Genomic DNA, 72,089 nt, shown 5'->3' on the forward strand with positions numbered 1-72,089 from the left:
AACCCTTTTATCGATGTGTAAATTTTGTATGTGGAAACAGGGAACAGCAGGTTTCTTTCTCCCTGCTTATAGAAGCCAAGAAGTAAAATGTAATCAGTTTCAGTGTGATAGGTCAAAATAAGGTTAAATTTTCTGACAACACTCGTTTAAAATAACATTATTCCTATGAAACTGTTAAATTGCTTTTTAAGACAGTTTAGGATTTTTACCACATGATTTAACACATTTTAGTCTAGTCTGTGAAATGTTTCTTCTTTTTTCTCTTTAATAGTCTTTTAACAGATGCATATTGTCACAAAGTCTCTGTCTCTTTGTTATACAAGGGACTAATGAACACCCTGTGGTAAAACATTTCATACAAGTAAATAAAAGAACAATAAACTTTAAAATAAGAACTTAAAAAGCATACAGGATTATCTCATCACTGAAAGGTCAACCTAAACTTTTTTAAATTTTATTTTTCTTGGATATTTTTGTATTTATATTTAAAGTATTATCCCTTTCAGTACTCTCCCATACCACCTCCTCAATGCCCTGCTTCTATGAGGAAGCTACCACACCCAATCACCCACTCCCACCTGAGCACCCTAGAATTCTCCTACATTGGGGAAATGAGCCTTCACAGGTCCAGGGCTGTTCTTTCTATTGATGCTGAACTATGCCATCCTCTGCTACATATGCAGCTGGAGCCATGGGTCCCTCCATGTGTACTCATTGGTTAGTGCTTTAGTCCCTGAGAGCTCTGGTGGGGTCTGGTTGGTTGATATTGTTGCTCTCCTTATGGTGTTGCAAACCTCTTCATCTCTATCAGTCCTTTCTCTAACTCCTCTACTGGGTTCAGTCCAATGGTTATCCCCGAGCATCCCCATCTGTACCAGTAGGGCTCTGGCAAAGCCTCTCAAGGCTCACCCATATCTGGCTCCTGTCAACAAGCACTTCTTGGCATCAGCAATAGTGCCTGGGTTTGGTGGCTGCATATGGTATGGATCTTCATGTGGAGCATTCTCTGGATGACTTTTCCTTCAGCCCCTGCTCCACTCTTTGTCCCTGTATTTCCTCCCGTGAGTAATTTGTTCTCCCTTCTAAGAAGGAATGAAGAATCCACATTTTGGTCTTCCTTCTTCTTGAGCTTTGTATGATTTTTAAATTTTCTCTTAGGTATTTCAATCGGCATCCTCAACTTTTAAGCTGCACAATCTCATTCAGAAGTATGTATATTCATTGCTTCATTATACATTCACTGATCTTACATTGAGGAAATTCCTCCATGAGATCTAGCTTTAAGACATTTTCTCAACTAGTGATCAAATGTGGAGGGTCCAGCCCATTGTGAGTGGTGCTATCCCTGGGCTGGTAGCCCTGGGTTCTACAAGAAAGCAAGCTGAGCAAGCCAGTGGAAGCAATCCAGTGAATAGCGCTCCTCCATGGCCTCTGCACCAGCTCCTGCCTCCAGGTTTCTGCCCTGTGTGAGGTCCTGATTTCCTTTGGTGATGAACAGTGTGGAAGTGTTAGCTGACTAAACCCTTACCTTTCCCCTCCCCCAATAACATAGCAAATTTATAACAACATAATAACATACCCCATAAAATTAATATAATTATAAACGTCTGAGTTTTATTAAAACAAACAAAAAACTATTATCTTATGATCTAGTCAATGAAATTGGGAGTCAAAAGACTGTTTTTTAAGTTGATATCCATGGAACAGCTTTAATAAACAGGGTATACTGGGATGTATGCATGTTTCTTCAAACTGATCTGGGCTTAAACGTAATTCAATGAACTACATTGCTTAACATGTGCAAAGATTACGTCTAATACACAATAACACCTTATCATTAGAGTGCCTATTTTAATTCAGGATGTATACTAAAAACTTCAGTGAACTACATTCTTTAGGAATACAAAAGCTGCATGACAAATACAGAGGAGAATGTTAGCAACAAACCATTAAAATGAGAACAGGGTCCCCATTGGAGAAGTTAGAGAAAGGATTGAAGGAGCTAAAGGGGCTTGCGACCCCATAAGAACAACAGTACCAACCAATCAGAGCTCTCAGGGACTAAACCACTACCCAAAGAATACACATGGACTGACTCCTGGCTCCAGCTGCATATGTAGCAGAGGAAGGCCATGTTGGGCACCAATGGGAGGAGAAGCCCTTGATCCTGCCAAGGCTGGACCAAACAGTGTAGGGGAATGTCGGAGGGGGGATGGTAAAGGAGGGTGGTTGGGGAGGGGGAACACCCTTATGGTGGAGGGAGATGGGATTAGATAGGGGGTTTATGGACAGGAAACCGGGAAAGAGAATAACATTTGAAATGTAAATAAAAATATCCAATAATAAAAAAAAGCTAAGACTTTCTGTTACATCAATGAAAATTTAGATCTATATTTTCAGTAGGAATGCACAATAGAAGGATATGTAAGGTTTGCAAGAGGGCACAAGAAGATAAGAAAATGCAACTGATAGAAATATGAAAAATCAATGATGTTTACTATTGAAACAGAACTGAGTGTATATGCTAAAATAAATGTCTCAAATAAAATTCTTATGAGGGGCTGATTCTTGGTTTACGGGGGAACAACCAAGAGAAATAAGATCAGTGAATATGATTAGGAAAAGCATTAACATCTAATCTATACCATGTGTTCAGGAATCTACATTGAGGTTAATTATAAATGTTGATAGAAATAAACAATGTGAAACCATGACATTTATTAACAAGATGAAAAAATATATCATGCTAGAACACATAGTTTCAGGGACAGAGGAATGGCTCTGTGGTTAAGAGGATCAGTTGTTCTTGCAGAAGACATAGAATTAGTGCCCAGCACACACGTGGTGGTTCACAACCATTCTCAACTCCATTTCCAAGGACTGTGCTCTCCTGTGGGTTCTGCGGGCGTGAAACACACATAAAGGCAAAATATACATTGAAATAAAATAACTAACTCTGATACAAAAACACTTTGAAAACTGGATTTAATCTAAATACATGGAGAAAGCACTTAGTGAGTTAGATAAACAAAAGACACATATATTTAGTGCAAATTCCTTTTTTTGTTTTTTTCATGACGTTGTAGACCAAACCTGATCTTGTGATCAAGCTTGCTGGAAACGCAGTGATTTTAGTTTAGCAAAACTCTTTTTAATGACAGGTTCTCCTTCTGTGTTTCACTTCTGAACTGCACAATCATGTATTAATGTATGCAGTTATGAAACCATGGACATGCACTGAAAAATATTTGGTGTTGTGGGTGCAATGAAAGTTAAGAAGGAAAATTTAAACTCTTCGGAAATGTATAGTATTATTTACTTTTCACTAAAAAAAAGAGGTAAGAAAACTTGATGTGCTGGAAAAAAATTGAGGTTGATATAAAAATATATATGGCATACTGTAGTTACAGAAATCTTTGAAAGTGGGAAGGTATTTTCTTGATGTTTTATTTTCCCTCAATTATTCAAAATAGAAAGCAAGAATATCAGAATTATGATTTAAAAATCATCTTGAAATCAAAACAGAACTGTAAAATTGATAGATTTAAATTATGAAACACACTTTCATCCGAGTTTTGTGCCTTTTATTTTTAATTGTTCTTTGCCCACCCTGAGATGGGCACTTTTTCCTGCATGTCCATGACTGTTCACAGCAGCACTGTGAATATGGACCTAATGATTATAGCTGGATTTTAATGATTAGGAAAATTCGTATAAATGAAGATCTGCAAATAATTAAAAAATAATTCTTGACTCCAAGAAGCAAACCCAATTTTCATTAACCACAGAGATTGAAGAAACGAACAGAGCAAAGAATGGGCTTAACACAAAGGGCTCTGTGGTTGAGCCTCTTACTTTCCTGGCATTCCATTCAGAAGTGTAGGCAAGCCAGGGCAGCTATACTGGCAGGAAGGAACACCTGAGACCACTGCTTGCCTTGTCTCATACTGCAGTGGGAGGAGTCTCATGAAGTTTCCCTGTGTCTCCTGAGTTTCTCCCTTTGCATCAACGTAGCGTTGACAGGTCACATCTCCTGAGCTTGCTCTAATTGTCACTTAAGCTGCCCTCCTTTAATACTCCGATGCTCCTGTTCAACCTAGAGGAGAAAAAATAGGCACCTCTCTTCTGATTTTCTTCCTCTATTATATGGACAATGACAGAAATAATCATTGAATTTCATTTGCAAGGGGACAAAAGCAAACTTCTGTTGAAGGTCAATAAGTACAGTCAATTTTAATTATCGCTAGGAGGTGTGTGCTTTCAATTCCCTTCATTCAATCAAAAATATTGAATCTTTGCTTTTGAAATACCCGTCAAGGATCTTTCCCCCTTTTCCTCAAAATGCACATGGATCAACTAATAAATTTGTGTTCTTGTGTCTTACTCCTTAAGACATAGATAGATAGATAGATAGATAGATAGATAGATAGATAGGTAGATAGATAGATAACATCCATCATTGATTCACTAATGTTGAATGTATGGCTAAATAAAATTTACTTAGCACACATCTTTGCATTTTTTTAATAAAATCAAGTTCTCCCCCATTTTTTTTTTTAGTAACACAAACAGTAACTGTACTTGGAGGCATTTTAATTTAAAAAAAAAATCAATCATGAAGGAAAACACACACAGATGGGAAAAAAATAGTCCAACTGAGGAGGAAAGGGAAGAATTCATTTAGAGAATGTGCTGAAATAAGCATAAGCCCTTCCGCCCTGAACTGTGCGCATGCTCAGTGAACACTGAAATGCTCCACTCTTCCCTAAACATCCACGGTTATTTTCAAAGGCACTATGAATGTCAGCCTAAAGGTTTTACCTATATTCTAGTTAGTGAGAGAATTTATACAAATATCTATAATAATTATAATTGATTACAACACGTAAAATTTGTCTGCTCTTAAACCTGAAGTTAGGGGATATTCCTGAAAGGCAGCATAGAAACAAACTTGATTGAATATTAGATTCCCATCCTTATTTGCTGCTGTATTCACTGCAAAGTTCACATTAGGAAAATGATATAAGGTCAAATAGAAAATGTCAAACTCTTACTTTGGTGATTTTCATCGATCATATCTTGGACTTTTTCTTTTTTTTTTTTATTAACTTGAGTATTTCTTATATACAATTCGAGTGTTATTCCCTTTCCCAGTTTCCGGGCAAACATCCCCCTCCCCCCTCCCCTTTTTTATGGGTGTTCCCCTCCCCATCCTCCCCCCATTGCCGCCCAGTTCACTGGGGGTTCAGTCTTAGCAGGACCCAGGGCTTCCCCTACCACTTTTCTTAAGTTACACTTTATTAAATGTGCAATGAATCGGCATGAATGCAATTTATTAATCAGCATTTACTTTGATAAGAGAATTCATTAATTCACTAACGCAATGTTTAAAGAGATCTAAGTTCAAAAAAATAAAAAAAGAGATCTAAGTTCTAGACAAATGCAAAAATGAGAACAGTATAAGAGGGTTTTAAAAGCCTACCCAATGTCATGTATAATGATATATTCCTGAATGAGAAGACTAGGAGATGGAAGGATAATGTAATGATTCTATGACCAACTTTGGCAACTTATGGAATTAGAAAATGCTATGAACTACATAAGACCATGTCTTAAAAGAAACTGTCAACAATTCAAAGTCTACACCAATAAAATACAGCTTTTTTATATATCTTTATAAACTGTTTTGTTAGTCTCCTGTAGAGTAGTCAACGTTTTAATTCTCATTTGAGTCAGGGAAATCATAAGATCACATGGAAATCCTTCTTAGAGAGAATAATCTATCAATTATTTTATTTTAGAAAAGTTGGCTATTAGATTTTATCCACTTGTAAAATGTTCATTAGGATTACAAAAATATAACAATCCCAGGGAAATTGTTGCTAATTGTGGGACACTGCAGTTCTTTAAAAGATCTTTTAAAAAAAATCAATATTTAATTAACAGAAAGTGCAGCAGAGTTTTGAATAATCAAATAGAATATGCATTTTACATAATTAAACATTTTATGTTTAAGTATAGATTTTTAAGTGACCATAATTTCACAAAAACATATCTGGCCTTCTGAAATTGTAATGACAATAGAAATATTGCTTTTGTAACAAAAATGCATTAATGAGTGAAGAAAATTAAGCCCTTTTAATCCTTCCCCTTCATATGTAATTTATTATGGACTAATGTAAGATTGCAGTTAGAATTATTGTCTTTTCTGTTAAAAGTTATATTCTCATTATGTTGCATAGAAAACCAGTCCAGTGCTGTCTTCAAAACACTACTGTCCAATGACCTGTAAGAACTGTAGCTGATACTCTCTGTTTTCATAGCACCACAGGCTTGCAACTCAGATTTATTTTCTAACACTATGATCTTGCTTTTTTGAGATAGCCCATAAAACAAGAACGTGCTATGCCTGAACAGCAGTTAGCACAGAAAAATCATGCCTCAGTACCTAACTCAGAACCCAGGAAGCTCCCAGAGACTGTGTCACTAACCAGGAGCATACACTGACTGGTCCAAAAGCCTTGGCACATATGCAGCAGAGGTCTACCTGGTCAGGCCTTAGTGGGAGAAGATGCGCTTAATCCTAGAGAGACTTGAAGCCCAAGGGAAGGGGAAGGCCTGCTGGGGTCAGGAAATCACCCTCTCAGAGGAAAGGAGAGAAGGGACCATGTGGGCGATGACTGGAATGCAAATAAATAATATAATGTAAACTAAAGAAATAGGAACAAAAGTTAGGAAATATCCAGAAGTATTAAGGTTGTTAAAATACCAATATTTATTCTAAAATGCTTCAGCATTGTAAGCTAAAGTCCATATTGTTAGAACTGTATGGACTGTTACTCACACAGCTAGCTAGGTACTGAAATTGGAAACCAGTATGTCTTCCTAGTCAGGACCTTTCTACCCTGAAGGAGGAGCACCCTGTAGTCAATGGTACAAGCCATTTATTAATAAGTTGTTGAATTAAATATTTAAGGCTTCATTTATTGATACATGTAATTTATTGATACAATGTAATGAATGGCTGCACTGACAAAACACAAACTTATTAATTTTTACAATGAATAATAAATGCCTCATCAGCAAAACTAATGGTTGCAAAATAAACCAAGTGGATAAACAGGTACTTATTATCTTTGCACATCTCATTAAAAGTCTGAATTACCTGGCATTCTGTGGCTTAAGACAATACTCTAGAATTGTGACTCTAAATCAACACTAGGCTATTTTTTTATTGAAGGGTGTTAGAAATTCATAGCGTTCTGGCCTCAATCTTGAATATGCTGGAATAGCAGGCATGTACCGTCATTCTCTACTCAAAATTGGCTTCTAAAGCAGATTTCTTCAGAGCATTTATGGTAGTTGGGTGTGAGGAGATAAGTTCTTGCACGGATCACTGCTGAATATGCAAAACGTGGGCATCCTAACTACAGTGGTATCATACAAAGGACAGTACATAATTTTCAGAGGTTATTAGATATAATACATAAATATTTTTGTGCATTTTGGTGAAGAAAATTTGACAACAGCTTCTAGGCTTAGATTCTTTTGCAAGAATATTTTATTTAGGGTTCTTAAGCACTCCAACTATCCTTCTAGCTCACCAAATGAAGATAAGGGAGAAAGATGGTTAATAGGATAAGGGGCTTGTGGAGTTGTTTAGAGTTAGTTTTCTTGGGGGGAGATTCCAAACTAACTTCCTTGTCAGGATACCAGCAACTCAGTCCAAGCGCAAACAATTTCCAAACATGAATCAGTAGCAGTGGCTCCATCCTGCAGAAACCACAAAGCTCCCTCTAATTAGCATGAGTCTGCAGAAGAGGCAAGAACCAGACGGGATACCATGAGAAGTTCTTTGGTGTGATCCTCTCTACCAAGTGAAGACCAGTGAAAGCTGGAGAAGAACAGCCAAGGGTAGGAAGGCTAGTGAAGAAAAGTGAAGCATTGCGGCATGTGTAGGAGTGATTTCTCATTGTTTATGGAGTTCCATTTATACTCTTTCCAAACACCATGTATGCTCAACAGTGTCTGCCCCATTGAAACATCACATGTCCTCTCTTGTGTTTGCTTCAGAAAAACATCCTCTCATGTATCTGTTTCAGCAAAACTTTCACAAGACAGCTTCCAGGAAAACATCATGTGATACAACTCAGTCTTCAAAGACACCAGAAATTTTCACTTCAATAGCCTATGAATATATAAGATTTGTTACTAAAACTAAAACTTCATTTTATACAAACTTAATTGTCCAGGGAACTGGGGTAAAATTCAGTACCACTGAGGAAAAAAAAAAAAAGAAAAACGAAACAAACAAAAAAAAAATTACCTCTACTGACATTCTATTCTGCTCATACGTATCAGTGCCTTGCTCAGCCATTATCCAAGAACCATACTCCTGCAGCAGATCATAATAAACACAGAGGCCCACACCAGATATTACTCAGAGAGTGAGAGACCTTGAAACTTCAAGTGTTAAATGTGATGATTTCATCAAACCCTTTCCCGTAAAACTCAGGGAACCCCAGAGAAGAAAAGGCAGAAAGAGTTTAAGATGGAGAAAGGATTGAGTACAAAAACCCAAGATCCTAAACAAGCATGAACACATCTCATATGAACTCACAGAGTATCGAGTAGCATGCACAGGGTGTCCTCAGTTCTATAGCAAGTCCTCTATGTATGTATATATTGTAATTTTTACTTTAGTGTTTTCAGAGGATTCCAGCATGTGCTAATGCATGGGATTTTTCTTCTCTTTGTCTTGTTCACCTTTACTCTGATAGTTCTTGTTTTATCTCATTATATTTTATTTTGTTATACTGTATGATTATCACTTAGATTCTGATTTTATAAGAAGAGAGAAGAAAGGAGTTGATCTTCAAGGGAGGGGAAGTAGAAAGGAGCTGGCAGAAGTAGAGGGAACCAGGATATATTGTGTAAGAAGAGAGTCTCATTCCAATGAATTAAAACAGGAATGGGAAAATGGGTCCTCCTAGTTGACAGTGGGAGGGAGAAAAGAGAGGGTGTTAAGTGAGACTAATCACAATGAGTGCATACATATAGGAAATTGTCAGAGAACAAACTAGAAAACTAAATGAATAAATGTGGGAAGAAATGAATAACCAAAGGACTAAGAAGATACATCAGCGGGGAAGTATAGTTACTGTAGAATTATAAAGAACCACTCACGTAAAGCTGGACATTATGTCATGTGGTCCTGTTTTGTTTATGCTGTAGAGAACAGAAATAGTAGGGTTTTTGGGCTTTGGGGTTTATCGCCATTAAATGGTCTTGACACAGAGAATAATCTAGACAATATTAGGCCAGAGTGTTGAGAATCTTCCTCTAATCTCCACATATACACTAATACGCACTTGACAACACACATTCTCAAAACTCCTAACATGGAAAATATGACTAAATAAAACATAAACAAGCAAATAAAATCAATCACTATAGTATCATTTCTATGAAGATGGCCAGTAAGAAGAACCCTGGATAAGTAAATTTTTTAAAATATTATCAATGATCTACTTCTTTTTTTTCTTATGAACTTGAGTATTTCTTATATACATTTCGAGTGTTATTCCCTGTCCCGGTTTCCGGGCAAACATCCCCCTAATCCCTCCCCCTCCCCTTCTTTATGGGTGTTCCCCTTCCCACCCTCCCCCCATTGCCGCCCTCCCCCCAACAATCTAGTTCACTGGGGGTTCAGTCTTAGCAGGACCCAGAGCTTCCTCTTCCACTGGTGCTCTTACTAGGATATTCATTGCTACCTATGAGGTCAGAGTCCAGGGTCAGTCCATGTATAGTCTTTAGGTAGTGGCTTAGTCCCTGGAAGCTCTGCTCTCTTGGCATTGTTGTACATATGGGGTCTCGAGCCCCTTCAAGCTCTTCCAGTTCTTTCTCTGATTCCTTCAACGGGGGTCCTATTCTCAGTTCAGTGGTTTGCTGCTGGCATTCGCCTCTGTATTTGCTGTATTCTGGCTGTGTCTCTCAGGAGCGATCTACATCCGGCTCCTGTCGGTCTGCATTTCTTTGCTTCATCCATCTTGTCTAATTGGGTGGCTGTATATGTATGGGCCACATGTGGGGCAGGCTCTGAATGGGTGTTCCTTCTGTGTCTGTTTTAATCTTTGCCTCTCTCTTCCCTGCCAAGGGTATTCTTGTTCCCCTTTTAAAGAAGGAGTGAAGCATTCACATTTTGATCATCCATCTTGAGTTTCGTTTGTTCTAGGCATCTAGGGTAATTCAAGCATTTGGGCTAATAGCCCCTTATCAATGAGTGCATACCATGTATGTCTTTCTGTGATTGGGTTACCTCACTTAGGATGATATTTTCCAGTTCCAACCATTTGCCTACGAATTTCATAAAGCCGTTGTTTTTGATAGCTGAGTAATATTCCATTGTGTAGATGTACCACATTTTCTGTATCCATTCCTCTGTTGAAGGGCATCTGGGTTCCTTCCAGCTTCTGGCTATTATAAATAAGGCTGCTATGGACATAGTGGAGCACGTGACTTTTTTATATGTTGGGGCATCTTTTGGGTATATGCCCAAGAGAGGTATAGCTGGATCCTCAGGCAGTTCAATGTCCAATTTTCTGAGGAACCTCCAGACTGATTTCCAGAATGGTTGTACCAGTCTGCAATCCCACCAACAATGGAGGACTGTTCCTCTTTCTCCACATCCTCGCCAGCATTTGCTGTCCCCTGAGTTTTTGATCTTAGCCATTCTCACTGGTGTGAGGTGAAATCTCAGGGTTGTTTTGATTTGCATTTCCCTTATGACTAAAGATGTTGAACATTTCTTTAGGTGTTTCTCAGCCATTCAGCATTCCTCAGCTGTGAATTCTTTGTTTAGCTCTGAACCCCATTTTTAATAGGGTTATTTGTCTCCCTGCGGTCTAACTTCTTGAGTTCTTTGTATATTTTGGATATAAGGCCTCTATCTGTTGTAGGATTGGTAAAGATCTTTTCCCAATCTGTTGGTTGCCGTTTTGTCCTAACCACAATGATATACTTCTTGCTTATGTAGGTTGATTGGTGGTTCATTACTAATTATACTCTCGGCTTCATTACAGCCTTAATAGTTTCTAAATAGTGTGCAAAAGATTTGTGCCTGCTTACTGCTTTTATCCACTCCATTTCAAGATCCATAGTCCTTTTAGACTCCATATCATGTTTCAGAAACTAAATCCTATAGTGCATTCTAATGTTGCCAGTGGATGGCGTATTGAAAGAAAAATGGACAGTGGCTCGATTTCAAACAATCAACTTTAAAGTTTTCCAGTGGGAAATAATGAAAACACTGATTAAATAAAATCAACAGAAATATTTTAGGAAATGTCTATGCATTAAATATTAATATTATATACTAATGTAATAGAAATAATACGAAATCAAATCAAGTGCAAAGATACTGGAGGATTACAGTCTGAGATATCCTTTTATAGTACTCCAGAGATGAAAGAGCTTATTTCCTAAGTGAAGGTGATATCTGTTTTTAATAAAGGCATATACTCATTTTCTCCTTCATGTCTCCCTTCCTATAATATACCTAGTTTTAATCACATGCATAAGCGATATCATGATATAGGGAATTCCTCATAAACATTTACTTTGAGATTCAGTTTCCGTTATGTTGCATACATCCAATCTTTTTCAAGCCAGATTTTTTTTCTTGTTTTTTAAAGAAACAGGAGTGCAAGATTGAATCAAGTTTTTCTATTTTTGTTGATGTCCTAGGCAAGAAGAAATCCATTCTATTTTTCAGAGAAGTGTAGCTCTGCAGAAATGTGTGCGATTTTGCTAGATATGTTGTTCAGAAATGTGTGTGTGTGTGTGTGTGTGTTTGTGTGTGTGTGTGTGTGAGTGTGTTTATGCATAGCCTATGAATATGAAGGAAAAGGCTGCTGTCTTAGGGTTTTACTGCTTTGAACAGACACCATGACCAATGCAAGTTTTATAAAGGATAACACTTAATTGGGGCTGGCTTACAAGTTCAGAGGTTCAGTCTGTTATCATCAAGGCAGGAGCATGGCAGCATCCAGGCAGGCATGGTGCAGGAGGAGCTGAGAGGTCTACATCTTCACCAGAAGGAAGACAGCAAAAGACTGAGCACGTTAGGCAGCTAGAAGGAGGGTTTACAAGCCCACCCCCACCCCCACAGTGACACACTTCCTCCAACAAGGCCACACCTTCTAATAGTGTCACGCCCTGGGCCAAGCATATGCAAACCATCACATTGCACTCGCTGGCTTATTTAAACACACGCGTCTATGGAGGCCAAACCTAAACATATCATAATAAAAGAGTACATTTAGTTCAACGTCTAAAATCCATAGTCTATAGCAGTATTAACAATGTTAAAAGTCCAAAGTTCAAAGTCTCTTCTGAGATCCATCCAACCACTTAACTGTAATCCCCGAATTAAGACAGGCAACCAACTGGGCAACTTCACACTCCGCCATCTCCATGTCTGATGTCAAAGTGGTCTTCAGCTTTTCAACTCCTTTGTCATCTTTGTTGACTGCAGCAAACTTCTTTCTCCTGAGCTGGTTCCACTCTCTGTTAGCAGCTTTCCTCAGCGGATAGCCAGTGGCTCTGACATCTTAAACATTTTGGGGTCTACAAGGCAGCTTCAATGTTACAATTTCTTGTTTTAATGTCTGGGACTCACATATGATCTTCTGGGATCCTCCAAAGGGCTGGCTTCACTTCTCCAGCTCTGCTCTTTGTAGCACTCTAACCTTAGGTCGATGACTCTACTGCCACTGCTACTCTTGGTGATCAGCCCATGCTACTGGCATCTCCAATATGCTGGCATCTTCCAATGCTACTACGCTTTATCAATAGCCTCTCATAGGCTCTTTTCATGGTACCAAGCCTCAAATCCTTTGCATGCTCCTTCAGTGCTGGCTGTCTACTACAACTGAGGCTGCACTTTCACCAATGGCCTTCCATGGCCTCTCACAGTGCCCAGCCTCAGATGCTCTTCATGACTCCTTCAAAACCAGTACCACCTGGGTGACTCTTAAACATGAGCAAGTACAGCTGCAGCATGAGGTACAACCTTGACTATCTCTGGAGCACACCTTCTTTGTGCTCTCAGAAAACACTTCCCTGAAGATTAGTCCTCGGTGCAGCTGATTATGTGATATGAATTCATTTTCAGTAGTGAGGTAACATTCGGAAGGAGTCGCAGATTGCTACACAATTTCCTATACTTATCTCAGTGAAAAACCTCTATTGAAATCTCTGATTACAAGTAATATATGTTCTTCTTTACGGATGGTACGTAACATCAGGTTATAACCACAAGTATTTTTCTGGGAGGCATTGATTCAAGACTGATCATTTTCATATTCTTACTTTTTGTGCTATAGATAAAAATCATTGGACTAAAAATAATATTGTTAGCTTATAATGTAAACAAACTTTTTTTTTAACGAAGGGTATCTATATTGAAAAGACTCCATCTAACTATTACCCTAATTTGTGCTTTATAAGATAGTCTTTCTGGGACATTTGGTTCTGGGATTTATTATTATAATAAAAAGTATTGTCTTCAAAGGGGATAATACTAATATAGAAGATGTGTTCTCACTATTATATTTTTACTACACACTGAATTTATTTTCTGTCCTACCTCAACAATTCTAGACTGTGGTCTCATTTAATCATAACCAAAATTCAATATGCTGACTTTTTCCTTTGTTGAGTTTATTTGAGCTTCAAGGACTTGAAAATTTCTTCTTATTTTCAGCTCACAATCAATTTTTATGCAACATCAATTAACCTTTGGTCAATGTTTTTTAAGTCCTTTATTCATCATTTCTCAATGACGTCAACAAGCTACATTTTTTTTCTTACATGTAAGAAAAATGCAAAGTTATAAAGCAGATTTTTTTAGTTCAGCTCTGTTTTGAATTGGCTCATCTTATTTTTGTTACTGTTTTTATTTTAAAATAAATTAGTTACAGATGAAGCAATGCTACTATAACAGTGTCAAGCTAACCACTTCCTAAGCCATATATTTGCTTTTTCATGGAAAAAAAATGTACTGTAGTTTAACATTGGATTTTCTTGAGTTGTTTAAATGCATTTAAATTGTAACATGTGTTTCCTTTACCTGATAACTTTTGCCTCCAGCTGATGTAAACCATGTATCTACATATGCCAGCAATGTGAAAGGGTGGGTAGATTTAGAGATCCTGGAAGAAGAAAGTCATCATAAAGACAAACTAAGGCTATGTCTTCACTTCCTGGGGTATCAGATGATCACTGAGGCAAAACAAAAAATGCCTGACATACTCTAGCAGACCTCAGTTTTCCAGGCATTGTCCCTGCAGGAGTGAGTAAGTAACCTCAACAAATTTCCATTCATGCAGAGAGGCTGTTTCAGAATGAAACAGTCCAGGAAGCAGAAGAGACGCTGTCTTAAAGCAGTAAATGAAGGATACTAACCAGCGGCAGGCCAGAACCTTACAGAAAAAAAAAAAGAAGAAGAAGTAAACCTAAAGATATAAAATTGTATCAGGTTCTTACAGAATGGAAATGACACCAAGAAGTGGCTGGGAAATGGAATCAACATACATGAAGCAAACCCTGGAAAGAAAGCCAACAAGAGGAAATAGCAGAATTAAGAAGAAGAGGATAAGTATCTCCTGATAGTACATTATAGAAATGTACTTGCTCTCAATGTGGCATATACATGGTTTCTCCACCATGTGACCCAGTCTGTGGGACATGCGGAAAATCACAGGAACAAACATTTCTGGCTCATTTCAGCACAGCTCATGTGCCACTCATATCAGGAAGCCTCCCCTAGTCCTAAGATGGGTGCTAAACGTTTTCTTACAGAATATAGGGTTTCCCCCATTTTTATTTGAGTGCTTATTACTAGGAATTCATCCATCTATTTAAATACAAGTTTCTCACATGATGATATATAGTCCTGGAGGCTAAATTGTACGCGTCAGGAGCTTCATACATTTTAAATGAAGAGCACACGAGGTTTGAGAAGAGAAGGAGAAGAGAGGAGGAGTGTTGCCTTGAGTTCAAATTCTCCTTCATATAGACTATGGGGTCTTCCCTGAGACTATTAGTGAATGACATAATCTCTCCTAATTATTAAGATAAAAAGAAACCAAAAAAAGAAAGCAAAAAGGAAAGCAAACCTAACACCAAAACCAAAACAACAACCACTACGACAAAAACCCACTTTACAGAACTGCTCAGAAAGGGAAGAAAGTGAAATTGTGAAAACAATTTTAAATGACCAGCAGTACATAGCTGTAATTAAACATAACTTCATTCTAATATACATTCCAAGAACATTCTTCACTTAGTTATCTAAGTTATTTGAGGAGAATATTTCTAGCTTCTCTCTATAAATCTACAAGCCAGAATGATCTATAGTACAACTCAGCATTCCATTGGCTCGGAAAATGGAAGCGAACTTAACTCTTCTAAGGGGAAAGTTATTTCATCATAGTGAAAATGGAGTTATGATTCCCCAAGATTAAACTACAGTGTTTGGTAAGCACAAAATAGTTCCTCAAACCTCTGAAGTCAATTCTTACATTTTTAGAGATCATGTAAATGTATTTTGAGGTTAAAAAAAATAACTGACTTGGTTTAAAATGAAATGCTTGTGGGACAGACATCATTTCTCATTAGCAGACTGTAAGTTCTCTCCATCCTGGCTGTAAGTTATTTGTGTGCACAGCAGTTACAGAATGTTTAGTCCTCTCCTCCACTCGACACGCTCTTACCAGATATCTGAAATATGAAAATGGGCCAAGTGTTTTCCAAAGCTCTGAGCATGTACAGTGTAAATGAAAGCCTAATGATCAAAAGGAGTTTTAAAAAAATACCAATTATGACAGGACTACACAAAATGATACGTGCAAAGTTGAGACTGAGGGAGTGATATTGTGACAAAGATCTGAGTTTTACGTAAGAGAAATAAGAGGGTTTTCCAGAGGGCTCTTTCGGGTTTAGTCACCAGCAGGAAACTAGAAAGCCCGTAAAAAGCTAATGCTTACACAGTCCCTGTTCCAGGAAAACTGTGGCATGAAAGAAAAATAGCGAAATAAGGAAAAGAGAAAAAAGTGCTAAGGCATCTGGTTGAGCATATTTCAATATAATCTGCTTTAATTACCGAATTACAGCTAATTACCAAGTGACTCTTGCCTAATGTAATTCTCCCACGTAGCACTGCTCCTGCTCAGTTATTTATGAATAATTAGACTATGTAGAGGTGTGAGAATAAATATCAAAACAATTCTATGCCATTTCTTATTCAGGCACCATCTGGACTTCCAAACATTTAATATATAAAGGAAGTTAATAAATGAGATTAAAACAGCAACTTAGTGATTCACTAGTTGTAATAACTAGGGATAAATGTATGTATTAACATGATGTTTCTTAATTAGGTACATTAATCCATGCAGTTGTCATCAGGGATGAAAAACTCCAAGAAGCTTTCCTCGTATATCAGAGGAAACAACTGAAAAAATAGATTTTATATTTATTACTCGAAAATCTATAACCATAAGTATTTCATACCCAGAGCATTTTTTCCCCTGATTTCAAAATGTCTGCTTTCAGAGTACAAGAATGATTGGTTTACTGTCAAAAGAATGGCGATTGACTTAAAATAAAGTAATAGAGAAAGTGCAAAAAGCATTCATTGGTATGAAATGTAGGTTTGGCTTAGCTCTTACCTAGCATCTAGTGTGTGTTTGAATCTTATCTCTAGCCTCAGACACAGAAAACCAAAATGGGTAATCACTGGAAAATATCTGATCTCATGCCTTACCCTTAGTCCTGGTAGCCTTGACTAACCCAGAAAAGTACGTAACAGCATCTGATTTTACTACACTTTGCATCAGTCTCAACGCAACATATTTCCGTTCTACACCTCAGCTCAGGGTGTGCATTATAACACTTCCCAAACATTTTCCCTTAACAATGATTTAAGAACTAGGATGCTAATTTTCATTAAACATTATTTTGCAATGTTTGTAAAGAGCATTGTTTGATAAGAACAGTTTCATAAAATAACGTATTTTTACAATAGTCCCTTTTCGCTTCTGCTCCCTTTGTTTTCTCTGTTCCCATGTCTGGTTTGTATTTTTCATTTTTCTCAAATTAATTTTTCTATTTTTATCAAGTAAGTAACATGAATTATGATTCATGATGTTATGTTCTAAATCAGTCCAGAACCCTGGATTAAGAGAACCACAGTATAAGTGCATTTGTGAGTATCACAGTAACTTTTCTAGTGATCTGAAGAGACATCACAACCAAGGGAATGCATGGAAGACATAGGACTTAGTTTTTGAACATTAGCTCCCATGATTGTCATAGATTGGAGTGTAACAACAGAGGAACAATGCACATGGCAGAAGCTGGGAGTTCATGTTTAATCTACAAACTGGGAATGTCTGGTACAACTAGGCTTCACTAATACCCTATCATAGATTTTCTTCATAGTGCCAAAACTCAACCCCTTTATATGACCTCTTCAGTCCTGGGCTGTAAAGTAACTGGGGCTGTGTGCTCACCAATGTTCTCCCATGGTCTCTCAGTGCCAAGCTTCAGCTGCACTTCATGACATCTTCATGCCTTCAAAATCACAACCTGGGTGGGGGTGACTCATACATTACGAATACAGCCTCAGCACTAGGTAAAACCTTGGTTCTTTCTGTGACACAGTTTCTTTGTGCTCTCAGAAAAACACTTATCACAAGATTTCATCTCAGAGATACTGGTCTCTTCTTTTTTTTTTTTTTTTTTATTAACTTGAGTATTTCTTATTTACATTTCAAATGTTATTCCCTTTCCCGGTTTCCGGGCAAACATCCCCCTAATCCCTCCCCCTCCCCTTCTTTATGGGTTTTCCCCTCCCCACCCTCCCCCCATTGCCACCCTCCCCCCAACAATCACGTTCACTGGGGGTTCAGTCTTAGCAGGACCCAGGGCTTCCCCTTCCACTGGTGCTCTTACTAGGATATTCATTGCTACCTATGAGGTCAGAGTCTGGTCTCTTCTTAGTCACCACTAATTTCTTATTCTTAGCTCCAGCTAGCCAGCATTAATTATGCCAGTGGAACCCTTCTATTATGGAATCTTAAGTGAGAGCCACTAGGCCAAAGCTGCTGAAATCTGCTGCTTCCTGGGGCTTAAATATGTTCCCCTGTTTTTGCTTTTTTTTTTAATTGGATAATTTATGTATTTACATTTCTAATGTTATCCCCTTTCCCTGCTACCACCTCTCTCATACTCCCTGCCCCTACTTCTATGAGGATGCTTTCTTTCCCATCCACTCACTCCTTCCTCAACAGTCTGGCATTCTTTTAGAAGGGGAAACAAGCCTTCACCAGACAAGGGCTTCTCCTCCTATTGATGCCAGACAATACCATCCTCTGCTACTTATGCAGCTGGAGCCATGGGTCCTCCCATGTGTACTCTTTGGTTGGTGGTTTAGTCCCTGGGAGCTCTTGGGGTGTGGGGGTCTGGTTGATTGATATTGTTGTTCTTCCTATGGTGTTGCAAACATCTTCAGCTCCTAAATCCTTTCTCTAACTCCTCCATTGGGGTCCCATATTCAATCTGATGGTTAGGTGCAAGCATTTTAATCTGTGTCAGTATAGGATGGCAGAGCTTCTCAGGAGACATCCATATCAGGCTCCTGTCAGCAAGCATTTCTTGGCATCAGCAATAATGACTGAGCTTGGTGGCTGTATATGGAATGGATCCCCGTGTGGAACAGTCTCTGGATGGCCATTTCTTCAGTCTCTACTCTTTGTCTCTGTATTTACTGCCTTTAGTATTTTGTTCTCCTTTCTAAAAAGGATTGAAGCATCCACACTTTGGTCTTCCTTCTTCTTGAGTTTCATATGGTTTGTGAATTGTATCTTGTGTATCCCGAGCTTTTGGGCTAATATCCACTTATCAGTGAGTGTTTACCACATGATTGTGTTACTTTACTCGGGATGATATTTTCTAGTTCCATCCATTTGCCTATGAATATCATAAAGTCATTGTTTTTGATGGCTGAGTAGTACTCCATTGCGTAGATGTACCACATTTTCTGTATCCATTCCTCTGTTGAAGGACATCTGAGTTCTTTCCAGCTTCTGGCTATTATAAATAAGGCTGCTATGAACATAGTGGAGTACGTGTCTTTTTTATATGTTGGGGCATCTTTTGAGTATATGTACAGGAGTGTTATAGCTGGGTACTCAGGTGTTGCTATGTCCAATTTTCTGAGGAACCTCCAGACTGATTTCCAGAATGGTTGTACCAACTTTTACTCCCACCAACAATGGAGGAGTGTTCCTCTATCTCCAAATCCTTGTCAGCATCTACTGTCACCTGTGTTTTTTATCTTGGACATTCTGACTGGTGTGAGGAATCTCAGGATTGTTTTGATTTTCATTTCCCTGATGACTAAGGATATTGAATATTTCTTTAGGTGCCATTTAATATTCCTCAGTTGAGAATTCCTTGTTTAGCTCTGTACTCCATTTTTTTTCTTTTTGAAAATTATTGTTTAATATAGTTTTTACGGGTGAATGCACAGATTACAGGCAAAATTCTCTCTTTTTTTTGTACTCCATTTTTTTTAAGGGAGGGCCCCCTTGTTCTATTACATTATCATCAGCTTTCTGTTGTTCAATCCCTTCAGTGCCTAAGCTTGGCTGTCCTGGAACTTGCTCTGTAGACTGACTTTGAACTCAGAAATCTGAATGCCTGTCTCCTAAATCTTGGATTAAAGGTGTGGTCCACTGTTAGGTTTTTTTGTTTTTTGTTTTTTTGTTTTTTTTTTCCTAGAATTAACTCACTCTTAGCCTGGCCTTTAACTCAGAGATCTGTTTGGCTATATCTCCTGGGATTAAAGACTTATACTACCATACCTGGGCCTAAATTTAGTTGGGTGGGAACTTGTCCCAAGGTCATTGCTCCCTATTCAATTTAATGTCCTTGAACACAGAATTCAGTTATAGTTCATTTCCTGGTACCCCTTTAATATCATATATTTCATATTTTTCCTTTCTGAACTTGCTATGCTTCTTTAAAATACTCACTAGACTTATCCAATGAACAAAGTCTCTGCTCAGCTTCTTTGAGATTTGTCAGTGTAATTAATATAAATCTCTTTATGTGAGTTTCAGCTAGACTCTTCATATAAGGACAAAAAGCAACTGTATTCTTCACCAATATCCCACAAAAACAGTCTGTAGGCCACATATTGAAATCCTCCACTGAAACCCCTTGGTCCAGGTCTGTACAATTCAACTTACAGTAATAAGTCTTCCGTATTCCTAGTAGGATAGCCCATTAAGCCCCATTTAAATAATTCCACTATTTTGCAAGCTCAAGGCCCGAAAAATCCACATTCTTCCAAACAGAAGCATGGTCAAGCCTATCACAGCAATACTAGACTACCAGGTACCATTCTCTCTCTTAGTTACGATTTTACTGATGTGAACAGACACCATGACCAGGGAAAGTCTTTTTTTTTTTTTTTTTTTATTAACTTGAGTATTTCTTATATACATTTCGAGTGTTATTCCCTTTCCCAGTTTCCGGGCAAACATTCCCCTCCCCCTCCCCTTCTTTATGGGTGTTCCCCTCCCCATCCTCCCCTCATTGCCGCCCTCCCCCCAACAGTCTAGTTCACTGGGGGTTCAGTCTTAGCAGGACCCATGGCTTCCCCTTCCACTGGTGCTCTTACTAGGATATTCATTGCTACCTATGAGGTCAGAGTCCAGGGTCAGTCCATGTATAGTCTTTGGGTAGTGGCTTAGTCCCTGGAAGCTCTGGTTGCTTGGCATTGTTGTACATATGGGGTCTCGAGCCCCTTCAAGCTCTTCCAGTTCTTTCTCTGATTCCTTCAACAGGGGTCCTATTCTCAGTTCAGTGGTTTGCTGCTGGCATTCGCCTCTGTGTTTGCTCTATTCTGGCTGTGTCTCTCAGGAGCGATCTACATCCGGCTCCTGTCGGTCTGCACTTCTTTGCTTCATCCATCTTGTCTAATTGGGTGGCTGTATATGTATGGGCCACATGTGGCGCAGGCTCTGAAGGTGTTCCTTCAGTCTCTGTTTTAATCTTTGCCTCTCTATTCCCTGCCAAGGGTATTCTTGTTCCCCTTTTAAAGGAGGAGTGAGGGGCTGGGGATTTAGCTCAGTGGTAGAGCACTTACCTAGGAAGCCTAAGGTCCTGGGTTCGGTCCCCAGCTCCAAAAAAAAAGAACAAAAAAAAAAAAAAGAAGGAGTGAAGCATTCACATTTTGATAATCCGTCGTGAGTTTCATTTGTTCTAGGCATCTAGGGTAATTCAAGCATTTGGGCTAATAGCCACTTATCAATGAGTGCATACCATGTGTGTCTTTCTGTGATTGGGTTAGCTCACTCAGGATGATATTTTCCAGTTCCAACCATTTGGCCACAAATTTCATAAAGTCATTGTTTTTGATAGCTGATTATATTCCATTGTGTAGATGTACCACATTTTCTGTATCCATTCCTCTGTTGAAGGGCATCTGGGTTCTTTCCAGCTTCTGGCTATTAAAAATAAGGCTGCGATGAACATAGTGGAGCAGGTGTCTTTTTTATATGTTGGGGTATCTTGTGGGTATATGCCCAAGAGAGGTATAGCTGGATCCTCAGGCAGTTCAATGTCCAATTTTCTGAGGAACCTCCAGACTGATTTCCAGGATGGTTGTATCAGTCTGCCACCCCACCAACAATGGAGGAGTGTTCCTCTTTCTCCACATTCTCTCCAGCATCTGCTGTCACCTGAGTTTTTGATCTTAGCCATTCTCACTGCTGTGAGGTGAAATCTCAGGGTTGTTTTGATTTGCATTTCCCTTATGACTAAAGATGTTGAACATTTCTTTAGGTGTTTCTCTGCTATTCGGCATTCCTCAGCTGTGAATTCTTTGTTTAGCTCTGAACCCCATTTTTTAATAGGGTTATTTGTCTCCCTGCGGTCTAACTTCTTGAGTTCTTTTTATATTTTGGATATAAGGCCTCTATCTGTTGTAGGATTGGTAAAGACCTTTTCCCAATCTGATGGTTGCCGTTTTGTCCTAACCACAGTGTCCTTTGCCTTACAGAAGCTTTACAGTTTTATGAGATCCCATTTGTTGATTCTTGATCTTAGAGCATAAGCCATTGGTGTTTTGTTCAGGAAATTTCCTCAGTGCCCATGTGTTCGAGATGCTTCCCCACTTTTTCTTCTATTAGTTTGAGTGTGTCTGGTTTGATGTGGAGGTCCTTGATCCACTTGGACTTAAGCTTTGTACAGGGTGATGAGCATGGATCGATCTGCATTCTTCTACATGCTGACCTCTAGTTGAACCAGCACCACTTGCTGAAAATGCTATCTTTTTTCCATTGGATGGTTTTGGCTCCTTTGTCAAAAATCAAGTGGCCATAGGTGTGTGGGTTCATTTCTGGGTCTTCAATTCTATTCCATTGGTCTATCTGTCTGTCTCTGTACCAATACCATGCAGTTTTTATCACTATTGCTCTGTAATACTGCTTGAGTTCAGGGATAGTGATTCCCCCTGAAGTCCTTTTATTGTTGAGGATAGCTTTAGCTATCCTGGGTTTTTTGTTATTCCAGATGAATTTGCAAATTGTTCTGTCTAACTCTTTGAAGAATTGGATTGGTATTTTGATGGGGATTGCATTGAATCTGTAGATTGCTTTTGGTAAAATGGCCATTTTTACTATATTAATCCTGCCAATCCATGAGCATGGGAGATCTTTCCATCTTCTGAGGTCTTCTTCAATTTCTTTCTTCAGTGTCTTGAAGTTCTTATTGTACAAATCTTTTACTTGCTTGGTTAAAGTCACACCGAGGTACTTTATATTATTTGGGTCTATTATGAAGGGTGTCGTTTCCCTAATTTCTTTCTTGGCTTGTTTCTCTTTTGTGTAGAGGAAGGCTAGTGATTTATTTGAGTTAATTTTATAACAGGCCACTTTGCTTAAGTTGTCCATCAGCTTTAGTAGTTCTCTGGTGGAACTTTTGGGATCACTTTAATATACTATCACATCATCTGCAAATAGTGATATTTTGACTTCTTCTTTTCCGATCTGTATCCCCTTGACCTCCTTTTGTTGTCTGATTGCTCAGGCTAGAACTTCAAGAACTATAATGAATAAGTAGGGAGAGAGTGGGCAGCCTTGTCTAGTCCCTGATTTTAGTGGAATTGCTTCAAGTTTCTCTCCATTTGGTTTAATGTTAGCAACTGGTTTGCTGCATATGGCGTTTAATATGTTTAGGTATGGGTTTGAATTCCTATTCTTTCCAGGACTTTTATCATGAAGGGGTGTTGAATTTTGTCAAATGCGTTCTCAGAATCTAATGAAATGATCATGTGGTTTTGTTCTTTCAGTTTGTTTATATAATGAATCACGTTGATGGTTTTTTGTATATTAAACCATCCCTGCATGCCTGGGATGAAACCTACTTAATCATGGTGGATGATTGTTTTAATGTGCTCTTGGATTCGGTTTGCCAGAATTTTATTGAGTACTTTTGCGTCGATATTCATAAAGGAAATTGGTCTGAAGTTCTCTTTTTTTGTTGGGTCTTTGTGTGGTTTAGGTATAAGAGTAATTGTGGCTTCATAGAAGGAATTCAGTAGTGCTCCATCTATTTCAATTTTGTGGAATAGTTTGGATAATATTGGTATGAGGTCTTCTATGAAGGTCTGATAGATTTCTGCACTAAACCCGTCTGGACCTGGGCTCTTTTTGGTTGGGAGACATTTAATGACTGCTTCTATTTCCTTAGGAGTTATGGGGTTTTTTAACTGGTTTATCTGTTCCTGATTTAACTTCGGTACCTGGTATCTAGGAAATTTTCCATTTCCTGCAGATTTTCAAGTTTTGTTGAATATAGGTTTTTATAGTACGATCTGATGAGTTTTTGAATTTCCTCTGAATCTGTAGTTATGTCTCCCTTTTCATTTCTGATTTTGTTAATTTGGACGCACTCTCTGTGTCCTCTCATTAGTCTGGCTAAGGGTTTATCTATCTGTTGATTCTTTCTATGGTCCTTTTTGTTTCTACTTGGTTGATATCCGCTCTGAGTTTGATTATTTCCTGCCTTCTACTCCTCCTGGGTGTATTTGCTTCTTTTTGTTCTAGAGCTTTTAGGTGTGCTGTCAAGCTGCTGACATATGCTCTTTCCTGTTTCTTTCTGCAGGCACTCAGCGCTATGAGTTTTCCTCTTAGCACAGCTTTCATTGTGTCCCATAAGTTTGGGTATGTTGTACCTTCATTTTCATTAAATTCTAAAAAGTCTTTAATTTCATTCTTTATTTCTTCCTTGACCAGGTTATCATTGAGTACAGCATTGTTCAATTTCCACGTATATGTGAGCATTCTTCCCTTATTGTTATTGAAGACCAGTTTTAGGCCGTGGTGGTCCGATAGCACGCATGGGATTATTTCTATCTATCTGTACATTTTGAGGCCCATTTTTTGACCAATTATATGGTCAATTTTGGAGAAAGTACCATGAGGAGCTGAGAAGAAGGTATATCCTTTTGCTTTAGGATAGAATGTTCTATAAATATCTGTTAAGTCCATTTGGCTCATGACTTCTCTTAGTCTGTCTACATCTCTGTTTAATTTCTGTTTCCATGATCTGTCCATTGATGAGAGTGGGGTGTTGAAATCTCCTACTATTATTGTGTTAGGTGCAATGTGTGTTTTGAGCTTTAGTAAGGCTTCTTTTACATATGTAGGTGCCCTTGTATTTGGAGCATAGATATTTAGTATTGAGAGTTCATCTTGGTGGATTTTTCCTTTGATGAATATGAAGTGTCCTTCCTTAATTTTTTTGATGACTTTTAGTTGAAAATTGATTTTATTTGATATTGGAATGGCTACTCCAGCTTGCTTCTTCTGACCATTTGCTTGGAAAGTTGTTTTCCAGCCTTTCACTCTGAGGTAATGTCTGTCTTTGTCTCTGAGGTATGTTTCCTGTAGGCAGCAGAATGCAGGGTCCTCGTTGCGTATCCAGTTTGTTAATCTATGTCTTTTTATTGGGGAGTTGAGGCCATTGATGTTGAGAGATATTAAGGAATAGTGATTATTGCTTCCTGTTATATTCATATTTGGATGTGAGGTTATGTTTGTGTGCTTTTCTTCTCATTGTTTTGTTGCCAAGACGACTAGTTTCTTGCTTCTTCTAGGGTATAGCTTGCCTCCTTATGTTGGGCTTTACCATTTATTATCCTTTGTAGTGCTGGATTTGTGGAAAGATATTGTGTATATTTGGTTTTGTCATGGAATATCTTGGTTTCTCCATCTATGTTAATTGAGAGTTTGCAGGATACAGTAACCTGTGCTGGCATTTGTGTTCTTTTAGGGTCTGTATGACATCAGTCCAGGATCTTCTCGCCTTCATAGTTTCTGGTGAAAAGTCTGGTGTGATTCTGATAGGTCTGTCTTTATATGTTACTTGACCTTTTTCCCTTACTGCTTTTAATATTCTTTCTTTATTTTATGCGTTTGGTGTTTTGACATTTATGTGACGGGAGGTGTTTCTTTTCTGGTCCAATCTATTTGGAGTTCTGTAGGCTTCTTGTATGCCTATGGGTATCTCTTTTTTTAGGTTAGGGAAGTTTTCTTCTATGATTTTGTTGAAGATATTTACTGGTCCTTTGAGCTGGGAGTCTTCACTCTCTTCTATACCTATTATCCTTAGGTTTGATCTTCTCATTGAGTCCTGGATTTCCTGTTTGTTTTGGACCAGTAGCTTTTTCTGCTTTACATTATCTTTGACAGTTGAGTCAATGATTTCTATGGAATTTTCTGCTCCTGAGATTCTCTCTTCCATCTCTTGTATTCTGTTGGTGAAGCTTGTATCTACAGCTCCTTGTCTCTTCTTTTGGTTTTCTTTATCCATGGTTGTTTCCATGTGTTCTTTTTTGATTGCTTCTATTTTCATTTTTAATTCCTTCAACTGTTTGATTGTGTTTTCCTGGAACTCTTTCAGGGATTTTTGTGATTCCTCTCTGTAGGCTTCTACTTGTTCTCTAAGGGAGTTCTTCAGGTCTTTCTTGAAGTCCTCCAGCCTCATGATCAAATATGATTTTGAAACTAGATCTTGCTTTTCTGGTGTGTTTGGACATTCCATGTTTGTTTTGGTGGGAGAATTGGGCTCCGAAGATGCCATGTAGTCTTGGTTTCTGTTGCTTGGGTTCCTGCACTTGCCTCTTGCCATCAGATTATCTCTCATGTTACTTTGTTCTGCTATTTCTGACAGTGGCTAGACTGTTCTATAAGCCTGTCTGTCAGCAGTGCTGTAGACCTGTTTTCCTGTTTTCTTTCAGCCAGTTATGGGGACAGAGTGTTCTGCTTTCGGGCGTGTAGTTTTTCCTCTCTACAGGTCTTCAGCTGTTCCTGTGGGCCTGTGTCTTGAGTTCACCAGGCAGGACACTTGCAGCAGAAAAGTTGGTCTTACCTGTGGTCCCGAGGGTCAAGTTTGCTTGTGGGGTGTTGCTTATGAGCTCTCTGCAGCGGCAGCAACCAGGAAGATCTGCGCCGCCCTTTCCGGGAGCTTCTGTGTACGGGGGTTCCAGATGGAGTTTGGTGTTTTCCTCTGGAGTCAGAAATGTGTGCAGGGTGAAGTCTCTTCTGGTTTCCCAGGCGTGTCTGCCTCTCTGAAGTTTTAGCTCTCCCTCCCACGGGATTTGGGTGCAGAGAACTGTTTATCCAGTCTGTTCCTTCAGATTATGGCAGCGTCTCAGGCACAGCTGTCCTCCTGCTCCTGGGCCCTCCTCTGCAGGAACCCAGAGGCCGTATACAGTTTCCTCTTGGGCCAGGGATGTGGGCAGGGGTGGGCAGTGTTGGTGGTCTCTTCTGCTCTGCAGCCTCAGGAGTGCCCACCTGATCAGGCGGTGAGGTCTCTCTCCCAGGGGGTCTGGGAGCAGAGAGCTGCTGCGGGCCGGGATCCGGGGGTTGGGGCTCCGGGTAAACACAGGAAGTGCCCGGTCCTAGACGAGTTCTGCCTCTGTGTGTCCTGAGTTCTCCAGGCAGGTCACTTTCAGCAGAAAAGTTGGTCTTACCTGTGGTTCTGAGGCTCAAGTTCGCTCGCAGGGTGCTGCCCATGAGCTCTCTGTGGCAGCAGCAACCAGGAAGATCTCCAGGGAAAGTCTTATACAGGACATTTAATTGGTGCTGGCTTACAGGTTCAGAGGCTCAATTCATTATCATCAAGGTGCTAGCATGGCAGCATCCAGGCAGGCATGGTTCAAGAGGAGCTGAAAGTTCTACATCTTCATGTGAAGGCTGCTAGTGGAAAACTGACTTCATGGCAGCTAAGAGTCTTAAGGCCCACACCCACAGTGCCATGCTTACTCTAAAAAATCTAGCCCTACATAAACAGAGCCACAGCTTCTAATATTGCCACTCCGTGCACAAAGCATGTACAAACCATCACAAATAGCATTCATGGCATATTATCTGGTAGAAAAATAGAGTATTATATTGTAAATAAAAGAATATAGGGGGTTGGGGATTTAGCTCAGTGGTAGAGCGCTTGCCTAGCAAGCGCAAGGCCCTGGGTTCGGTCCCCAGCTCCGAAAAAAAGAAAAGAAAAAAAAAAGAATATAGGAAGCAAAATATCATTTACTATTAAATATTCCCATTAAGTGAAAAGTACTGTGCTTCTATAGAGGAGATATAATATCCTCTATAATATAATATAATATTATATGATATGATATGATATTATATATATATGCTATAATATAATATGATATAATATGAAATGATATGATATAATATAATACAATATAATATAAGGACCAGCAAGGTGGCCCAGTGTGAAATGTTTTTGTTGTACAGTTGGATGTCCTAGTTTTGATCCCAGGACCCACATCGTAGTGTAATTGATTCTACACACACAAGTTATCTCTTTATATATTGATGCATGCTGTGCAAAAGATGAATTCACAGAAATACCATATAAATAAACGAATACATAAATAAATATATAAATAAATAAGACTCTAGGAAGAAAGCAGGTAGGTTAATTGCATACTTTTGCTTCTCTATATTATTCCTATTCCAGCAACCAGTCTCCTTTATCCAGCCTGTACCAGAACCACTCTCTGTGTCCTCTCCTTTCTTTCTGCCACACTCCCATCACTTAAACTTTCTTCTTTCTCCAACCTTCTTATCCTCATTCTTTGCTTATCTCAACTCCCACTTCCAGCATGCACTCCTTGGGAACCATCATGCTCCTCTGACCAAGGAATCGGATAGTCTAATTGCAGATATTCTGCTCCCATTCTTTTCCTACAAATCTATTTCCCAGGTCGCTCTACAGAGCAGTGCTGGCTGTGACCTCCATGTTTATCATCCCCTGTTACATCTCTAATGACTCACAAGGATCCTCTGCTCCAAACTTATTTCCCTCCACTCATGGTTTAATGCCAAGTCCCCTACTTCAATAGGCATTCTCCAAGAAGCCGTACACCACACTGAGCAAAGAATAGGCTAACTGCATGTCTCCAGTTTGTACTTCTCTCCTTCAAGTAGAACCTCGAAGTCAATCTGATCAAAGCTCCTCAGCATTGATGAGTCATCCCCCTTCTGCTCCCACAAGGAACATGGCCTGACATTGTTTCCTCCAATCTTCATCCTCACTCATCTCCTTATCCCAGCTTCCATTTTCATAGGGCATTCTAGGGAAACCTGCCAGCCAAGCCAGACAGAAGCAAGTAGACCAGCTGAATAAGTAGACAAGCTTTACCCCTTCATTCCCTCTCCTCTCCTCCAAACTCAATCCCTTAGTCCCATCCCCAGTTGAGTAGCCTAATACTGTTGTGGCCTTTCCTCCACACCTCCCCCCTCTACAATAGGAGTATGGATATCCCAGCAGAACAATCTGCTTTATTTCCTGCTGTGAAACAGGTCTGCCTCACCCCTCCATTCCCCTCCTTAAGTGTTAGTTCCCAATACCTAGAAAAATATTTTAACCAGAAACTGGTAGTCACACAGATAATGATTCTGTAAGAGTTTTCTTCCAGGCAGTACACTGTCACTCTACTGTCCTAAGAAGTAGAGAAGAAAACAGAAAGCAAGGAACAAAAGAATCATTCATCAAAGGAAAGAGCAGACATCTGCACCTAGAATTACAATCTTGCAAATCCAGATGAATAGGCGTCAACATAAAAACACCACCACAGCCAAAGAAAATCTCTTCACCAGAGACTACAGGAACCCTATCAGAGCAGGCCATGCATGCTGTGACACAGCTGACCACAAGACAAAAACTTTAAAATAGACATTATGGAAATAGCAGAGGTTCTTGAAAAAAGAAGTAAAAACAGCACAAAAATAAAAGTGGAAAGAAAACCAGCCAATAAAACACAAACTGAATAATATCCATAAATTAAAATTCAGGAACCAAAACAGGAAATTCAGACACAAGCTTTAACAAGGGAATACAACAAAATACAACATATTGAAGACATTAAGAAAAAAATTGATACCCCAATTAAAAAATGTTAAATCCAAATATATATGTATATATTTTTTCACAAATCATAGAACCAAATTTCCATATTATAAAGTAGTTGCCTATACCAGAAAAGAAATTCCTTCCATGGTACATAATAATCAAACTAGTAATTGTACAGGAAAATAAAACTACAATAGAAAAAGACTAAGTAGCCTATAAAGGCAGACTTATTAAAATAGCAACTGGTTTCTCACTAGAGATCCCAAAAGCAAGAAGACCTAGACAGAAGAGCGTAAGACCATTAGAGACCATAGTTGTCAGCCCAGATGATTATAAGCAACAAAAGTTTCAATCACAATTTATTGAAAATATAAGATACTTTGTGGTAAAACCTAACTTTAGCATAATCTATGAATCTAGCCCTATAGATGGTGCTAGATGAAAAACACTAATCTAAAGAGGTTAACCAACCCCAAGTTAAAATAAGAAGTAAATAATCCTAGATAAAGAAGTCAAAATACATACAACAAAATTAATATAACAGGGATACCAAACACTGGTCATTGATATCTCTCAATATCAATTGTCCCACTTATGATTAAAAGACAGAGTAAAGGAATGGAAGTAAATACAGGGTTCATCCATTTGCTGCCTTCATGAAAAATATCTTCGCATCCAAAGTAGATATCAGTTTAGTATAAAAGTATGAAAGGGTGATTACAACAAATGGAGCTGAAATGTAAGATGATGTAGTCATTTTAATAGCTGACAAAATAGATTTTTAAGCTAAGACTAATCAGAAGAAATAGGGATGGACATTAAGTATTCATCAAAGTATAATCTACCAAAAGGACATTTTAATTATTAACGTGTTTCCACCACACACATGAACACCCAGGTTTGTAAAAGAAGCACTGTTATCACTTACATCACCACATATTCTCACACACTGATAGTGGGAGATTTCAATGTCAAACCTTCATGAATAGCCTGTTCACTGAGACAAAACTAAACAAAGAAATCATGAATCTAACTGACGTTATAAATGAAAGGAACCTAACAAATATTTATATAATAATTCACCTAACAAATATTTATATAATAATTCACCAAAACAGAAAAGAATGTGCCTTTTAAGGAACTTATGATTTTTTTCTTCAAAATTGGCCATGTACTCAATTACAAATCAAGTCACACCAGATAAATGAAGTTGACATAATATCTATCATACCACTGCAGATTAGAGATGAACATTAACAACACCATAAAAAAACAAAGTATATAAAATCATAGAAACTTCACAACTCTCTATTGAATGAAAATGTGTCAAGACAAAAATAAAGAAATGAAAGGCTTATCTAGAATGGAATATAAATGAATAGATTGCATTATAGAACATTATAATTATAGAAGCTTATGGAATATTATGGACATGGTACCAAGACGAAAGTTCAAAGCACTAAGTGCCTACATAAAGAACAAACAGCAACAACAACAACAAAATAACTTCAGGAGCTTCCATCCTAGCAAGTGAGTAGATACTAAAATGCTGAGACAAGTTCTAAGTCCTAAATGACGAAGAAGAAGAAGAAGAAGAAGAAGAAGAAGAAGAAGAAGAAGAAGAAGAAGAAGAAGAAGAAGAAGAAGAAGAAGAAAAGGAGGAGGAGGAGAAGAAGGAGAAGGAGAAGGAGAAGGAGAAGAAGAAGAAGAGGAAGAGGAAGAGGAAGAGAAAGAGGAAGAAGAATTATTCTCAGACTAGTCACTTAACAGCAAGTATGAAATCCTTAGAACAAAAAGAAACAATAAAAAAACAGACAAAAATAATATTCAAAATAATAGAGGAAAGAAATATTCAGCTTCAGGGATGATACAAATAGAACAGAAACAAATAACAAAAGTATAAAAATGTCAAATAAGACATTGTTCCTAGAGGAATACAAATAATTCTTTATATTCCAACCAATCATCATTAAAATATAGTCTTCAATGATGTCATCTCTTACAGGAGTCTAAATTTCAAATAATAATACCCATCTCTTTTCTTTGTTGGTATCAATTTTTAAATGTAGTCCATGTACTTAAAACACATGTACACGACAATGGTAACTTCTCCAACATACAATTTATATAAACATATATAAAGTAATTCTCCTTGCTTTTACCGAGGTATTATGGTAAAATACTATATATGTGGCTGTATTATTTGTACACACACATCCATCCATCAAAACATCATATGCTCTCTCACCAGGCAGCTTCCAGTAAAAATACCATATATATATATATATATACATATATATATATGTATATATATACATACATGTATATATATATGTGTGTGTATAAAATAACTATATATTTATTTATAAGACAACTATATATCAGGTGTGTATATGACTTTTTCATGTACTTTTTGTTTAGCTTTACTCCCTTCTCTCTATGGTTCCCCCATGCTCCTAGATACCAGACTTATTTAAATCTTACCATGCCTACTCTATTTTCTCCTACTGTCATACTACATATACCTTACCATACCTTCCAATCAAAGACCTTTATAAATTCTTTGTTCATTATTTTTCTCTCTCTCACACACATATGCTTTTACCATTATGTATCAATATATATTATAGGCTTAGATTTTTCAAAACCTCCTTTAATCATGGTTCTTTAACTCTTCAACCTGACTTCTAGCCCAGCACCCACCAGAGGTAGGGGAAAAGAAAGGTTAAAAGAATATGAAGTTCGTGAACCTGTTTAGAAATAGTTCCTCTAGGCAATTCCAACGTTCACTGTCAGCGTCCAGTCCACTTGCAGAACACCAAATGTGATTAAGGAGCAGTGGCCCAAATCAGAAGAAAACATGGAGCTCCATTAAACCAAAGAGGTGGCAAGAAACAGCCTGAATAGCACCAGAAGTTCTCTGATGCGTTTCTCTTTGTGAAGTCACAAAAAGAGGAGATCAGCAAAGAAAGCAAGAGAAACCAATGCAGAAATGTCATCAGTGAAGCCCAGAGTTAGTAAAGCCTAAGGAAGACCAGCAGATCCTTGCATGGTAAGCCAAAGCTAGAATGTCATTCATTGTTTGTTGAGTTATATTTATAAAATTCCTAAGCGCCACACGCCCTCTCAAACATCCATTCCATCAAAACTCCCCATGCCCTCTCAACAGGCAGCTACTAGAGAAACACCATGTGCCTCGTCATAGCAAAACATTCTCTCACATGTCTGCTTCAGCAAAACATCGTCTCATAAGACAATTTCTAGAAAAACAGCACATGATACACAACTGCGTCTCCAATAAACCCAGAAATCCCCATGCAATATGTAATATGCATCTCTAGCCTATTCAGCACTGAGATATTAAATTATGAAAATCTCAGAAAATGGATTAAATTAGAAAAATATTATTGATATAACCCAGACTCAGAAATAAAGATAGTAAATTCTCTCATATGCATGTTTAAAGTTCTCACATATAATAGTTTTATATTTACATCTTTAAATGTTAATACCCATGTATTTAAATGTGTATACATGTGTACATACTTGTATATATTATGATTCATTCTAAAGTTTTAGACATTAGCAGATTCCATTGGATAAATGTTTTTTTATTCCCTTTCTTTTAATATTAGTCATGACTATTTTTGATTAACGAAATTAATTCAGATCTTAATGAGATTTCAGAATGACTTCTCATTGTCTGCTCAGCCATATCAAAATTCTTCTGCTCATGTAAATCCTCATTTTAAATTATCCCATGTCATAATAGAGCAAGAGTTTAGATACTTGTGTGCCTCTGAGATGACCTTTCATTCTTTTAACTTCTATGTTCATCATTATATTCTCAATTAGTCCCTTATTCATGTGAATAAGTTATAAATGCACATATGTACTCTATCTTTCTCATAAACACACACACACAAACATACACACACACGCCCCACAATATAGCTTTGTAGTATTTAAAAATGCGCCAACTACTTCATATGTCTGGGAATTTTGTCAGAAAGGTACAGTAGAAATTGTATCTGTGAAACTCATACAGAAGAAATGTAAATAACTCAGTGCTATGACACCAGTTCCCAGCATCTGACTGCTTGGAATTGGGAAAGCGAAATGTTTAGATGATAGATGTTGTTTCTTTCCATTCCCATCTGGATGTTCTGGCTGCATGAAGACAACATCCCTGACAATCAAATCTCATAGCCAAACAACTTCAGGTCTTAGATTTGTTTTCTAGCCCACCCACATTGAGTTAGGATGATTAGTTTGAAGAAGAAATCCCGTTAAATGTCTAGCACATCTATGCTTTGAGCTCTGAGTAATCCTTTAGGAATGATGATTTGCATTTACATCTCCCCTGTTTGAAAAACTATCTTGTTACATGGAAGACAGTTTTCCAGGAAAGATCCCCAGCTCAAGTGCCCAAAGGAATTAAGACTCTTCTATCAGATTCAATTCAGGTTGTAGCTCCACACATTATGAGGAGGAAAATAATTCCACTGCTTCTGCTCCAGAATTAAGTGATTAAAATTCTCTTTCCAGTTGTCCTAATAAAGATCTGAGAGTTTAATTAGGAGAAACATGATTACAGTGTAAATTTGAAGCCCAGCACTTTCAGTTCCCTTTTAAAAAACCTTGAATCCTGCAGTATAGAAGGAAAGAGATGTGATGCATGAAACCTAGGGAACCATAAATTGTTTAGTAAAACAAATAAACAAATAACCCCCACAACCCCCCCACACATACACAAATAAAACCTCATAAAACCCTGGAGTTCAAGCTTTAGATTGTTTATAGATATTGTGTAACAAAGAATTATCAAAGTACTCATCTATGAACTGTCAAGTACAGATGGTTAGCAAAAGAAATGTTTCTATGCATAAATGTTCACATCATTGACATACAGAGGATAGGCTGTATAAACTTACAACAATATTTATTACCTAGTTAGCACAATATTTACATGTACACAAACAAGATTTGTCACAGAGACACAAATGCCTGAATTCCACATTCTACATAGTTTAAATTAATGTAAATTAACTGACACATTTAATATTATTTTGTTCATGGTCTCTTACCAAATGCCAAAAACAAAAAAAAGGAACTGAACTTCAAGCCATGTTATTTATCCTTAAAGATTAATTCAACGGTTAAATAAATTGGAATTAGTGATTTCATCTATCTGTTCTCAGGATATTGAAAATATGCAAATGGTATTCATGCTGATAGAAATAGAGCATTCAGCTATTTTTAGCCTTTCTGGCAGTCTTCCTAATTTAGCTTCAGTTCTTCAAAGAGTCATAAAAAGAAACTTCTGTCTTGATTTGTGTGGCCTGGGATATCATCTGAGGAAAGGAATTATTTGAATACTGTTCAAGCATTGCCAAATAAATTAGTAATTGGCATTTATACATATACAAAATAAATGCTTAATCCCACATCCATCTTTATAATTTATAACATTTAAGACAAGTAAATATTATGCTATATTAATCTTCTAAAACTGCATTAATTTGTATTAAGTCATTAGTCACATGTACAATATGGTTTAGGTCTGTATACCATCAACTATAAAATTGCCAAAAGTCAACATAAATTTTAGATATCTATTAAAAAATCATGATTTTTCTCTACATGTGATTGTCTCTTGTAGCTTTCATTTTTAATATAGCATATTTGATTTTAAGGTAATTCAGATATAGATGATTTCATCATTTTAATTCAATATTAGAGTATAATATATACTAGAATTTATTAATACTTTTCTTATTATTTAGTAAGTCTATAAGTTGAGCACAACAACTGCATTTGGAAGGCTTAGTTGGGGATTCTGTGGGCTCATATGTAGTCTGGGCTCAATAAGCAAGACTCTCTCCCTACTCAAAACCAGAAGCAAAAATCCCTCCAAAATAAAATCTATGCCAGCAATATCAAATGACACAAAACACAAATTTTAGTGTCTTAAAATAAGGACGTAACACCTCATATAAGTGGGCTTAGAAAAGGCACAATAGGCTAACCCAAACCTTGAAGACACATTCATCACCCAAGGCTCTCCTAAGCTTTTCACCTCTTCAGTGATCATCTTCACAGTTGGCTCACTATTCAAGACATAAACTATCTGAGTATCATTTCATTAAATATCAATGCCTACAGACTGAAGGTTATGAAGGGTTAGAGAGAAGAGTCACTGTCATCTAAAAACTATATGTGTCCTACATAGCCACTCATCTGTAAGTTTCCATAATAGAATCAGAGAACATTTGTGTCGTGGAAACTTCTAGAAGTCCTTTAACAAAACATATACTTTTATAGTACAATTTCTTTGTCAACAAAAGAAAGAAAATAAATGCATATTCACAGTGTTTCCACAAGTATCACTGTGGTTAGGACAAAACGGCAACCAACAGATTGGGAAAAGATCTTTACCAATCCTACAACAGATAGAGGCCTTATATCCAAAATATACAAAGAACTCAAGAAGTTAGACCGCAGGGAAACAAATAACCCTATTAAAAAATGGGGTTCAGAGCTAAACAAAGAATTCACAGCTGAGGAATGCCGAATGGCTGAGAAACACCTAAAGAAATGTTCAACATCTTTAGTCATAAGGGAAATGCAAATCAAAACAACCCTGAGATTTCACCTCACACCAGTGAGAATGGCTAAGATCAAAAACTCAGGTGACAGCAGATGCTGGCGAGGATGTGGAGAATGAGGAACAGTCCTCCATTGTTGGTGGGATTGCAGACTGGTACAACCATTCTGGAAATCAGTCTGGAGGTTCCTCAGAAAATTGGACATTGAACTGCCTGAGGATCCAGCTATACCTCTCTTGGGCATATACCCAAAAGATGCCTCAACATATAAAAGAGACACGTGCTCCACTATGTTCATTGCAGCCTTATTTATAATAGCCAGAAACTGGAAAGAACCCAGATGCCCTTCAACAGAGGAATGGATACAGAAAATGTGGTACATCTACACAATGGAATATTAGTCAGCTATCAAAAACAACGAGTTTATGAAATTCGTAGGCAAATGGTTGGAACTGGAAAATATCATCCTGAGTGAGGTAACCCAATCACAGAAAGACATACATGGTATGCACTCATTGATAAGTGGCTATTAGCCCAAATGCTTGAATTACCCTAGATCCCTAGAACAAACGAAACTCAAGACGGATGATCAAAATGTGAATGCTTCACTCCTTCTTTAAAAGGGGAACAAGAATACCCTTGGCAGGGAAGAGAGAGGCAAAGATTAAAACAGAGACTGAAGGAACACCCATTCAGAGCCTGCCCCACATGTGGCCCATACATATACAGCCACCCAATTAGACAAGATGGATGAAGCAAAGAAGTGCAGACCGACAGGAGCCGGATGTAGATCGCTCCTGAGAGACACAGCCAGAATACAGCAAATACAGAGGCGAATGCCAGCAGCAAACCACTGAACTGAGAGTAGGTCCCCCGTTGAAGGAATCAGAGAAAGAACTGGAAGAGCTTGAAGGGGCTCGAGACCCCATATGTTCAACAATGTCAAGCAACCAGAGCTTCCAGGGACTAAGCCACTACCTAAAGACTATACATGGACTGACCCTGGACTCTGACCCCATAGGTAGCAATGAATATCCTAGTAAGAGCACCAGTGGAAGGGGAAGCCCTGGGTCCTGCTAAGACTGAACCCCCAGTGAACTAGACTATGGGCGGGAGGGCATAAGGAAGGGGAGGGGGGAGGGGGATGTTTGCCCGGAAACCGGGAAAGGGAATAACACTCGAAATGTATATAAGAAATACTCAAGTTAATAAAAAAAAAAATAAACCGTGCATGGAGATATTTCCATGTGCAGATAAACCAGGAAAAAAAATTAGGCAAAATGTACTATAAAGGGATATGCTTACATTTAGACAGTTTTGCTCTTAAATAAAAAAGCAAATATTATTAAAATGTTTAATAAGTTATTAGAAAACAAATTAAAGCTTCTTAAAATATTTTATAGATGACTGTATTATTCATCTTTTGTGAGATTTAACAACTTCCATAATGTGTAGATGCCATAATATAAAATACTTTATCATTTTTTTGTCATTTCTTCACATGCAGCCTAATAGAAGCACCTAGAAACTATGGGTGGCTCTTAGACAATCCATTTCACTTTAGTCACGAAGCATCTCTTTTGAAACTCTGCTATAGGAAGATTCAAATGAAAAGGGATGACCCTTCCTTGCCCAGCATTAGAAGCCAACACAAAAGGAAACAAATGGAGTTTTTAGAGGTACCTTGTCCCATAATGCATTGTCTGAGTATTGATTTTTTCCCATAATAGTATTTCACATACATTTTAGTTTCTATAGTTGTGTTTTATACGATGTCTGCTTGTGTTTTTATGTATATATATATATATATATATATATAATTACTTTGCTTTTTCTTTGACTCCTTTTCCTGTTATTGTTTCATTCTATTCTGATTTGCTATTTTTATCTTATCTTATTTTATTTTGTTGGTTTTTTTTAGATGTCTATTTATTCTCTGATTAGAAAGAGTAAGAAAATGTTGAAATTTGAATGAATGAGTAGGTGGGGAGGAGTTGGAGGAGTGGAAGCCATAATCAGGATGTATCCAAAAAGATCTATTTTTCAAACCAAATTATCTAAATGAAGAAAGAGAAAGCAGATTAAACAATTGTCAACAGAGAAGTCGCAAATGGCTGAGAAACACTTAAAGCCATGTTCAAGATCCCGAACTATTAGGGAAATGCAAATCAAAACTAATTTGAGATTCTATCTTATACCTGTCAAAATGGATAATATCAAAAACACATGTGACAGCTCTTTCTGGTACAGAAGTGAAGCTAGGGGAACATCCCTCCATTGCTGATGGGAGTACAAACAAGTACAGCTACTTTGCTAATTAATATGACAGTTCCTCAGAGAATTGGGAATCGATCTACTTCAAGACCCAGGGACATGCACAAAGAACGCTCCACCCCACCACAAGGACACTTGCTCAACTCTCTTCATAGAAGCTTTATTCATATTTCAGAAACTGGAGACAATTTAGATGCCATTTACGCAAAGAGTGGATAAAGAAAATGTTGTACATTTATACAATGAATTATTGTTCACCTTTTGAAAGCAATGACATTGTGAAATTTACTGGCAAATAGAACTAGAAAAGATCTCCCTGAATGAGGTAACCCAGACCCAGAAAGACAAACATGATTTGTCCTTCCTTATAAGAATATATTAGCTGTAAAATACAGGTTAATCATGCTACAGTGAACAGTCGCAAAGAAGCTAAGTAACAAGGAGTGCTTAAGGGAATTGCATGGATCTCTCTGGGAAGGAAAATCGGAATAGATTTTGCGTGTGCTCTGAGGGTTCAGAGTGAGCCATCTTCTATGACCTGACGTGAATGGTATAGCAACGACAACTCAACTACAATACCTTCGACCTACAATTTGTCTTCCCTGTAATATACGCTGGAGTAATGGTGGCACAGAAATTATGGGAGTGGTCAACCAATGAATTCTGAAAAGATTTTCATACAGAGATTAAAATATCCCAATTTAAGATGTGGATAATTTTTAATATCCAGTCAAATGTAAAGAAGGCATAGCATCTAGAAATATTAAAATATTACAATTTATCCATCACTTCATTATTTTAGATTTGTACTTCACGAACTTTACCTCAAAGAACCTGATAGCGTTTATTTTTCTTAAAACATAATATTATAAAATGTGCTGAGTATATCTTCAAAGTTAACCTTATTTATTAGTTTCAAAAGGAAACATAAAATCTCCTAAGGATATAAAGGGTTTTTATGATCATAATGTGAACATGTTTAGCTTGCCCTGGGCAAGTGTTTGGTTCAGTTTTGTTCTACTTCAGTTTATCAACTTACACTGGAATATAGGTGATAGGAAAATCCAGCATTTGGCCTGCATACACATCTCCAACTGTGTCCCTGTTTAATCTGTACATAACCAAGATGAATCAATAAATAGGAGGATTCTCAGAATGAGTTGTAGAGAAGCTGAACTTAAAATCTTTTCTTACATTAAAAGATAATTTATGCTATACCTAGGGAAATACTCCTTGGTGCCTTTTTTCTTGCTTTAATAAAATGTGTAAATAAACTTAAATCTGAAACAATTTATGATAACTGGGGATTTTGTGGATCACCAAAAATGGCTTTATTAATGGACTAACATTACTCAGATTGAGCTAAATGTTAGCCTTCGAAGAGGCCAGATGCATTATTCTAAATATTTCAGGCTTATTAATGAAGAACAGTTATACAAAGGGTCTTCAAGCTAGATTTGGCAGCTAAATAGCATGACAACCATAAAATATGCAGACTTAATCATAGGTTTTTAAATCACCAATTTTTTTCTTACTTTAGTGTATAAAAACATAATGGAGGAAAAACATAAGTAAATATATATTTTCATTTCCATTTTTATTAATCATTCTATTCATTTACATCTCAAATGATCTACCACTTCCCTGTTACCCCTCCACAAACCCCCATGCTACATTCTTCCCTTCTTTTTTTCCCCAAGCTCTTCCCTTCTTTTGGAACTCTGAGAGCGCTCCTCAACCCACCCAACCTCTCCTGCCCCACTAATCCAGAATCCCCGTACTCTGGGGCATCAAACCATCCTAGGACCAAGTGTGTCCCCTCCCATTGCTGTCAGGCAAGGGCATCCTCTGCTATTTATTTATCTGGAGCCAGGAATCCCTCCACATATATTCTTGGTTGGTGGTCTAGGCTCTGAGAACACTGAGTATTTTTAAAAGGCAAATGCCAGAAGATTTTTAAGAGCATAGTTAACTCAATGAAAATATGAAGAATCTTACATTTTTAAACTGAGGAAATACCTTACATTTACTTTAAAATGTTAATGGATACAAGGCATAATTTATATCACACACATCTTTCATGAGATACTGGCTTGAAATGTCTCTTTACCAATATTTGGATCACGTTTATTAAGCCTTACTTAAACAGCACTTAAATAATAAATATAACCCTTAATGACATTTCTAAGTTTTTCAGCTATTAATTTTCATTACAGCTTTCAACTTTGGCACATCGGAAGTCATCTACTGCTATAAAGTAATATTTTAAGCATTGTGTGTTTGTTAGAATTTATTCTAAACAGACACCAGACTTTTCAGGCAGAAATTCAAATATGTAAGACCCATCACTACAACATCAATCCAATACTATATTTCGAGCCTACATTTCACTGTAGTCCAGATTGGTGTGGAATTTATGAAAGCCTTCTTGTCTCAGTCTAACAAGTACTAGGAATAAAGATAGAAAACACCAGGGATAACATACAATATATTCAATTTTTGTTCGATTGTAGTTGGGTTTTCCTTTTGCATTTACTGAAAAAGAATTGAGTTTGTAATTTAATTAATTTTTCTGTTCTCTTTCCTGCCTCCAAACCTTCCCTGTTCTCCTTCTAATTCATGGTCTCTTTCTTCAATAATTATTTATATATGTATTTCTGTATGAATATGTATTTCTCAATATAACATGTTGAGAGTATAGTGTTACCTTCCTCTATGTTTTCATTTTCAGTACTGTGCAAACAATTTGTGTGTTCTTTCCTGGGGAGGACCAGTTCTCTTGCTCCCTACCCTCTTCAGTTGTTTATACTTCTGGGTAGAGTTGTGGCCTCATGAGCTTTGCCTCAATCTCTTTTACAAGTTCATTGGTGTCAACTTTGTTGTAGTCATATGTGAACAGTCATGTTGACGAGACTTTATAGGCATATTTTCTGGTATCTGTTGATTTGTTTGGTTTGCTTTTGAGAAGACCTCAAGTATTGCAGGCAGGCCTTGAACTCGTTTTGTAAACAAGAAAATCATTAAAATTCTGATTCTATTCCCGTTAACTTGTGCGATATTATTTTAGATACCCTCATCCATATTTTATTTATTTGGTACTAGAATTAAACCCAGAACTTCAATCATAATAGGCAGCTACTTTATCAGCTGAATCTACAGCCACAGCTTGCACAGTCTGATTTTAGAGCTAAGTCCTTAATTAAGGAGACTTTGCTCTTAAATCTCGAGCACATAGAAATGTGTTGCTGTAGTGTGGCTGTCTGTTACAAGGAATATTTTAGATTTTCTTTAGCCTATGAATGTACAAGTTAATTCCTTTTCTGGTTTTCTAAAATCTTGATTAGTCTAAATAATAAGGTTGTAAACATAACAACTAGAATGTTATCATTCTGAATTTCAGTAGTGAAAGTAATTATCACAGCTGCAGAGATGCCTCCACAGTTAAGAGCACTGACCTCTCTTCCACAGGTCTTCAGTTCAATTCTCAGCAACCATATGGTGGTTCACAATCATCTGTAACGGGATCAGATGATGCCTTCTTACCATGTGTCTGAAGACAGCTGCAGTGTGCTCCTATACATAAAATAGATAAATAAATAAAATCTTTAAAAATATAGACATCACTGTGGGGAAAAAGAATACATATGGTAGTTCAGGTTTTCAGAAGGTAGAATTCTTCCTGATACTCCCTAAATTCTGACAAAGCAATGTTATGACTCTAGTTTTGTCTTGTTTTCCTGAAATAACATACATTAGTGAATAAAAAGACACTAGGGGATGAGCTTAAACTCAGCTGATTGCTCCATTGTTCACTTAGGTGGGTTTTTAGGTAAAAAATGAATAAATAGGATATTCAGCATCAAGTAATTTAAATATATATTGATATTGGTTTTGTTTTGTCTAACATACATGGGAGTCAATGTTGTCTCAGGTATAATAAAATCTGAAAATTTCTCTGCTCATTCCAAGATCAAATGATCAACTCTTATCTGATGTTTCTCGTGAGTCACTCTGTCAAAATGAGATGTCTATGCACATAAAACCTGGATATAAGGATGCTTTTATGATTATGTCAGTTGTGTTTTGGCCACATTTACATTTGATTCAGAGAAATTTCTCCTTAGATATGCAAATGAATTCGGTTCACCAAATCTTTGATACCTCGCTTTTTAATTCTTGCATGAATCAGTGGTTTTCATTACGATTTTATCAGGTAAAAATATTGGACACATTCAGAAAACATTACCTGAAAGGAGTAAGTGAAAATAATCAGTCCAGCCATTTCATCTCAGGGTCCCACTGGCAGAAGTCTTTACCCATGAGTGATGTCAAACAATTGGAAAAGTGGTAAAGAACTTCCTTGGCAGGTAGTCATTCAGGATTAATTTTGAAATATCAGAGTGATTAGATAAAGCATTAATCTCTGTAAAGGTAATGGAATATCAAGGAAACCTTCCAAATCCAGCTGCAATAGAAGACTTCTTTACTTCTCTCATACCAAAAAATGGAGCCAATTATTTTATCTCCCTGTAGCATACTATATGTGAATTCACTTTTCTCTCTGCTTATGAGCCACAGGAAGATTGATAGCTATCCAGAAATAAAATTCCTTATGCCTGTACTTTCAGCCAATAAGCACGGCTGTTATTTATTCAAAATCAGTTCTCTTTGTCTGCTATGTTCATGTGCTTTGGGGCACAATGATCCAAAGTTTACTGGCATTAATTTGGCCATTATCCAATTACTATTTTCAAGGAACAAATAAAGAACTAATACTTGGCATTTCACCCTGACTTTTTTTCTTTTAAAAAAGGATAATAAAAATAGTAAATGTTTCAATTTTACTTATCAATTGCTATTTGAATATCCAAGTATTTTGATGCAATATCTTATAGTACTTTGCAAAATTTAATCTTGGTATTGTTTTTATTGAACATTACCTCTTTTTGTAGTTTTCAGACAATTTTTTTTATTGAGTGGCTGTAACTTTTGACAAATTCTGTACCAAAATATGAATTAGTAGGCATAAATATTGTTAACACCTGATGATATAGCATTGTAATATTTGGAATCTATTTAGTTGTAGCAATGTCACAAGATATAATAAGAGTTAGTTTGATATGGGAGAGAAAGATGTTAATGGTAATGCTGATAAACTATAATCATCAAATAAATAAAGGCAAAATGCTAAATACATAGACTATATCTGATCTCTCAATTTAAATGATGATTTTTAGCATTAGAAACTGCTATAGCAGAAAAAAAAAAAAGAAACTGCTATAGCGCTACCTCATACTGTGTTCTAGATAGCAAAGCCACCCTCAATGGAATAAAATGTCAAGTTTCTTATAGCTAGTATACAAAAGACGTAATTCCTGTTACTTATATTTAAAATCATGCCTTTCATGTGTTTATAAAACATGTGTTAATTTTGTTGAGCCAAGAATTGCACTAAATTATTATGTCATTTATTTTTCAAAGCTGTCTACCTGACCCATTATCTCTTTGCTGTTCTGGCTTCTTTTACTCACAAACTTAAACCTTGTTTATTCCTCATCTGGCACACTGAGTTTATGGGGAAGACTAGAATATATAGCTTACAGATGGTCTTGGAGATTGCATTTCTTCTACTAATATATTCTTGGATTTGATTCATTTTCAGATATCACTACATAAAACTATGTTCCCCCTAGATGTATTTGTTTATATGGTTATCATGCTCAATTTTAAGTCCTGTTATACAGGGCCCATACTGAATACTATATACCCCACTACAGTTACATATACGTCTTGGATTTAAATCTGTTTCATTGTCTTATTCACATTAAGTGAAATACCAAAGAAATATGAAATGTTAGTGATTATTTTCTTCTCTGTATATTGTCAAGGATAGGAATTTGACATAAGAAAATTATCTGTAAATTATACTCAATGCAGAAAAGGTTTTTTTGGAAGAATTGTGGCTGGACTCTTCATTTGCAATCAAAATTATGCTATTAATATTGAATTTAAATATGTGAAGTAACTGGAGTGTAGCATAATCAATCTAATCTTGCCCCAGAACATCTTATGAATAAATGAGACTCAGACTATGGCTATTTTAGTTGGCTTTTACAATCCCTGGGGAGGGGAGCCTTAGTCTACTCTTCTAACTACTGGCCTGGCTACCTCCCCAGTCTCATACCCCAGATACTAGCTGCTTCTCCTGGCCATGTATTCATGATCCATTTCCCCTCATGGTGGTTGCTTCCTCCTCTCCTTTCATTCTCTTCCTTCTCCCCTCTCTTCTCCACCCTGAACCAGGTAATTCAGAACCTACCTACCTCTAACCCCTCCAGTAATTGGCCATAACTAATTTATTTAATCTATAATTATAAAACAAGGAACAAAGTTCACCCACCAAAATCTTTTAAATCTGACAATTCTCTAATAAGGTACAAATTTTAACATTACAACAATTCCCCATTTTTGTCTAAAGAAAAAGGCTCATTCTCTTATAATAATAACCAACATACCTAAAACTGAATTATGAAATTATTTTTATTAATTATTTTATTTACATTTTGAATGTTGTCCTCTTTCCTAGTATCACCTCAAAAAACCCTCTTTGCCACCCCTTCCTCTTTGCCTTTAATTGCGTTCTCCCTCACCCTCCCACATCCATGTCATTTCTCTAGCACCTCCTTTAATGGGAAAATAAGCCAGTAAGTGACCAAGCAAGCACCTTCCCTCCCATTGATGCCAGACAAGGTCATCCTCTGCTATTTATGTAGCATGAACCATGGACCCACTCATATATACCATTTGGTTTTTGGTTTAGCCCCTAGGAGCCTTGAGAGGTCCAGTTGCCTAGTTGATATTGGTGTTCTTCCTATGGGGTTTGCAATCCCCTTCAATTCTTTTGGTCTTTCCCCTAACTCATCCACTGTGGTCCCAAGGCTCTGTCCAATGGTTGATTGTGAGTGTCTGTATCTGTCTTAGGCAGATGCAGGCAGAGACTCTCAGCAGACAACTGTATTAGGCTTTGTTCTGCAAGCACTTCTATAGCGTTGGGGTTTGCTGTCTGCAGACAGGACTGATCCCAAGGTGAGGCAGTCTCTGGATGGCCATTACTTTAATCTCTGCTCCACTTTTTGTCCTTGTCTTTCCTTTAGGAGGAACAATTCTGGGTTAAATATTTGACATGGACCACATTTTCTGTATCCGTTCATCTCATTGTAAGATTGTTTACAGCTTCTGGCTATCACAAACAAGGCCTCTATAAACATAGTCAAACATGTGCCCCTCTGGCATGGTAGGGCAATTTGGGGGTATATTTCCAAGATTAGTATTGCTGGATCTTCAGGTAGATCTATTTCCACTTTTCTGAGGAACCTCCAGATTGATTTTTAGAGTGGTTTAACCAGTTTGCAATCCTACCACTAAAGGAGTGTTCCTCATTCTCCACATTCTCACCAACATGTGTTGTCACTTGAGATTTTGATCTTAGCCATTCTGATTGGTATAAGGTGGAATCTTGGGGTAGCTTCACACAATGGAATACTACTCATCTATTAAGAACTAGGACATCCTGAGTTTTGCAGGCAAATGGATGGAAGTAGAAAATATCATACTTAGTGACGTAACTCAGACCCAAAAGGCCATGCATGGCATGCACTCACTAATAGATATTACCCAAAGAAAAAAGTACAGAGTACCCAAGATACAGTCCACAGAACTCAAAAAGTTCAGCAAGCTGAAGGGCCCAAGTGAGGACACCTCAAGGGAGAAGAGAGGGACCTGGGAGGGAAAGGGGATGGAGTAGGAGGGGGACAAAGAGGGAAACATGATCTGGTATTGGGTAGGGGAAAAGGACTGACACTCTGAGAGCCAACAGAAAGAATGGAAACAGGCAATCTCAGGAGGTAGGTTGAGGGGACCCTCCAGAATGTACCAAAGACCTGGGAGAAGAGAGACTCTCAGGACTCAAAGGAAAGGACCTTAGATGAAATGCCCTACAGTCGGGAGAAGAAACCTGTAGACCCTACCTCCAGCAGAAAGACAGGGCATCAATGAGGGATAGGGTTGCCATCCCACACTCAAAACTCTGACCCATAATTTTTCCTGTCTGAAAGAACTGCAGGGATGGAAATGGAAAGGAGCCTGAGGAAAAGAACTTCCAGTGACAGGCACAAAGTGGGATCTAGCTCAATGGAAATTTCCAAGGCCTGACACTATTACTTAGGCTATGGAGTGCTCACATACAGGGGCTTGTCATGACTGCCCTCCCAAAGACCCAACAAGTAGCTGAAAGAGTCAGATGCAGATATGTACACCCAACCAATGAACAGAAGCTTCTGATTCCTCTGGTTGAATTAGAGAAAATCTAGAAGAAGCTGAGGAGGAGGGCAACCCTGTAGAGGGACTTCAAATAACCTGAACCCCTGAGTTCTCTCAGACACTGGGCCACTAACCAGGCAACATACACCAGCTGATATGAGACCCCAACATGTATACAGCAGAGTACAGCTGGGTCGGGGTTCAGTCAGAGAAAATTCACCTAATCCTCAAGAGACTAGAGGCCCCAGGGACTTTAACGTTCTGGTGCGTGAAGGTTTAGGTATTGGATATGGAACAATCAGAGGGTGTTAAAACTTGGAGCACGAAAAAAAAAGATTTTGACATGGGTAGGTGGTTCCATCCCTATCTACCCAAGGTCTTGGGGTTTTCTTTTTCAGGTTATATCTCCATAAAGCAAAGCAAGACCCTATCTAATCCAGATTCAGTGTATCATTGTACTTACTTGCATCCTATAAATATAGAAAAACTCTTCCTGAAACTGGGAAACTAACTGGAGACCATGCATCCAAATATGTGTGTTTCTGGAGGCTGTTTTTATTCAGATGACTGCACTTTCCTTCCAGGAAAAGAATAGGATTGTTTGGAATGGGAAGTTGTTTGGAGGAACAAGTAAAGACATGAAGAATCATCAGTCTAGAGCTAATATTAAACATTCCTAAAGATGATACTGTGTTGAGGAATGTCCTAAGTAGGTTAATGTGATAGGAACTTGATTGCTTGCTGATGGGGTTTTGACAAGAATCTGTTACTTGGACTCTGCTCCTATACATGGATTGATCTATTGCAAAACTCAAAGTTGAACAGGATTTGGGAGGTGGCAGAACATTAGAGGATGGGGCTGGTTGAAGGGGAATGGGGCCTCACCTGAGAAATTTAGGACCTTGTTGAAGAAAGTTCATGTCCTGGTGACCTCTATTTTGCCCTTGTACCTGCTATCTTTGCTTCCAGTTGAAAACAGAGGGATCTCTGTGAAATGTTCTCTCTCTCTTATGCTTTAATGGAGCCCAAGGGTGTATTACTTCTGAAAAAATGAGCTGAATGAACTTTTGGCTTTTTGGTTGTTCTCTGTTTGTTTAACATATAGCTGTAGAAAGCTCACTAACAAATCTTAAATCCTTCTGTGATGGCAAACACCAAAGCCCAACCTGATAGATTTAGGTTCACCTGGGAAAACAGTTCTTGGCATGAGTGTGTGTGTGGGGGTGTATGTTTAGTAGATTAAAGAAGGAATGAAGACCCATCCAATGTAGATGGCACTATGGCTTGTCTGGTAGCCTGGGAACTATATAAAAGAAAAAAGGGTTAAAGCAGTATTGGACTTTGCCACTCGCCAGCAGTTCCAAATCTTAACATTTTGCCTTTCCAGAAGGAGCCAGGCTGTATTTCACTATTGAACAGAGAAACAAACTAAACATTTTGTCCATTGACTTTTGGTATTGTTTTGGTTCAGTGTATTTCATGCCAGTTAGAGTAAAAAAAAGAAGTGAAGACTATTATCAAGGGTAACACTTCAATGTATGATGAAAACCCTTTAAGGATTATAATATATCTGCATTATTTCACAATTTGTTCTGATATTAGTTTTTCTTATATTATAGAACCTAGTATCTAATGCTTGTCGAGGTAAAAATTATCTGTGTTTAGGTATCAAAATGTGTTCTGTGTGTATATATTTCAAGGGACACCTAAAATAATAAGAAATTTACGTTTATTTTGGAGGTCATATAAATTAAAAAGAATTAGATGGTGCCATTACACACATTCAACACTTTTTCATGTTTTACAAGTTCAGTTATGCTGGATGTTTTATTTATCATTTCAGAACTGTCAATACATGAATATAATCATACGATGGGGAGCAAACGTCTGGAAATCTATTGTTTAATCAGAGCATTATTTGCGATAATATCCTATTATATCTTGGATAGGTACTAGGGACAAAAATGGAGCAGAAACTGAGGGAATGGGCAACCAATAACTAACCCAAATTAAGAGCCATCCTATGGGCAAGCAGTAAGCCCCACTATTCCCTTCTTCCATTAAGCATTCTTTATAAAGAGAATAATTTATACTATAAAGCTAAATTTTCTTTTAGCAACATGACATTTTATATAAAAGTTATCATCTTTACTGTAATTAATTATAAGAGCAATTTAATTTCAATTATTTTATAACTGGAAACTAAAATTTGTATAATTATTTCAATATAATTATTACTAATTATCGTTTGTGTGATAACTGGAAATGATAAGAATCTTGAAACTGTTCACATAAATATATTAATATGCTAGTACTGAATTAACCTTTATACAATTATGAGGACCAAATTTTTAAATATGCATTCAAAAGATATTTTAAAATAGCAAGAGATTCAAAAATCTTGTATGCATTCTTCTTTTTCCTACAAGGAACATTTTATAAATATTAAATTCCCCCAGAGAAAATAATAATGTTCCTGAATTAGAAAAAATAATGATAATTTTAAAAATTGAAAACTTAGCTTACATCGTCCTTTGTGTTTAGCTTCTGAGGGTTTGTGGATGTGTGAGTCTCACTTAGAAGGGGGTATGAAATAGTCCTAGGAAGAAAATGGTGGTGGAAAACTGGATGGGTGATCGGATGGGGAGGGCAACGGGAGTATTCAGGGTCAAGTATAGGGAGAGACCTGAAAGGGGGCTAAAGGACCAGAAGAATGAATGGAAATCTGCAGCTGGTGAGTGTTGGGATGATGGGGCATTCCTAGGACATGCTGGAGACCTGGAGGGACAGGGTCCATCTATGAGGTCACTTTAACTGAGACTCATAGCAGGGGGAAGAATCCACCTCTCTTAGCCAAGAGGAATAACTCACAACATTTTTGACCCTAAATTTGTGAACACAAGGACAAAGATGGAGCAGAAACCGAAAGAATGGTCAACCAATAACTAACCCAAATGAGACCCATCCCTTGGTCACACACCAATCCCCATTACTATTAATGATACTCTGTTTTGCTTGCAGTCAGGGGCTTAGCATAACTTTTTTTTTTCTTTCTGAGAGGCTCCACCCAGCAAATGACTGAAACAGAGGCAGAGACCCACAATCACATATTGGACGGAGGTCAGGGACTCTAATGGACAATTTAGAGGAGGGAATGAAGACCCAGGAAAGGTTGAAACTCCACAAGAAGACCAACAGAGTCAACTAATCTGGACACTTGGGGACTCAGAGACTAAACCACCAATCAAAGAACACACAATGTCTGCATCTATGTCCCCCACACATACGTAGTAGATGTTCTGCTCGGTCTTCCTGTGGATCCCATAATTGGAGCTGGGGATTGTCTGTGGAATAAATTCTAGCTGGGATGACTTGTCTGGCCTCAGTGTGAAGGTATGTGCCTAGCCTTGTAGAAACTTGATGTACCAGGGTAGGAGGATACCAGGGACCCTCCACCCTCTCAGAGAAGAAATGGAGGGGAGACGGTGAAAAGGACTGTGTGAGGTGGGGATTAGGAGTGTGAAGTCAGTCATAGGATGTCACATAGATACATGGAGAAAAAAGAAGTTGAATACTTATGTACAATTAATAAATAGAGAGATAAGTAAATACATAATTTGGAATAAAAGAAATTAAATACTTCCTCATAGGTATTCTCCTAAGTAACAATACATTGTTCTCCTTTAAATTTTTGAGGTTGATGACATATTTTGTTCATGTTTCCAATCCTATGAGAATCTTTTATTACATAAACTTGATTGCACTGATTATTATTGCTATGTGTCTACATGTGTATGTCTGAGAGGATGTGTTTGTCTGTGTTCCAGTGTTTGTGATGTATGTTAGTGGAGGACTTGGACTATGTACATAAGAAGCATCTCAGGTCTAGGGATAATTCTGTGGCACTGAGTCTCTATTTTCAGCTGACATTGCTTGCAGGGAATGAACTGATGTCATTGGACCTCTGTTGTAAGCACCCTGAACCTCTGATCAGCCTACCAGCCTCTTATAAGAGTTTTCACAAAAAAATGCTTGCGATGATGCACCCCAGTTTTTTGTGTTTGTTGTAAGATATGAGAAAATATTCAAAGTATTGGACTACGAAGTAAGAATTAAAATTGAAAATGTAAAAAGAAAAATATAATAAGACTTGTGCATTACTTGTTCAGCAATATAACAATAAGAAAACTTACTGAAGGAAAAAATCTTTCAAACCCTTTTAAACTGTATATAGCCTTGAAAATGTCATTTGTAAATTTCAGTTTTAATTGGGGCTATATGCTTAACTTAAACATATACATGCAATAACGATGTATTGTACTTCGTCGTTTTTTCCTAACTTACTAGTCAGTAAAGGATTTTACTTGGAGAATTTAGTAATATTACCAAAGCAAATCAATGTCTCGCAAGCTGTGTGCTAAAAAATCTTTAGGGTATGCCAGTTAATAAAAGTTGTGATTGCCAGATTGCAGAATTTTATTACCTAAAAGCATCTTTACCCACTCCTTCAGATGAGCTTTATAAGGGAGAACTGAGCTTTTCCTTAGAATCGTGCTTGTCAAGGGGAGTTGAGTTAATTTAGGTCATATGGAAAGGAGCAGGTACTTGTACAGGGCTTATGAAACGTTTAATGGATTCCAGAAGTGGAGTCAGGCTATAGATGCTAAAGAAGTAAGATTGAGAAGAAGGAGAATTAAAGTAGACTGGTAGGTGATTTAACCTGTCTTTGGGGGCAAGGTGGCCTGCTTTCAGGCAAATTATTTCAATACAGAGTACAAGATGTTCCTTTGATATCTGCTGCTCCATCACACTTCATAAACTTGAAAACCCTGATGTGTATTATTGAAAGTGTGAAGATCGTGTTAATGATGATCTCATGGAAGAGTCTTAAGCCTCTGAAACTCTTGTTGCACTTGAGTGCAAATAGAAATGCTAAGAAACAAATTTAATCAAAAAGCTATGTTTCAAAATATATTGGCCATTTGTGCCTGAAAATTTTGGTCTTCTTGATTCTTTGAATTTGTCACACCCAGGAATTTGTTAAGTCCATTAAATTTAGCACATTTTTTCACAATTATACCATGGCAATTTGTGTCTGAACTTAGAAGACTACATGTGTTTATATCTTACAGCCAAAAGTTGGAGTATAGTAACATTTGTTTAGACTGTCAGGAATGGCAGATTTAATTATGCAAATGATGACAAATAGATCCAGATAGGTGACAGCAGAAGGGAAGATAATGAAAGGTTTGAGTACAAACTTGAAGTGGAAAACAAGCCCATGAGATCAGGTTGCTCACCTCTGTGGTTTGTACCTATAAATTTCAATGCCAGGTCTTGGTAAGTCCTTAGAACTGTTGCAGAATTATGAAACCACAAATAGTCATTAAGGAAACAGGAACACTGCTGCCAGGAAAAGTGTTAAAATATTTGTTAAAGAGAAGGTATTTCAGGTGTGTATGATCTGCTCGTTGCTTTAAAGAGAAATATGGCAACTCTAATGTCTTAAACAGAGTCCTCTGACAAGTTTGTCACTATGAATAGGAGTATCTATAATCTTTACCCTACCTTTTCCTTTATCATATTATTTATAATGGCAGTGGCATGTTCATCACACACATGGGTGTGTATGTGTCATATATTAGTAGTTTGAAAAATGTAAGGGAGAGAAACATAATACAAATTTTTTTTGTATCTGTTTTACCCTCTGGTGTTGATACTGGAAGTCTGAAGTACTACAGAATCATCTTTTCTTGTATCACACATTCTAAAGACTTAAAGATAGGTTTTTTAAAATATTTACTAATACTAACAATATCAATACTATTTATATTTAGCTTTGTAATTCATGAAAAGTCAATACTATAAAAATGTAAATTTTAAGTAAAAAATGAATCCATGGACTTAATAAATTTACATAATAATCACCTGCTAAATTAACACCAAATTATAATCAACTAGAAAATAAGTGAGAAGTAGTAAGTCAAATTGAAAGAAAATTAAATTATAACTTGAAGGGAAGGAGCAGTACAGAGGAGGAGGGGTGAATCGAAGATGAACTCTCAGGAAAGTAAACATCATATCTGCTGAAGGCAAATAGCAAAATATACAGAAACCCAGAATTTTCATTTCAGTGAAGTATTGAGCCCCACTATGGTAGAGATACCTTTTTTGTGAGAACTGGAAAATGTTTAGTTTACCTCTCCCAGTTATTGCTGGAGAAATTTAACAGGGACAATCCAAATTTTATACGTTAAGAAATACATTGAAACAATGAGTTAGGAAAGTAGTGAACAATTCTTCAAATAGTGACAGTGACTAAGAAATTTTCACATCTAGAAAGATGAATGCTTCTCAGAAGAAATGTATTTCTGTTTTCTTTTTGTCCAAGATAGATAGACAAACCCAATGCAATGACATATAAAAATTGTACTGAATTAGAGGTTAGTATTATTGTAGCGGTAGAGAAATGCATTGTTAAATTAATTTTTTCATATTAAATACATTCTAGAAAGTGGGTTGCAGTCACATTTCAGAAATGGAACTTGGTATACAAGACCTCATTTCAGTTGCAGTGAATCTGGACAGACAGATGACATACTGCTGTGCATACTGAGCTGTATATGGTGATCACAAGGTAGAAATGGTAAACAACCATGTTTATTCGGTTCTGTTTTTCCATGAGATAAGAAGATGTGAGCACTGGGAAACACATCCCAGAAAGTTTATATAGATGAAATGTTTAAAATCTCTATGAATAGAAACAGAAAGTGCTGTGTATCAACACAATTAGGGATGTTGGGAAAGGCTAAAGGATGTGAAATAGGGTATCACTAAAATGCATGACTGAAGGTCTGTCTAAATCTATTCTTATCAATTGAAAAACAGTTCAAAAGTCAAAACTGAATTGACTGAACAAGAATACAGGCCTGAATGGAATAACATGTTAGTAAAATATCATCAGGAATATTGTAGTGGCAGTGGTAGACCATCAACTATTAATTGGATAGGGAGATCAATTATTATTTAAAGAGATGAGTTATTGTGAAGAGCAAAAAGGGATTCATTTCATGTGGCCAGTTTAGAAACAGGGATAAATAGAGAGACTTCTGTCATCCAAGTCCACATTTTAGCCCTGGAACTAGCTTGGCTTAAAATAGAGGAAAGTTAGGGGTTAAGGGGAAACAATTTATATCCTTAAGCAGTTCTTGTCTAGGTTGTATGACATAGGTCTGTGACTCAATTATAACTCTGTGAAATTGTCCTTGTCACTGTCATCTCGTAAAAAGATCATCTGTGGACCCCAGGAGATGACTGGTTCTGCCTTTGAGCACAACATCACCATTATGGATAACTCTAGAAAGGTTTTCTGTCCTGATAGGCTGTTTATGTTGGTTCCTGAATCCACGGTGACTGGGCTTTATGGCATAGACTTATGTCTGTGCTGTCAGCATAGAATAAGAATATGATAGATTAGACTGCTCTGCCTTGCGTGATTATCATGACTCTGTGAGAGCTGAGCAGGTGACACATAGCAAAGGAGACAGAGGTAAACTGGAGGCAAAAATACAAATGTTTATACTTTTGTGCTCCTTGATGGGCCATAGTAAGAAATCAATGATTTTTTAGCAGAAACAACTTTTTAAAAAGATCCAAGATAAAAAAAAAAGAAAGAAAACATTGCTTTTCATACGCTGAAACCAATGCTTTGCTTTGTGTATGATTCTTTTTTTAGTTGGATATTTTATTTACATTTCAAATGTTATCTCCTTTCCCATTTTCCCCTTTGGAAACCCTTATCCGATCCTCCCTTCCCCTGCTTCTAAGAGGATGCTCACCCCTCTCCCTTCTGCCTCTTCGTCCTGGCAATCCCTATACTGGGGCATTGAGCTACAGGACCAAGGGCCTCTCCTCCCATTGGTGCCTGACAAGGCCTTCCTCTGCAGCTGGAGCCATGGGTCCCTCCATGTGAACTCTTTGGTTTAGAGATGGCTCAGTGGTTAAGAGCACTGACTGCTCTTCCAGCGGTCTCAGCAAGCACTTGGAGATTCATTTACTCTTAATGTGATTCAAGTGAATTTTCACTCTAGAATTTCTGACGACTGTCTTTGAACTTCCTCCTTCTGGGGTAGCCTGCCTTCTTCTCTTTGCATCCTTCAAGACTCTGCATAGTATCAGTTTTTCCAGCAATCCTGTTTACTCATAAATCACCCCAGTACAATGTTCTTCTATGCCCTCTGTGCTTTCTTTTATTCAAGCTGCATAATTCCCACATCATATAGAAATACATTTCTACTTAACCCTTCCTTGTTTTTATTTATTGATACAGAATGAATATTATTCTTTGGGAGAATATATCTTCTATATTCTTCCGGACTAAGGGAGAATGTTTGTACCTTACCAATTCATTTCTCATGAAAAGCTTTTGAATCAGTAACAGGAAGTTTACTCAACTGAACAGAGCATAGTTATCTCAGATCCTTTAGCAACTTTAATATTGTCTAATAACTGACATTTTATTTGAGACACTTTTAACATTTCATCTCCCCTTTTTGGCGGTAGGCTCCTGGGTCAGCAGGTAAGGGCTCTTGCCACCAAGCATGACAACATGAATTGGATACTTGAACCAACAAAACGAAAGAAGAGATAGGACTCACACTAGCTACAACCTGACATCCACAGGTGTGTTATGCCAGATTAGTAGCCCCCATCATCACTAAAACAATACAACTTTTTTCATTAATTAATTTATTTATTCACTTTCTATCCCACTTGTAGCCCTCCCCCCTATTTCTCCCCCTTCTCCTTAACGAAGGGGGAACACCCTTGGAAAACACACTGCCATGCACATTAAATAACTGCAGAACCTAGAACATTCTTGCTCACCGAGGCACAGCCAGGCAATCTGTCTAGGGGAAGCAGATCCAAACACAGGCAAGAGGGTCCAAGACAGCGCCTTCTCCAATAGTTAGGGTACCCACATCAAGACCAAGCTGCAATCTGCTACAAATGAATATGGGGCCCAGGTTCAGTGCTGTGTGCACTTTGGTTGGGGATCAGTTTCTGTGATCCCTCATGGAGTGTCTTTGACCCCTCTGGCTCACTCAATCTTATCCCAAACAGTTCCACAAGATTCTCAGAACTCGCCTTGATGTTTTGCTGTGGGTCTCTGAATCTGTTTCTATCTACTGTTTCATAATAAACTCCTGTCTGCAATATTCGCAGCAGCACATCGTTAATAGTGTTAGGGGCTGGCGCTCTCCCATGTGGTGGGGTTTCAAATTAGGCTGGTCATTGGCTGGCAGTTTCCTCAGTCTCTGCTCCATATTTGCCCCTGCACATCTTGTAGGCAGGAGAAAATTTGAATTGAAGGTTGTGGGTAGGTTGATTTTCCCCTCCCTTCACTGCAATTCCTGCCTGGTTACAGGAGGTGGTCACCTCCAGCTTCACATCCCCTGTTGTTAGAAGTCTCAGCAAGGGTCACCCTCATAGACTCCTGGGAATTCTTCGGTTCCAGGTCTCCTTCTAGTCCCAGAGATGCCTCCTATCAACCTATCAATTTATGTTCTTTCTCCACCCTTCAGAATGGCAATAATAATAATAATAATAATAATAATAATAATAATAATAATAAAGCCTTATGTGACAGCAATGCTGATGAGGATGAGGAGCATGGGGAACATTCCTCCATTGCTGGTGGAATTACAAACCTGTATAGCCACGTTAGAAGGCAATTTGGTGGTTTCTCATAAATTTGAGAATGATTCAACCCCAAAACTCAGACTCTGGTACTGTTCAAATATAAATACTGTATTGGTCTCTCTTATGATACAATGACAACAAACAACAAGAGCAATAATAATATAATATAATAATAACAATTTATCATCATCATCATCATCACTGGGCACTATACCAAGGAATTAAATGTTCTACCCTGGCTATCACAGAACTGTAACCAAAATATAAAATGAAATAGGTTTAAGACTTGGGCAGATGCTTCTGGAATATCAAATAGGTTGTAAAATAATCACAAGTTATAAAGGTATTTTGTACTAGTGACTATCTTTAATTTTAAAATCTATCATAGTAACCGTGTATCATTTATTCCAGTATACTTTTGTGGAAAGGGGATCTTAAATTATACCATTTGAAACTATTTTTAAATATATTCTAAAATAGTCGAGTTGTCCTGTTCCTGCTGTGCATTATCAATGTGTAGAATTAAGAACATTTTTCTTAGCTCTTTTATGACTTCAGAAGTTGAAAACCGAGATTTTTATGATTTTTACTTTAATTTCCCCAAAATAATAAATTATAAATATAAGTGAATTACTGGAAATTGAGGAATTATAATAAAATTAACCATACTAATCATGCTTCTATTTAGTCTGTAGCATTAAATTACTTCAAAATTAACAGTCAATCATAGGATCAGCCTTTTGCCATCAAAAATATGTACTCCCAAAAAAGAAAAATCTTGAACTCCTGTAATCAAGCTGTAGAGTTACTTTAATGCAATTTGAATAATCATGTAAATTATTGCACATACCATCATGAGTATGTATTTTTCTTCTGTATGTATGCGTACTCAAGTGTGTGTGCATATGCTCATGCGTTTACATGCATGAGAAGATTTCATCACTGCTGCATATCTCTTGAGGTCTCCAGGTTGTTCTGTGAGCCAGATCCTCACACTGAGCTCATAGCTCACCATTTCCACTAGGTGGTCTGACCAGCGAGCATCAGAGATCCTCTTAATTCAATGTCCAACCCCTCCACTGTACAGTGCTTGTTCTAAACAGAATGTGGGGATCTGAACCCAGGACCACACACTTGCACAATGATCACTTTCCCACCTGAGTTATCTCCCAAGCCTCTTTGGTAATCTTTTACCAAACTCGAATTTCTTATCTCAAGTTTACCCATGATGAATATTTCTACAGGGCATTTTTCTTATCAATAAATCAGAAATTATTCTTATATGTGGGCTGTATTAGTCAAAGATTCAATATTAAACTCATGTTCATGTTTTGCCATAGATGTGGCAAACTGTACACCTCATTCATAAATCTTTGTTTGTTTGTTTGTTTTTGTTCTTTTAAGATAGGGCTTTTCTTTGTAATAGTCCTGGCTATTCTGGAAGTCACTTTGTAGTATAGGCTGGCCTAGAACTCATAAAGATCTGCCTGACTCTGCCTCCCAAGTTCTGGGGTTAAAAGCAAGTGCCAGCACATCTGGCCACATAGCCCAGAACGTGACCAAACTCATCTGTCAATCATCAATCTTTAGAAGAGAATTTTGATCTGCTATTAATAATGTATGAATGTACAATTTCATGACTAGAAAGAAAAGTGACAAAAGACAAATTTTATAGTTATGGCCAATGGATTCATTTTGAAATACAAATCAACCAAAGTACTTGAAAGGAGAAATGCGCACACACGCACACACACCCAGACACCCAGACACACACACACACACACACACACACACACACACTTGTAAATAAATATATAAATATATGGCTTTTCCAGAGAACTTCTTACATAATAATCTGACATCTGTCTTCTGTCTTTCCACTATGAGCTATAACAGTTTCAGACTCATGGATATTCTCATTTTGGACAATAGTTAAATCTAAATGTTCTTGACACTTACTTGGAAAACTATATAGTTGACTTGCATGTACAACAATAAAACTCTATATTACCTGTTTATTTGCTTCCTGTCGTGTGGATGCAGCCACATTAAATTCCTTCTTCTTTCTGAGTTATCAAACTTTCTTGCCTTGATGTATAGGTTTATTTCATCATCTGTCCTATTTGAGCCCTAAACATGTGCTAGATTTTTTATGTTAGATAATGTACCATTGCTCATTAAGTGCTTCTGTCTACTTCCCAAGGACTATCACTGTCCTCTTTATCATTGTCACAAAATTGGGTTCCATGATCCCCCACTGTCTTCACACTAGTCTCTTAGAACCATCTCAAATAATCATGGCATGGAAGATCTGTAACAGATATTCTACAGAACTAATTAAAACAATTGTGTCAGCAACACAAAAAATCTGAGCCTTCTACGTATCTAAAATTGGAGAGACAAACACTAGTTTTATAATATGTTATGAATTCTAGGACATGATATTTGTCAAAGACATAAAATATGAGGCAAAATCAGAAAATATTGTACAGCAGTGCAAAAAAGTAAATGCAAAATATTAGTAATCTTTTTATGAAATGTCATTATTGGTTTAAGTTCACAAATTATGTGATTTGATTAAAAATGATTATGTGGACATTTGTTAATATGAGGTAGAGAGAACTAGTTTTGCTTTTTCATGTTGCTTTACTCTGAATTTTCTGAAATTAACCACCAGCAACTTTTTCATATAATTTTGTAAATTAAACAAATATTCTAGCCAGCTGCTTATCAATGGATTCTCCAGCCCTGTACTTATTCCTAAAAGTACTGAAATCTGAAAATCCTCAAGAAATTGACCAAGTCCTATAACATGAGAACAGCAGGATGTAACTACACAAGTCTGTTTGTATAGCTGATTTACATTTTCATTTCATCTTTAAATTATATATACATATATTTATTTAAGTTCATATAACAATATATTCATGAATATGGCTACACATGTCCATTATGGATACATATGTGCATTATAACATTATATATTGCCATGTAGGTATAGTAGTGTGCTATTCATGTGGTCAAATGCAAGCCTCCAATGTGATGATGCTAAAAAGGAAAAAAAAAACATTGGGAAGTGATTCGATTAAAGATACAGAGTACTTTCAAGGGAGTCTGCGCCCTTATGAAATACTGCGAGTGAACTTTCTTGCTTTTGCCAAAAAAAAAAAAAGCCACATAATAAAAACAAAAAGAAAAACAAATAAACAAAAAATCAAAACCCCAAACCCAAAACCAAAAACCACAAACATTATTTGTTAAAACCAGGCCCTCATTGAATCAGTCTCTACTTGACATCAGGTTTTTGTAGCTGCCAGGATGCTGAGAAATAAGTCATTGCTTATAAGCTTCTCAGTAGCTAATTTGAAAAACCTCCACTAAATACATATACAAAGTATGTTGACATGCATGTGTAAATTGGGTAAAATTTGAGCTTTACTTTTTCTAAAATAAAGTATTTAAAATGATTTTGGTTATAACCAAGCTTGGGAAAGTTAGCAGATATATTTATATAATAACATTATCCAGTAAACATATAAGATATATATATATATATATATATATATATATATATATATATATATATAAAACATTGCATAGAATATAGATTTTTAATTTTTTATATCATACTTTAATTAGAATTTTCTGGTTAGCCATTCTGTATCTAAATCTTTTCATATATTCCTTCTGACACCACTTCAAATTCATGACCTCTTTTTTACATTATGGCACAATATATGTATTCATATATACTAAACAATTGAACTTCCATTCTACCCATTCCAGCTTTCCTCAGTCGTCTACAGTCTAAGACATCAGGCTTTACCCAGGCTGGCATTCCTTATCAATCCCTAATTAGCTCTTGTTTAGACAGTCATCTTGGTGAGATTTTATGAGTATTACTTCTGATATTACTATGAGAAACAATCTTAAAGCAAACTCCTTGGTTTCCTGCCTTTTACAATCTTTCTGCCCACATGGTCATTATGTTCCCTGAGCCTTTCGTATCAGAGTGCTGTCTAAATGTAGTCATTGAGACTGGGCTCCACAACCTTGCATTTGGATTGGTTGTGGTTTTCTGTAACGGTCTCTATCTGTTGAAAAGCAAAACTGTGTAAAATGAATTAGTTTTTAATATAAATATAACCAGTAAAAAATCTGGTGGCTGCGTGTCTGTACCTTATGCTTGTCCTCAATAACCACATAGAGAAACCAAGATCTATTTCAATCTGCAACTGAGTACCTGGGCAGTTGAATGACTTACGCTAATACCTAATCTGGCAACCTGTCACCCGAAAAACCATGAAAGCTGATTATTAATTAATCGTTGTCTTTGGGCTTCAGGTGTATTTCATTTTCTCATTGTGTCTTCTCAGACCTTCTCTTCTTCTTGGCAATCTCAGTGTCCTAACCACTGCCCCATGTCTTTCCTCCCCTGGCTGGTAGATGTTCCACCCTATTGCCATCTGTCCAGCCATCAGGTGACCAGCATTTATTGACAAGGCAGAAAATAAATGGTACAAATATTTACACAAACGTCAGACAGGAGATTTTTGGTATAAGGATTATAATGCCATATCCAGATATAAAGAAATATGAGAGCAGAGAAATCATAATTGGAATAACAGAAGAAAATCCTTTACAATGGGAAGAAATATTATATCTATAAGGTTGTGTTTTTGAGAGGTAATGAATATACTTTTGTGTGGGTATGAGGACAAATGTTTATGGTTTGGTGGTAGGGATTATGGTACTTCAGTAAATTATTAGTGGAAGACTCTCCTCCAATAACCTTGATTTCACACATATTGAGTAGTTATGTAGGCTTCTAGCTACAGGCATAGTTTTTCTCTTATTTTGAAATCTTAAGGCTTTTAAAATCATTTTAAAATGCTGCTTTAAGGAACAATAGACCTTTAAAATGAAAATTTTAAAACATTGAAGAAAGATATTGAGGAGTACACTAGAAGATGGAAAGACCTCTTGTGATGGTTTGTATATACTTGGCCCAAGGAGTAGCACGTTTTGGAGTTATAGCCTTGTAGTGGGTTAATCAATTTGGATGTGGGCTTTAATAGCCTCTTCCTAGCTGCCTGGAAGCCATTCTTCCCCTAACAGCCTTCATGCCTGCCTAAATGCTGCCATGCTTTGATCTTGATGAGAATGGCCTGAATGTGTGAGCCAGCCCCAATTAAATGTTGTCCACACACATAAAGAGGATATCTACAAGCTTTAAATTTGTTTATTTTTTAAAGAAAATTAAATAATATCCCATTGTCTATTAAGCTAAATTATCAAATAATGAGAGCTCGCTTGCCATTTTAAATTTTAAAATGTTAGAAATACCCAGAACAGTATTTCAGTAAAGAAAATAAGGATGAGAAAAGCGGGAACGCAGCACTACGTTTTCATTTTAATTTCTAAAACGAAGCATCTTGTCAATTAGTGATGTGATTTGCCAAGAAATCCGTGACCCTGAACTTCAGTTTTACCATTTAAGACTCTGGGGAAGCTGGTTATCCTTAAATTACTTTAACATAAACACTAATTCTGAAAAATGACATGTGTGTTAGAATATGTAATTAGCAGTTGGGTCAAGTGAACACAGCCTAGGAGACCTATTAAAATTTAGAGAAGAGAAAGTTTGGCGTGAAATACCAACACCAGAGCAGTAGCTGATTTCAAAAATACAAAAGAAATAGTTTACTGAATGGTGCTAATGTCAGATATTTTATGTAAATTACAATGTCATCTTTATTTCCTCCAATGAAAGGAAACATGAGAGCCACAGCCCAGCTTTAAGAATATACGGCTTGGCCTGACACCAGAGTGTTTCTATCTAACTATCCCCAGGCTGAGGACTGGAAGTGTCTGCTTCTGTACAATCTAAAATTCTACAAAATTGGACACTGAAGGCTCCAGATCGCAACCTCTTTCTGTTAACCCGTGCCTAGAAGAATTCACACCGCTGAATCAACTCACTCTTTTCGCTTCTTTCAAAATTTTGTTTTGGTTTTTGTTTTTTTTTTTGGGGGGGTTAGAGTTTTTTGTTTCTTTTTGTTTTAGTGTTTGTCATGTTTATTGATGTAACTCTCATTCGATCATCAAGATCTTTTACATTTCTTCTTCCTGGATCAAATTACATTTATTAATTTTGGAGCCTCCACGTATCAGAAAGTATTCTATTTAACCATTTCATTGGTCCAGTGGTACTCATGCTGTGGGGACCCCCAACCCTAAAAATATTTCACTGCTGCTTTATAATTGTAATTGTACTACTGTTATTAATCACAATATAAATATCTTATATGTGAAATATGTATAAATGTCTTATATACAATATATCTGATATTCAAAATATCTAAGCTACCCCCCTCCAAACAAGTGAGGATCACAGACTTAGAACAGCTGTGCTCTAGTAACAGGTGCATGGAGTACAGACCACCTGGAAGAGTACGCAGCCCTACTAAATGCCAATGGTTCTCCCAAGCTTCTGTTTTACATTAGGTGTTAATTTTTATATCAGAATTTTACCTGAATTCCTTTATATTATTTTAAAACAATATATACATAATTTTGTTCCACTTGCCTCTGTTAAAAATTTACATTCCTAAAATTTCAAATGTGGAACCCTAATTCATCTTCAATGAAAACTAAATGTTAAACAAGTAAAGGCTATAGGAAAATTTAAGAATTACCCAGATCGTCATTATTATATGCTAGATAATTCCAAGTCCTGGTAGTCATCGACATTTTGTAATGTGGGTATTACTTTCAGAAATTCATGGAAACAAATCCAAATGATATATGTACTGTAATATTGATTGCATAGTTAAGCAAATCGATGTGAAATATAAATGATATAAAAAAGTAAAGGTCAGGAGGTGCTAAATGCCAGCAGGAGATCTTCCTGAGATGTTTTCAGCATGGATTGTTGGCTATAATGAATGAGTCTTTGCTGGCAAGCCCCAAGGGCTGACATTCTAGGATTGATTCATGCTATTGATATGTCTTTTCTGTCAATATTAAATTAATATATGACTCCTGGGCATTAGTCCATTCTATTGATCCAATTCTCTGCAGACCAACAAAGACATACTCTCCTACAATTATGCTATACAGACAAATAGATGGTTCTATTAGAAATCCTAAATTATACTAGTGATTATTACCGACTTTGCAATTAGGGCTGCAACTATAGTTCTGTCTCGGACATGAAAACTGTAATTAGAACTCCGCCAGTCTTCACGTGACTTGAGTGAATTGCTTCTGAGATAGAAAGCAGGAATTTATACTTTAGAACACACACCTTAGGGCTGTAAAACAATTGATTCAAAAGCCATAAAAGGGAACAAATGATTTATTGTTGGTGCAAGGATAGAAGATAAAATATTGACTGGACTTATCTATACAAAACTTATTGCTAACGTATATACAAGAAATGTAGTTTTAAACTCTCAATGAACCTGTAGAACTAGTGACCAATATCGAATATCTTGCTAGATAACTCGTCTTGATGGCAACCCAAGTAAACATCTCTATTTTCAAACTTGCTCAATTTATTATTGAATTTATGTTTTAACTTGGGGCAAGCTTTTAATAATTGGAAGACCATGTGACCTTATGTGTCCAGGGAAAGTACTAAAACTAGGAATGACGACTTTATGCATGTAGAACACAAACTACCAAAGGAGAATTAGAAACGAAGGCAGAAAGTAGATGGCAGAGGTAAAACACAGAGAAAAAGAGTAGAAGCAATAGAAACACTACAGTGCAGGGACGAGGAGCTGAGTAGAGATGGAGAGAGCAGAATTAAGGATCCAAAAGGAGACTAGAAATGATGCAGAGTAGAAGAAAAACAGAAGCTGAAGAGATAAAAAGAATTTAAGAGAGCATAAAAGACGAATGAAGAGAGTAAAGAAGGAGCTGAAGAGAGAGCAGAAACAGCAGGCAGTTTTCTCTTTACCATGGGACAGAACAGGTTTTTTCTAAGCAGCAAAGCAGGCTTAGTCTTACTAAACAGGAAAAGGCTCTTTTTTTTCCTTTCTACACACTTGGGTTTAATTCATTTAGCAAAAAAAGGATAGAAGGTATTTATTTGTCTATGCAATGGGAGTTGAAACTTATTTTTCATACAGAATGTGTGAGTTCTTTCTGTCCTGGAACTTGGGATTTTGTTCCATGTGCGTATGTATAAGTGTAGGTCTGTGTGTGTAAGGATGAAGGTATTGATTAGATAGATTGTTGGGCCTAACAAATGACTGTGTGATAATGAATGTGTATGTATGTATGAATGTATGAGGGTCTAGGGATATTTGGATGTGTAAGATTTTCTTCTGCAAGAATGACTTTCTTATTCTGGTTCAGTAAAAGTTTATTGCTCCAAAACTCCCTCCTACCTGGCAAGCAAGAATAAAAACCCTAACAATGAATACTTTCCAAATCCTGCTTTTAAGCATCTCCCAAACCTGCAGTTTTAACCACAGCATAAGCAAAAAGGGTTTTAGATTTCTTTAGAAGCCAGCATCTTCAGCATTCAGTATAGTTAGAAAATTTAAAGACCAGAGATCATCAGTCTTCAGCCCAGTGTTCAACACTACTATGTCCCACTTCAGCCCATTCAAGACTGGACAGGCTCAGGGTAGTAAAGAATCATTAAAGTTCTTTTTCTTTTCCTTTCTTTGCTATTGGTTATTTTATTTAATTACATTTTAAATGATATGCCCCTTCCTGGATTCCTCTTCACAAACCCCTCTTCAATCCCCCTTACCCTGCTTCTATGAGGGTGTTCTCCCACCCACCCACCTACCCATGCCTAACTCACCTCCTTGGCATTTGCCTATGCTGGAACATTGAGCCTCCACAGGACAAAAGGTCTCCTCTCCCACTAAAGCCAGATAAGGCAATATTCTGCAACATAAGCAGCTAGAGTCATGGGTCACCTATACTCTTTGGTTGGTGGTTTAGTCCCTCGGAGCTCTAGGGGTATGGGGTATCTGATTGGTTGATATTATTCTTCCTATGGGTTGCAAACTTCTTCAGCTTCTTCAGTCCTCGCCCTAGCTTATTTATTGGGGTACCTGCACTCAGTCCCATGTGTGGGCGCATGCATCAACATCTGCTTTGGTGAGGCTCTGGCAGAATCTCTCAGGGAACAGCTATACCAGGCTCCTGTCCGCAAGCACTTCTGGCATCAGCAATAGTGGCTGAGTTTGAAGTCTGCAGATGGGATGGATCCCCAGGTGGGGCAGTCTCTGGATGGCCTTCCCTTCAGTCTCTGCTCCACTCTGTTCCTGCATTTCCTTTAGACGGGAGCAATTCTGAATTAACATTTTTGAGATGGATGGGTGGCCCCCAGTGGTGGGCTAATGGGCTCTAACATGGGAATCCTTAGTTAATTAAAACAACAACAACAAAACAAAAACAGAACAAACAAAATTAGGTGGAATTGTTAACTTTGGTTATAAACATTCTTCAATTGCCTATACTAGCCTTTATTGAAACTTGTTTAAATCAGTGTTAATTGTATTAACATTGTCTAAAATGAATCTTATTCAACATTTGGAAAATAGAAATCATCTTACTACTAGCATTTTGCCATTTTGCCATGCAACTATTGTGAGAGAACAAAGTTTACATTAATAGTGGGGTAGATTTAGTATATATGTGAATAAGAAATTTCTAAAAACAATCTAGTAATTCTATCATCCTCTCTCTTCATCCTCTTCCAATCTTCCATTTAATTCAGGAAAATTTCTACTTAAAATTATCCAATTATCTCTACCAAATCATATTTTACTGTAGATGCTTATGTAAATTTCAATTCTGGTGTTGCTATTATATTTCACTTGATCACACTCTTGCTCCCATATTTATGAGTTAATTTGATTTTTGAAATGCTGTCTTTAAAACGTACTAAGTCAACTCTAGCTTACAATTGCCAAGCTATTTCCCATTCCTGTTTTCCTTGGTCCCTGGTTCTGTGATTATTTTGTCTGTGTGCTAGTAACATTTATGATATTCCAGCAACATGTGTTACTGATCAATTTTAAAATCAAGGCTGGAATGCAAGCCTGTTAAAATTAGGTCAGTTTCCTTTTTCCTCCTCACACTTCAGAATTTTTGTTCATAAATCAGAAAAAGGAACATACTTTGGACTTGAACATTTTGTCCTTCTGAACTTTGTCTCTCATTAAGACTGCCTAGGAATTCCTCTGTAGATTATGTCTACTAGAGTTCAATGAAATCTCAACAATATTGCTACCTTAGCAAAACATAAACAATGACACCACTTGACATGATATCAGGTATATCATTAAGTCTCAAAGTAATGATTTTTCAGATATGCAAAGCTTGACTTTCCTAGAGGCAAACATAGTTTATTATACCATCCCTCCCTGTCAGCCCTATACCAAGTGTATATGTATATGTATATGTGTATATGTGTGTGTGTGTCTGTGTATGTGTGTGTTTGGTAAATGAACACAGATTATATATAAATACATATATGTATAACTAATAATTATAAATTTTAAGTTATTGTAACTATATAAAATAAAATCTAAATAATAATAAATAGCAATTTTCCTCTGAAAATATTTAATATTTTTATCTATTTCACCCTAATACTTTAAAAAGGAGTTTCTATTAATATGTATTTAATCATATATTCCTCTCTTAGCATGTGTACATATGTATTTAAAGTTTATGTAGTCTTCACGTATGATATACTGTACTTAGTATAAAAATGATTGATGCATCTCAGGTATATGTCTGTCTAATATACTGTGGTAAATAGTTTATTGATTTTTTAAAGTTAATAATGCTATTAATGTGAACCTCAAGACCAAATGATGTAAGCTGTTGCGTTAGCTGGGCTATTCGAGGGCTCTAACTATAAATTTATGTGTTCCAGTAAGACAAAATTTGTTCAGACTCTTGCTTTTCTGGTCTACTTTGTTTGTTAGCCGGTCAGGTCTCAGGACCTGGAGTTCATTCTTCCCATTTTTTTTCACATTGATTTTGTTATTTGTACCATGCATAAAGTCTCACCATCTGTCAGTGAGGTAAAATAAAATAAGCAGTTCTTTCATATCTTTCCCTGTTTGGCTTTTAAAAGGTAACAAATGCATATTTCACACCCTCAAAAAAAGATATGGTATTACCACTTCCCAAAAACCATTGAAACAATATGATCACCCTAATTCTATAGATCTCCAAGAGTATTTTTAAAAATTTTTGCCAAGTGAAATAAATGTTACTCATTGGTAAAGCTGTTTGATCTGTTAATGAAGAGCCTTGTAACCATTATTACTACTTGGAAAGAAACATGTCTTTTCCAGTAAAAGCATCCATAAAATCTTTCCTCATTTTAACCTTTAATAGAACTTTTATGGAAAAATGAAAAAATACTCTATTACTAATCTTTCCGTTTTTGTTGTACTGTATAATGCTGACTTCTGACTTTTGTTGCAAATTTACAACCTGTGATTTCTATTTTCTTTTTCCTTTTTTAAAGTTTTTTTTTTACACCTCAGATTTTATCCTCCTCCCAGGTCCACCCTGTGACTGATCCACATTCCATACCTCCTCCTCCTCTCCCATCTCCATGTGGATGTCCCCAACCCCCAACCCCCACCCACCAGACCTACCCACTCCCTGGGGCCTCCAGTTTCTTGAGGATTAGGTGTATTCTCTCTGACTGAACCCAAACTCAGCAGTCCTCTGCTATATATGAGTTGGGGGCCTCATATCAACTGGTGTATGCTGCATAGTTGGTGGTCCTGTGTCTGAGAGATCACAGGGGTTCAGGCAAATTGAGAGTGCTGGTCCTCCTACAGGGCTTCTTTCCTCCTCAGCTTCTTCCAGCTTTTCCCTAATTCAACAACAGGATCACCAGCTTCTGTCCATTGGTTAGGTGTAAATATCTGCATCTGACTGTTTCAGCAGCTTGTTGGGTCTTTTGGAAAGCAATCATAATAGGTCTCTTTGTGAGCACTCCATAACCTCAGTAAAAGTGTCAAGCTTTGTGGCTTCCTCTTGAGCTCGACCCCACTTTGGGTCTGTCACTGGAAGTTCTTTTCATCAGGCTCTTCTCCATTTCTTCCCCTGCTGTTCTTTTGGACTGGGACAATTATGGGTCAGAGTTTTGGACTGTGGGATAGCAACCCCATTCCTCAATTGATGCCCTGTCTTTCTGCTGGATGTGAGCTCTACAAGTTCCTCTCCCCACTGTAGAGCATTTCATCTAAGGTCCCTTCCCTTTGAGTTCTGAGAGTCACTCACCTCCCAGGTTGCCTGTTTCCATTCTTTCTGCCAGCCCTCAGGGCTTCAGTTCTTTTCCCTCACCCACTACCTGATCATCTTACCCTCTTCCCCTCCCTGTCCCCCTTCACACCCAGGTCCCTCCATCCCTGCCACCTCCTGTGATTGCTTTCTTCTCCCTCCCAAGTGGGATTGAGGCATCCTTACTCAGGCCCTTTTTCTTGTTAACCTTTTTGAGTTCTGTGGACTGTATCTTGAGTATTCTGTATATTTTTGGCTTATATCCATTTCTTAGTGATTACATATCATGCATGTCCTTTTGTGTCTGAGTTACCTCACTCAGGATATTTTCTAGTGCCATTCATTTTCTTGCAAAACTCAGGATGTCCTCTTTTTTGTACTGGATATTTTATGTACTTACATTTCAAATATTATCCATTTTTTTCCTGACCCCTCCCCTGATTCTATGAAGATGTTCCCAATCCCACCTCAAAATCCTGGCATTCCCTTACACTGGGGAAACGAGTCTTCACAGGACCAAGGGCTTCTCCTATTGATGGCAGACAATACCATCCTCTGCTACATATGCTGATAGAGCCATAGGTCCCTCCATGTGTATTTTTTGTTTGGTATAGTCCACTGGAGCTCTGGGGGTGGGGAGGCGTTTCTTAATAGCTGATTAGTATTCCATTGTATAAATGAACTACATTTTCTGTATCCATTCTTCTGTCGTAGTACTTCTGGATTGTTTCTAGCTTTTGGCTATCACAAGCAAGGCCACTGTGAACATAGTGGAACATTGTGCCCCTGTGACATTATGGGGGATCTTCTGGGTATATGTCCAAGAGTAGTATAGCTGGATCCTCAGTTAGATCTATTTCCACCTTTTTGAGGAAACTTCAGGTTGATTTCCAAAGCGGTTGTACCAGTTTGCAATCCCACTTGCATTGGAGGAGTGTTCCTCTTTTTCCACTTCCTCACCAACCTGTGCTGTCACCTGAGGTTTTGATCTCCGGGTCATTTTGATTTGCATTTCCCTGATGACTAAGAACTTTGAACATTTTTTAGGTGCTTCTTAGCCTTTCAAGATTTCTTTGCTATACATTCTCCATTTAGTTCTATAACCCATTTTTTTTTGGTAGTTAGCTTCTTGAGTTCTTTATATATTTTGGATATTAGCCCTCTATTGGATGTGAAGTTAGTGAAGATTTTTCCCAAATTGTAGGTTGCCTATTTGTTTTATTGACTATGTCCTTTGGCTTACAAAAGCTTTCCAGTTTCATGAGGTCCCATTTATCAATTCTTGATCTTAGAGCATGAGCCGATGGAGCTCTCTTTAGGAAATTTTCCTCTGTGCCAATGAGTTCAAGGCTCTTTCCCACTTTCTCTTCTACTAGATCAGTATATCTGGTTTTATGTTGAGGTTCTTGATCCACTTAGAATTGAGCTTTGTTCAAGGTGCCAAATATGGATCTATTTTTATATTTCTATATACAGACTGCCAGTTACCAGTACAAAAGTAGCATGTTTCAAAATGAAATTAATATTTCACTTCATTGAATGTGACAGTTAGATATATATGTCGTTATAACACTACCTGTGGGGAAAAAGTCTTCATGAGGGATCATCTTTACTCTGTTAACCTGCAGGTCTTTCAGTGGGGAGTTAATTATTGTAATTAAGTTAGTTGTTGGTAAGAGATCTGGTTGCTGCATCATTCTTTAGACAGGAGATCCATGTCTAAATAATAGTATAGTGTGCATGAGTTTGTGTGCACCAGCACATACACACACACACGTTTGCATGCATGTGTGTACGCATGCATGCATGCACGTATGCATGCACACACAAAATAAATAAATAAATGAATAAATAAATAAATAAATAAATAAATAAATAAATAAATATTAAAGGGGTGCTGATGTCCCAATTTCTCCACTATTTAACTCTCAGCGGTGGTCTCTTCAGGTTCCACATCCCCTTGTGCATTTAGGCTATGGTCACCCATACTGAATCCTGTTTGCTTCCCTCCATGCCAGGTCTCTTGGACTTTCTAGAGGTTTCCCTATCTCCCACCTGCCACAGCTGCATATTTGCATTCATTGTCTTTGCCCACTGTGTTTCTCTTCTGTTTCTCCCTCCCCTGACACATAATCTCCCCCTTTTCCTTTCCCCTTCTCTCCTTCCACACAGATTCCTAACTCCCTCTGTTTCCCATGATAATTTTGTTCTCCCTTCTAAGTGGGATTAACGCATCGCCACTTGGGGCTTCCCTCTTTTTTAACTTCATAGGGTCTGTGAGCCATATAATTGGCATTCTATACTTTTTGGCTAATAGCCTCCTGGAGTCACCAACCCACCTTCAAAATTTTCAACCCCAAATTGCTCCTGTCTGAAAGATATACAGGAACAAAAATGGAACAGAGACTGAAAAAAAGGTCATCCAGTGACAGGTATCCATCCCATAGGTGGGCAACAATCCTGCCACTGTTACGGATGCTGTGTTGTGCTTGCAGACAGGTCCCTAGCATAGCTGTCCTCTGAGAAGCTCCAGTAGCTGCTGACTGAGACTGATGCAGATACTCACAGCTATTACTTAGACTGAGAGGTCAGGGAACCATGTGGAAGAGTTAGGGGAAGGACTGAAGAAACTGAAGGGGATGGCAAACCTGTAGGAATACCAACACTATCAACTAACTAGAACACAGTGGAGCTCTCAGGAACTAAGCTACTAACCAAAAAGCATACATGGGCTGGTCCATAACCCCAGGCAAATATATAACAGACTTGTCTGACTTCAGTGAAAGAGGATGTACCTAATATTATAGAGATTTGAATCCCCAGGGAAGGGAGATGCCCTCACAATGTCAAAGGGGAGACGTGAGGCAATGATACTCTGAGAGGAGGAAATTAGAGGGTACCAATATTTGGGAAGTAAATCAATAAAACAGTTATTCAATAAAAAAGAAATAAAGAAGCAAGTATGCAGTATTCATTTATACTTCGGACTTTGGATATGATAATATTACGTGCATCAATGTCTTGCTACTGGGAATTCCCTGCAAAGATGAGTCTCTCCTACAATCATCTCTTTGGAGGGGAATATTCATGTTAATGTGAATTATAGATCTATCATTGGCCGTATATAAGCCTAATAGATTGACCTTTCAAAACACATTAGAGTTTACTACTTCTTGATAGGGCAAATAGACTGAGTCAGAGAATGTTTTACTCTCAATTTTAAGACAGTAATTAGTAATTTCTTATGTAGATCATTTTATTTAGCAAAATCTTGATAACCTAAAGTAGTCTTATCTTAATTTACATAATACATTGTAGCATAAGTGAGTCACTTCTTGCCATATTCCCTACTTTCATTGCCATTAAGAAACTGGACAATAAATCAAA

At 37.3% G+C, this 72,089-nt stretch overlaps 2 long non-coding RNA genes across 2 annotated transcripts; one reads left to right on the plus strand and one right to left on the minus strand.

The window, feature by feature from the left end:
• Positions 1-2,694: 2,694 nt before the first annotated feature.
• On the minus strand, positions 2,695-32,419 carry LOC134482007 (uncharacterized). The gene is made up of 2 exons (XR_010058004.1): positions 32,265-32,419; positions 2,695-2,899 (listed from the first exon to the last, which is right to left on the minus strand). It is a non-coding gene; the product is annotated as an uncharacterized LOC134482007 (long non-coding RNA).
• Positions 32,420-32,468: 49 nt separating this feature from the next.
• Positions 32,469-50,086, plus strand: LOC134482009 (uncharacterized). The gene is made up of 2 exons (XR_010058006.1): positions 32,469-32,566; positions 49,776-50,086. It is a non-coding gene; the product is annotated as an uncharacterized LOC134482009 (long non-coding RNA).
• Positions 50,087-72,089: the final 22,003 nt, after the last annotated feature.

This window comes from Rattus norvegicus, chromosome 15, assembly GCF_036323735.1.
Source record: "Rattus norvegicus strain BN/NHsdMcwi chromosome 15, GRCr8, whole genome shotgun sequence".
In the NCBI taxonomy this organism is placed as follows: domain Eukaryota; kingdom Metazoa; phylum Chordata; class Mammalia; order Rodentia; family Muridae; genus Rattus; species Rattus norvegicus.